Source organism: Onychostoma macrolepis, chromosome 15, assembly GCF_012432095.1.
Source record: "Onychostoma macrolepis isolate SWU-2019 chromosome 15, ASM1243209v1, whole genome shotgun sequence".
Lineage (NCBI taxonomy): Eukaryota > Metazoa > Chordata > Actinopteri > Cypriniformes > Cyprinidae > Onychostoma > Onychostoma macrolepis.
The window spans coordinates 13,755,831-13,807,471 of NC_081169.1; the positions used below are offsets into that span (position 1 = coordinate 13,755,831).

A 51,641-nucleotide genomic window follows, 5' to 3' on the forward strand; every position below is an offset into this window, starting at 1 on the left:
TGTAAGACTTTCTGACAAAGTCCTAAGCATTTAGTTTTCCAAGGTGAATTTCAAAGCCATGTTGTCTTCCAGGACAAACAAATCAAACATTACGAAAACGATACTGTATACAGTAAATTAGAACCGCAGAAGATTACAGATAAGATAAAGGATGTGTTATCAAATGTTTTCTAGTAGGTTAAATTAGTTTAGACTCACAGTGCAGGGGAGGGGCTTGAGGACAGACCTATAACCGCCCTCCAGGGCTTCAACAGATGTAACACGTGGGGAACAACCTCAAAGTTTGAATTTACTGACGCATGCTGCGTGTTGCACTTTCCAGAACATTATCCAGCAAGGACGCGATAACGGAAGGATATTATTTCTCGAGATTGAGAGACCCAGACTGCCGAAAGATGAACCGAATCGCCCTTTTAACGTGTCTGCTCACCGTATCACTGATGAATCAAGGTAACAGAAAATTAATTTTTAGATTTTTAGAACGTTTGTTATTTTAGAATGTCTCTTCTGACATTTACAATGCAATGAAAGAACTGAGCAGTGCTACTTTTAAGATTTGAGAATGTTCAAACATGTTAAGAAATTACATATCAAGTCTTTTAATGAGAAAACGCGCGCGGAATTCTTTTCAAAGCCTTTAATTTGATGCAGTTATGATATGCTATCTTTATCAGAAGCAAAATATCAATTAACGACAGTTTTATCCGTATAAAAGTTAACATTTATTTCCAGAAACGCTCTCTTTGTCCCCGCCCCCTCCTCCTTTTACTACCTTTTACTTGCACCTGTTTCGCTAGTGAAAAAAAAAAAATGATATTATGCTGTACATGTTCAACCTTGATGCTTTGGTTGTTAAAAGTCGTTAATAATCAATTTGAGCCTGTATCTTCGTGCTTCTGGGTCTATATTTTATGTGTGTCTCTGTGAGGTGATTGAAATGGGGCGCTGGTTTTCATAGTGTTTTAAGTGCATCAGTAGCATATTCAGGTAATGAAATAAAGGACACAAAAGCCCGGCTGGTAAACATAGGTTATTGTAAGGCACCAGCCCGTCTGTCAATGCAACTTTAAAGAGACTTATTCACCTTTTGGGCTGGAAGGCCAAAATCATAATGATAGTGTGTGATGTGCTGAAAGATTGTGGTCTTGGAAGTCAAAATTAAACGTGTTGTGATTTGTGACCGTCTTGTTTTGTCCTTAGCTGTGAGAAACAAAGAGTATATTTCTTTAAACCAGTAGTGGACAAGTTTGATTTTACTAAATAAAATTAAAAATTATATATTTGAATATATTTAAACTTTTTATTACTGTTCAATGCAGCTAGTTTACTATGATTCTAATGAGTCAAAATTGACATATGGTTATCCTGTGATATGTAACTTCCTTAGTAGGTCATGTTGTTTCATTTACGCCTGTAAATGTTTGTCTTCTAGATTGGCTTCAGAGCCAAACTGAGTTTACAACTAGTAGTTTAGTGCGGCATCTGTTTTTTGTTCTCTCTCCTCACCCCTCCCCCAAAACACACCATCTGCAATGTCACACCCGTATTACTAGTTTAGCTGGTGGGTTTCTTTCAGTTTGCTGCAAAAAATCACCCCTTTCCCCCTGAGAAGTCTGCATTTCAGTTGATGACCATTGTTTTGATTACAAATTTTGCTGTAAATGCTGGTCTGAGTTTAGATTTATTGAAACCCTCGCCATGCGACCTCACTTTTTTTTTGGCTTTTGTATTGGAGAAGTAATTTGCATATTGTCATCATTGTGAAATGTGCCACTGCTTGTTCCCTCTTTCATAGGAATACGTTTGATGAGACTCAAAGTTTTACTCTAATTCACAAATCTGGCTTGTAATCATGATTGGCTAATGGTGTTGCTCACCGAGTAAATTTTATTCATGTTTTAGATATGAGACAATCTTTTATTCAAAGGGGAGTCATCCACTTAGTTACCTGTCTGCCCTGTTGTACCATCCAAATCCATTTTATAGTCCCATTATAAAAGAAAGTAAATATAGCTCAACAAAAGACTGTTTGCTTAGATTAGAGGAGCCGCTTTCGATTCATATGACTCAGACATTTATTAATGTGCTTCCCTCAGTGAAAGTACTACTGTGGAAATAGAAATGCTATTGTCGTCCTCTAGCTTGTACTCTTCTCTTCTTTACCACAGAAGCACCTCTTTTTTTTCACAGTGGCCTTCATAGGAACCAGTTTATCTGTCATCAGGCAGGACAAGAGAGCAATTGTCTGGTCTAAAGAAGGGAGACACATTGTTTTACAACAGGATAGGCGTGTGTGTGCTTAGCAGTGGCACTCTTGACTTGCAGAAATGCATCCATTGAGATGCATGAAGTCCCCCATGGCTCTCTGTAACCTCCAGTGCACTTGCTTGGATCCACCCTGCGTTTCGGGACAAAAAGTCAGGTTGTTTTGCTCTTGTTATTCGGCTTCTCCAAGACCTCCTCTGGACCCCTGCTGACTATATTGTTCAGCAGGTTTTCTTTAACTAATGCATGTACGATTGCGACATCTCCCACGGACTCTTCTCCATTTGCAATGAAATTCAACTGTATACTCCCCACCGAGAAGCTGTTATCTCGCCCAACTCCTTTACATGCCCTTCAGTTGAAAAAGACTTTGGGTTACCATATGAATTACTGCAGCGCATACTTCAGTTCCCATCATGCATTTCAAAAGCACCACTGAGACTGAAGTTTTCAATTGTATGTATCGCAAGAGATGTGTGTCAACCACGTTGAGGTTGACGACGTGACTGCATTTGATTTGCAAATACTCCTGCCTCTGTCTGCTGTCTTCTTCAACCTGGAAAACTTCTAATATTTTGAATTCGACTAATTTTATTAGAGAACTTTTTGCAGTGCTTTGTTTTTATAGTAGCAGCTGAGAGGAAGCATCTGTACTGTATATGTTCAATTGAAAGCTCTTAATCCTGCACTGTTTGCGCCAGGACTCAGGAAATGAAACCGGCCATTACAATAAAGCCACCGCCGCCGCCGCAGCCTCCCCCCCCCCTTTCTCTTTCTTTATCTCGGGTAAGGTGAGGCCAGAGGCAGAATTCTAAATCATATTTACTCCTCCTGCCCCTTCACTTCTGCTTGTTTCCTCATGTGTCACATTTCTTTCTAAAGAACCCCCTTTAGGCTTAACCTGAAGGATTATTGCAGTTGTATTGAGATGTTGTTTTTATTTTCCATTGCACAATGCAGAAGTGCTCTGATCATCAGTGGTTTTAGCCACATGTTCCACATTGATTTTGGTTGCATTTCTCATCAGTGATGTTTGTGTTAAAAGGAACTGCATCTGTGCTGATTAATCGATCAACCTCTTGTTTGATTCTTTGAAAAAAGTCAGATCAAGTTGTGCTACCGTTGTAAAATTCCAGAAATGTTATGAAGCGCCCAGAGGAGAACAAACACAGGTTTTCAGAGCTGCTTCAAACAAGCAGACGTGGGTGCTATGTTGAGCAGCAGAAGAATGCAGGTCAAAGTACTTTTTATTAAACCATGATATCATATACGTGACCTTGTGGTTCATCACAGTGTGGGTCTCATTTTGTCTCCCTTAGCTGGATACTTTTGAAGGTAGGTCTTCAGCAACAAGAATTACCTCGAAGTTCATACCACACATGCAGACGTCCTGTGCATTGAGTTGTTTATTTTAGTCTATAGCTGTCTCTTTAGATTCTGTCACCAGAATTTGACATCCTTTATTATACAAAGACTTCAAAACAAGTTATGACAGAGGTCTTGTAGAAACACAGTAGGGTATTTCTGTAGCATGTTGGTGCAGCGAAAATAGAGATTGTGTGCATTGAGGTATTCATTTGTTTCTGTTTGCAATGATCGCCTGGCCTTAATTTATGGCCCTTGTGATCTGTGAGATTGCATTTCACTAGATTTGTACCCATTTGTTATTAAGTGGACGTTTTGTCATTTCAGCATTATAAGTCTATTTATCAGATAAAAAAACAGTAAATTGTCACAAGCAGGAGTACGTTTCTACTGCATATCAGCGTGAGCATCAGTTGATGCCAAGAAGCCATTAAGATTTAAAACCATGTTTTAGTTTCCCGCCCAAACCCCTTTAAAGTCAACATATTTACTTTCTTATCTACACATTCCTGGTCTTATTGTGAGTGATTTGGTGCACGTTGTTCCAAAGAAAAAGTCTGTTTGCATTTTATAATCTTGTATAACTAACTTGCTTCACCCTCTGAAATGACTTCATATATCTGGTGAAGTCACAGATGGATGAGCGGCTGAATATATTGATCAGATCATGTGCAGCAGAATCAAATTAATCCTAAATCAGAGCAGAATCTGAAAAATCATGAATCCGACAGAACAGAATCTGATTAATCCTAATCTGAGCAGAATCTGATAAAATCAATCAGATTTCAAAAGTAAACGGGATGCAATTTGCGCTGAATTTAAAAACAAACATCTTCCAGTTCAAAAGTCAGTTGTTTAATGACCCCCACTATAATGTGACATGGGATAACACATGCTGATAGTAAAAAAAAAGGTTGGCGCTTTGATTGTTTCTTTGGAAATGTTTCCTTTTCTCTGCACTTCTGTCTCTTTCCCATAATCCTTTGACATCGTAACTTTGAAGTTGGCTTTAGAAAAGGAGAATAAACTTATCTTTAGTTTTCTTTCTTTTGTGGGAACTTTGATGTTGTCTGCTTTGAGCTGGCAAGCCTGCGCAAGTCATAGCGAACCACAACCGCACCTGTCCCAGATGTCTGTGCTCTCTGTCAACATGAGAGCCATACCTGGTGGCTGTCCAAAATGGCAAAGATCTCCAGTGTTGTTAACATCAGCATGCTTTAACTTTGAGGAGCATCCGAGTTTAATTAGGTTATTGTGGCTTCCACTTCCTGGGTATGCGGGTCAGTTAAAGTTATACGTTTACGATAATGAAGTCTTTTCCTTGCCAGCAGCTAATAGGATCATATCCTCTCTAATATACAAGAGGAAAAAAATCTGCTCTGGAAGTTCATCAACAAATACCTTTCTTCCATTTCAAGTAATGGTTTAAAATGTCACTTTTATGAAGTTTCTTCAAAGTCTGCAGCATATCAATTTAATTTAAGCTCTTTTCTAGGTAGTTTTCTGCAGATGTAGGCCCCTAGGCTGTAGGGATCATGAAGCAGGAGACAGTTAAGGGCCCTCGTGACCTTTTTTACAGACCTGGCCAGTCCCTGAACTACACAGGAATGTGAAACGGATCTGCTCTTTTGTATCGCAGCATCACAGTGGAGAAAAAAAAGAGACAACCGGCTCATTAGTAGTGACAAACTATCATGTCAGAGAGTTTTAAACCAAACATAATTCATGAGAGTTAATCACTCCGATAGAAAAGGCCTTGAGCTCGTACTCCCTAAGTTCCGCTGTCTATTTTTTGTTTCGCTTCCTGCAGAGGGGAGTTAACCACTGCATGGTACACACCCACCAGCCATGCTTTCTGAAATCAATATTTGCTCTGCTTTTGTTTACACAGCCAAAGGTGGTCTGTATACGGGGCTGAATTGTTATGGGCCCTCTAACAACGTGGGAGGCAGCCCTTTCAGAGCCCAGCCCGGAGAAAGAGCTTATTTAACTCCCAATACAAGCTCGCTGACCTCTGTGTTTTGGCACCAAATTTGATTGGTATCTCAGTGGCTGCAAGCAAACACTGATGTTATGAACGCAAGGGGCCCTGCAGGATCCTGTGGAATGCAAATGCCTGGAGCCCCGAGGCATCTGGGAGCAAGGAGACTAGTTTTGGAAGAGATAAAGGCACCGTCTCTGTCTATGCAAAAATATGAGACACCTCGCTGTCTGGTAAAATGCTTTGAGAATATATGTTCAACAGAACTACTTTGATGTTAGGAATGTTGTTAATCAAAGGCCACACGAAGCTTCTGAGTCTAATTGCTTGAACATGAATTGGGAAGATCTAAAGTCAAGACTCTTTGACTGCCACAACATGCTCATTAGTTTTACATTGTAAAGTGTCTGTTAATTTTACACAGTGTATCATGCATATCTAACTACGTTTATGCCTCGGTTAACTGATAACCTGGATGAATTTAACGACTTGCTGCAACAGTTGACCTAAATTTCTTAATTGTTAGCAGGTTGTAACTCATAACATGCGTTATGCAATCAAGTCAATGATGTGACACTTTCTTATTTGTGCCATCTAATAATTTGTTCAAAAACTACATGAATGCAGTTCACATATACATTGACACCTCTTTTATGATGAGCATGTTATAATATCTCAATTTAAAATTCATTTAAACATTTTTGGGGGCATGAAGTTTTAATGCCATAATTTGTAGTAATTAGTAGTAAAATTAAAGCAGTTTAACTGCTTACTGATTATTAATATTTGAAAGAAATATGCAGAAAAAACTAAACATGAATTATCAGATAATTTGACCTTTTTATGAGAAGCCAGTGTTAATTCTGATTGTAAAATGTCATGTGGTGCAACTTAATGATTTTTATGAACTAATAATTTTATATTTTAAATAATGCTTTTACTTTACTTTTACAAATGATTTGATTGTGTCTTTACATGTATTCAAGGTCTAAGGAAAATGTTGGTATTTTTACTTGGTGGTTAAACCACATGACATCTTAGTGGTTACACCACATGAGTTTTTTTTTTTTTTGAGAGCTATTGAAAGATTTTTCCTTTTCTTTATTATTATGGACACTTATAGACTTCTATTCTGCAGCAGCAGCAGAATGAACAGTCTGTCATAACCTTCAGCTAGTAAATTGCTTTTGGGGTTAATGGACCTCCACAGAAGCTGCTTGACTGTATTTTGTTAATAGTTCTCTATTTAGTTTAATAGCTGCTCACGAATAGGGGGCTGTGGGTGAATCCTCTGGGCCAGTATTGAATCTGCTATGATCTGCTGTCACACACAGACATTCTTTAAGGTCCCCGGGGGCCCCTGCAATCAAATACATAATTTAGAACTTAATGGATGTGATTTCTGAGTGCACTTATCACTTATGAGTCCAACCTGCTTGATGAGTTTTGTTTTGAGAGCAATTTCAGGCCCATCGTAGACATAATTTATGGCATTTTCAAGGAAGCCTAATGGCCCTTGCATGTTGGAGTGAGTAAAGGAGGACATTTGGTGTAATAAGGCAGGCTCCAAATCAATTCCTAGGATGTCTCTGTTTCCGGGATATTCACCATGCTGGTGGACTGTCCTTATCGGACAGTCACTTACCTGACTCATGCTCAGGTTAATGGTTTGCGAACATCCTCTCAGTTTGTGAGAGCCATTTTGAACCTATTTACTCCTTTGAGCCTTCTGTGGCATTCAGTTTGTCTGCTAAAAAAAAGTTGTTGAAATTTGAATATTTCTTTATAAATTATAAGGTAAACCATCAGATATAATGTAAGGTTCATAAGTCTGAAGCCACTATTAAATTTGTTGCAATTTAATGATTTTCTTCCTCATATTAAAAATTTTTCACATTTAGCTATAGGCCGATTTTTTTTTTTTTTTTTTTTTTTTAATTATAGATTCTTCCCTAAAAATTATATTTTCAGCAGAACAATCTCAATTTCAGATTTACATTTATTTTTATTTTAACATTATCAAAATCCTAAAACTTTTACAGGTTTAAATTAGATTTTAATTTATCAGTTGTCAATGTGGTGGTCTCAGCCCAACAAAAGACCGTCAGCACCGTTTCACTTGAGAGCATTGCACTCAGAGTGTGAAAACACTTGAAAGCCCTGTAGTCCATATGCTTTTAGCAAATGATCTGGCTGCAGGCTGTAGGACATGATTTTCCATCAAGAGTGTTTAAAGTAGAGAGGTTTAACAACAGGTGCATGAAGAAGCTTCTGCAGCAGCACCTGTTCATGAAACAAAAAGAGTAGAGGCATGAGGGGGTTGGGAGGGCAGTGTCATTTGTTTACTTCACCTGGTGCTGGTTTGGAAGCTCTGAGGGCTCTCTGACACTCGATCCTTTTCTTTTAGTATGTCAGCCGGCGTCCGTTTGCTTCTTTGATACTACTAATGCTCCAGTGTCACCAGCAAGATGTTATAAATCATGTGAAAAACAGGCAGCTGCTAGACAGAAATCATATGGGGTAGCTCATCAGGCTCTAGTTATATTCTGAAGGGGTTTATTTTTTGGTGTTCATGGCAACTTGCGGTACATTTTCACTCAAAAAATGGCTGCTCGCCAAATAAACAAACAAAAAAATGGGTGTTTTGTTTTTGAGTTTAAACTTATGTTGTGGGGGAGTGGTACAAGTGTTACCACATACAGCAGCAAAATTTTAGTGCAAAAATACTTAAATTATACAAAAACTTTTTCAATCAGATCTGTCTTCTAAATGAAGGTTATTAATGTTATTGTGACTGATTCATCCATGTCGTTTGTTTTTTTTAAAAATGGACTAAAAAGTCATTTAGTCCATTTAATCCTAGCCCCTATGTTTCATGTTATGATTCATCATGACCGCAAGCACAGAATGTTTTTTACAAGTTTTCCCAAGAATACTTGTAATAATGATTCGTGTTGTTGGCATGTTAACTTAACTTCCAAAATAACAGTCCAAGTGATCTGAAGAGGATTAGTAGTATATCAGTTATTAGCATTCTTTGCTCTTGTATGTTTTCCTTTTTGTAAACATGGCCAGGAACTGAGTCCAGTTTTATGACTGGTCCGTACAGGTAAAGGGCTATTAGCAGGACCACGCTTCACTGAGCAATGAGACAGAAATGTATCTTAGCACAACAATAAAGCTAATACCTGTGTGGTCACAGGCTGCAGTGAGCTTTGGCTATGAGTACATTCTGTTCTCTCCCAGTGGGCTCATCTGACCCTTAATGAACCGGTACATGGAGAACTGTTTTTTTGTTTGTTTTTTTTTTTTAGCATGCGTTTTGTTTTTCTGGACACGAGATGGAAGATTACCTATGAAGAAACACAAGTTGCTACAGATTAATTTGGGGTTTACGAACAAACTAAAAAAGAGAAATAAAATTTTTGTACTTGTCAGTGATGATTACAAATATTTTTTGTTAATTTGAAATAAAGCTGATGTAAAATCTGATAAGTAGTGAAATCCCTAAACTAAAACTGAAATAAAATGAAAGATAAATAGTAATATTAAAGAATCTAATAAAAATTGACACGCTCGTAAAATTACTAAAACTTAGAAATGAAATCTGAAAATATAACAGCTACTTCAAAATATGATTAAATACTATAATAGTATATTAATACCGTATTGACCCGAATATAAGATGACCCTGATTATAAGACGACCCAACTTTTGTACCTTTTGGAAAAAGGCTTTTTGAAAACCAAGTCCTTTTTTTTTTTTTTTTTTTTTTTTTTGTCTCTCTCTGTATTATATTTTTCCTATTAAATTTATTTTTTTTGAAAGTATGGTAAATACTGGTAAAATGTACCAACAATGACATTGAAAACTTTTTGATACACCATAAAAATAACAGGTAGCCCATCTGAATTATATAACATTTAGGCTATCCATCTCATAGTAGCCTACCAAAAGTTTATTACGGTAGTAAAATTATCACTTTTTGGAGAATTTTCTCATACAGAATGCTAGAATAGCTCTATAATAATCATTGGTAGCAGTGCCAACTAATTCTTTTGCTGCTTATGGTATGTTAATCCCCCATTAAACATGTCACAACCGCCACAGATTTCAGTTTTTTTTTTTTTTTTTTTTTTTTTAAATCCGAAATAAGTTGGTTCAGTCAAGAATTAAATTTAAAAAAAAATAATAATTTTATACTTTTGGGTGGAATTTTGTTGAAAGTGTGGTTTTTGTGTCTCAATCTTATCTTGTACCACTATCAGTTGACAGTTATTCGTCCCAACTGTTGTGACACAACCAGTTTAACTGGCTTTGGTGTTTGTCTAGAAATTGGATTCAGAGCCTTTTTCCAATTTGAATATTTAGTTTCAGGTGAAGGTCATGTCAAATTCATGTGTAATAAAAAACCAATGAATCCTGATTGAAATCATGAAAATCATTTGTCCATCAATTGCGGTTTAATTTCGTAGCTTTGGCATCAAAAATGAGAATGGCACAGAAAACGGTACCTTTTTTTTCTCCCTAAAAGCACCTATTAAAAATTTTAGATTAATAGTGTATGAAAGTGTTCAAGCTTTATTACCTGTCTGTATCATTAAATTGTATCACACATACTACATTTCGTCTACTATTTAGTGACTGTTTGTCAGTGAAGTACAGACCCTTGTCTTTCAACAAACATGAGCGCTTTGGAATTTGAATATCAAATGAGCCTGCAAATCAGCCAGGCAAAATTGATGATTCAAATAATAGTAAAATATTGAGGGCCAGAATAAAAAGCTACTCCAAACACCCTCTTAAGTTTCAATCAAAAAATGCAAAAATCAAACCTATAACAATATGATGAGAATGCGAGTGTACTGATGTTTACTTCAGGCTTTGTCTGCTTACTAGTGTTGTCACGGTACCAATACCAGTGAAAATCCACGGTTTTGCTAATTAAAAAACACACAATTTTTATTTATAAAGTTAAACAAAAATAAACTGTACAAAAATCACAAAAATTAAGTTTAATGCTTATTTAAAATAGTTTCAAGTTTTTCCACAAGTAATAAAAGTATGTAAAAAAAAAAAAAAAAAAGTAAACAAGTTTCACCCAAAGGTTTTTGTCATATTTCTGCTGCCGCTGAAAAACAGCTGTAAACTGTTGTCTTTTTTTATGGTATGCTGGTATGCTTCATGTGCTTCCTCAGCCTGCAGCTGTAAAAGGTAAAATATTATACTTATGTAAAGCAATGGGCTGAGTCTGACCAAATGCAACATTAGATCATTGACTCCAGTTAAAATATAACTTTTCAGTAAATAACAAACCTCAGCTTTTATAATAAATTTAGAAAAGATTACACATTTTAAGACAAGTGTATATCAAATAGATGAAAACTGTAGTATTAAAAACACTTCACAATAAGATTACATTTGTTAGATAACATGACCTATCAATAAACAATAGTTATAGCAATTATTCTTCTTGGGGTTTAATTTCAAAATTTACTAATACATAAAATCAAAAGTTCAATCTGTTAATTATATAATGCACAATGAACAAACGTGACTTTAAGTGTTTGTATTAAATAACATTCACAAACATTAATTAATGTTGTAAAAATATATTCACTCACTGTAAAATGTTAGATAATAATAACATGAAGTCATGTCAATGAATGGTATCTTATTATAAGGTCTATACAGGAGATAAAATTTGACTGTAGTTTCATTTAATCCAAACTATATTTAATTTTAAAACCTGCTAGTTATCCAGCCAAACAACTAACTAGCTAAAAAAAAAAAGCCCAGAACTGCTTTTCTGATGGACTGATATGAGATAAACACTGTTAACCATTTGTACATTCTCTAACACACACATTTTAGATTCACTATTCATTTAAAAGCCTCTGGTGTGTAAAAATAGTAACTACCAACATGTCCTCCTGTTGTTTTTTTTTGTTGTTGTTTTTTTACCCTAATAAAAGTTATAGGAGCATTAAATAGTTAGAGAAACTGCTTTCTAATGCTCATTATATTAGCGTTAGCGTGCTTATGCTAATGATAAACATTGTCGTTATAACAGAGTTAATTTCAATCCGACATTCAAATTAAAATATGGAATAATATTCATAACAGAAGATCTAAATATTACATTTTAAATTGAAACTTGCCTGCTTGAACTCTTTAATTTGATCTGGGTGTCGGTCTTGGTGTAAATTGTTGTTAGTTTGATGCATTTCCTCCTTTTGATGTCGCCGCGTCTCAGTGTTTTTATGAAGAGAGCGCATCTGCCGGGTACTCTGTACCACCGGTACTTAAAAAAAAAACCTGGTAATGTTACCGTGACACTTTCATTTTTTTTTTTTGGTACCGAATTATCGGGTCTTTTGACAACACTACTGCTTACCATGTATCTCGCATTACCTTTACAGGATGTTTTCACAAATGCACTGTATTTACAGTCATGTCTTTTATTGTGCGTTTTAGTGAGTGGTTTGGAAACTGTCACCGGCAAGTATGGAGACACCATTGAAATCCCATGCAACAATGGACGTGTCGGGGAAGCAGAAGTCACATTTGTTAAATGGAAATATGTAAGTTTGAGGTTCACTCATTTTCTGTCATTTCAAAGTTGCGGTGTTATTTTTCCAGATCCTTAAAAAATTGCAACTATTTCCGAACAGGTTTCCTCAATACTACTGCCACTTCACCCACTGCTATTGTTCAGACAAACTGCTCCAATTCTTAGCTAAATTTAAAAGCACTAAAGAGCCACAGTGTTTATGTCAGCATATGAATGGTGTACTTGTACCATTCTCTGTTAAACATTCTTTTTTTGCTCACCAGGACAAAGATGGAAACATACTGGTGAAAAATCGGGATCAGAATGCCACTGTTTCCAACGATGTGAACTACAAGAACAGAGTCAGTATTAAAAAAGATTTCAGCCTCGTCATCACACAAGTGGCCATGGCCGATCAGAGAACCTTCACCTGCATGGTGGTGCAGAAAGAAGACATTCTAGAATATTCTGTTCAACTGGCCATTTACAGTGAGTATCATACACAGTAGCACTGACCAAAAATCTAGAATGTTTTAATATTTATAAAGACAATTCTAATAACTGTACTTAAACTCTTACTTTTTCCTATTTAATACTGTAAAGCTACTTTGACACAATCTGTATTGTTAAAAGCGCTATATAAATAAAGGTGACTTGACAGAATAATTATATTGGATGCATTTATGAACTACTTTGTTCAACAAATTTTCCTCTGTTTTCAGAGGTTCCATCACAACCTCAGATTACAAACCTAACGACTGTGATGGCAATCGGCAAACTAACAACGGTAGGTTGTGTAATTAAGTCCACATATTACAAAACAGTTTATTTATGGTTTATATATCACATACACACAAATAGGAAAACGGTATGAAATATTATTTGTAGTGAATACAGCATTAAAAACTCAATTATAATAAATTAACTTCTTACAGTCTGAACTATATATGATGAAATGCAGTGCTTTGGAATTCCTCTTAATTTTTGCATTAATCATCTATTTTCATAACTATTTATTGTTTTAAATTTTTTTTTTTTTCTCATCAGTTGGCGCAGTGTCATTCTGAAGGTGCCAATCCAGCTGCCAACATCACATGGTTCAAGAATAAAGCTCCTCTTGTGGCTGATGGGACAGGTAGAGTGAAATATGGTGGAAATTAGCTATTCACCCAAATAGATGACTTACTCGCCCTCATTTAATTTCAAACCTGTATGGCACAAAAAAGAGAACATTTGAAGACTGTTTTCAATGTTCTTTTCCATGAAATTACAATAAATGGTAATGAAGCTTTAAAATTTCCAAAAAGATGAAAAGGCTCCTTATTAATATCATAAAAGTGGTTCAGATGTTCTCCATCTGTGTTCCAATGAGGAAAAAAGTCATATTCAAAGAGCTCTTTATTCTTTGGTACTGTATTTTGTAATGGTTTTTCTTTTTTTTTTTTGTTGATCACAGCCATTAAAATCACCACAAATGTGGCTGTTGATAAAGAGACAGGGCTGTCCACGACAACTTCTACTCTGGAGTATACAGCAGTGAAGGGAGACATTGATGCCAAGTTCAGCTGTCAGGTTCAACACATCAAGTCTGCTAACATGGATTCCTCACCTCTTGTCTTCACTGTGAACTGTAAGTGTTTCTTATACTGCCTATACAAAGTCTTTGGATAATATTATTCCTATTTTGTACATTTTAGCAAGTTTTTAATCTTAACGCTTCTACTTCCATCCGTAATTGATTTCCAAACAATGTCATTGAGAGCAAATGCATTCAAAACTGAAGTGGTTAATGGTCTAATGTTGAGCATAATTCACAGGATTATTCAGAATAACTCTCTTTCCATCTGAAGTAGCCATGAGAGAGAGGCCTTATCAGAATCAAATGGCTCGTTGAATTTCGTCCAAATAAGATATGTAATTTGCTCTTGCTGGAGCAGGGCGTTTAGATGTTGAATAGGGTTTTGTCTTGTTGTGTTATAGTGAAGGTACTAGCCCCACTGCTAACTCTCAAAAGCATTTCTCACCACGAGAGCGCACTCAAAGCCTCAACTCTTGAGCTGAAGGGCCTCTTCTGGCTCATAAGGAGCTTTTCTGAAGTGCCCTTATCTGCATAGGCTCTGGCAGGGCTTCTCTGTGCTGCCCTCCTTGTTTTACACTCACCCTCTCTCCACAGACCCTACCGAGAAGGTTAGTCTCCAAGTGGTGTCCCAGGGTCCTTTTAAGGAAGGAGACAATGTGACCCTCAAATGCACAGCAGATGGAAACCCTCCACCCTCTAGCTACAACTTCTACATCAACGTAAGTCTGCTGTGCAACTCACTTTGCTCTCCGTTCCTTTAGCATAAGTCAGAAAATTGAAGGCTGCTTTTCTACTTAAACCACCTATTTTTTTTTTTATCTGTAGGGAGAGAAAAAGACTGTGGACTCCAGCACATACACCTTGACCAGCGTCACCCGGGAGAACACTGCAGAATACAAATGCTCACTAGTGGACAATGAGGATATCGCGGCTTCTGTACCCATCACAGTTGAATGTAAGGAAATACTTCAGATGCAGTCTGATGTCTGACCTCTTCTGGATTGACTAACATCTCTTTTTCTTTCCTCAAAGATCTTGATGTGGTTCTTAGCAGCACTGGTAAAATTGTTAAGAAACTTGGTGAGAGCCTTGAGATGACTGTAGATGTTAAAGCTTCAGGAGCAACACAAACTTCTTGGAAGAAGGTAGAAAATGAATGCTTCATCCCATTCAAGTAAATTTCTAGTTATTAAAATGCTGAAACTCTCTTTTAGGGCAATGCCAAGCTGAATAGCCTGCCCAAGTTTGACAAGTTGACGTACTCGGACTCTGGCGTCTATGAGTGTGTTGTTTCCATGGCTAGCCTCAAAAAAACACAAACATTTGAATTAGTAGTTGAAGGTGAGTTTGCAGTGTTCTTCGTATGTGATTTATTGAAGTTGAACTGTTTTTACGGTTGAGCACAAGTCCAAAGGACCAGACCATTGTAAATTAGAGAAATGCTTTAGGAAAAGGTTTTGTTTTTGATAGCTAATTGCATAAGTGTTTTTGCAGATTCTCCAATCATTAAGAACCTGATCAAGGAGCGTGGTGAGGGCATGACCAAGGTCCTGAAATGTGCGGCTGAAGGCTTTCCAAAACCCACAGTACAGTGGAATGTCAATGGCTCAAATGTAAGTCTGAACGATCTCGCACCTGTCATTCCTATGAAGATTTTCCAGTGCCTTTTTTTAATGTTTTATATGCTCAAGGCTGCATTTATTTGATTTAAAAATACAGTGAAAACAGTAATATTGTGAAATACATTTTTACAATTTAAAATTACATTTTTAAAAATTCCAAAACAGAAAACAGTTATTTATTCCTGGGATGCAAAGCTGAATTTTAAGCAGTCATTACACCAGTGTCATCTATCAGAAATCACTTTAGTATGGTGATTTAGTGCTCAAGAAACTTTTCTTATCATCAGTGTTGAAAACAGTTGTGCTGCTTCATATTTTTGTAGAAACTGATACATTTTTGTCATTGCCACATTTGATCAAAGCAATGCATCCTTGCTGAATTTTTCCCCAAAAAAAAGTACTGACCACACACTTTTGAGTACTAGTGTTTATTTTGGTTGGTTTTCAAATGATTATTTTTTTTACCATGTTTTAGAATGAGACGGATCACCTAATACACCACAAAATACACATTACAGAATTAATCAAATCCATGCCAATGCTGCTAATACCTAATGACTTTCTGAAGGAGGACGAGGATGATGATGATATCACTAGGGAGCTGGCTTGTGTTCGTTAAAGGGACTTTAAGACTAAATGGATATAAAGTGAAAGTTCTTACCAATGAAAATGATATTCCCAAGAAAGTGTTTTGTTTGGAAAAAAATACAGAAACACCTGGAATATTTCTTAATAAACTGCCTGTTTTCATGTTTCATGTTTGCCAGGTGTTCGTGTTTTTCAGTGAATATCACCAGGGGACAAGGCAAAATGGCTTTTTTTTTCTTTTTTCTTTTTTTTTTAAATGGAGTGGAATTATTTATGTTCTCTTGTGAATTGTAATGCTGGGACAAAAGAGAACTAACATGATTTACTTCTTAAAATTAAGTATTTTTATATATTAACCAAATGTATTACCAAAGGACTTTCTTTGGATTTCTAAGTTTTTATTTTTATTTAACTAAAACCTGAAACTGAGCCTTCCATTAAGCTTTTCTGAGCATCGGGGCTCTTTTTCAATTCACTTTCCAGGGTTTATTGCCAGTTTCAATAGTAAAACAACCTGAAAGGGTAAAACTCTTCATGTCGAACAAGCCAGCAGCACATTTGAGCTGATAAAAGATGTTCTCACAGTGACAACATGCATGTAGGTTGTTAAACAAAGCAGTTATAGTACCCATATCATTAAGCACTAGGATGAGGTCACTATTCAAACACATAAGATGACTGGTGTTCCTGAGTGGGTGTGTACAGAGGAAGCCATTTAATAATGATGAGGCTTTTTACTTGCATCCTGTATCATGTGGTTTTGTATTGGTACAAATTGAGCTGTCAGAAGTGCATTACCTCATTGCCTGTGTCTCTTTGTCTAAGCACTTGCCTCTGTAAAAGAGAATCTATTTGTGCACAGAGCAATAGCGCTCTCTAGTGGTGCTCATGATCCTTTACAAAAAAAAGCTTGTACTCAGTATATGGTTGTTTTGCTACATTATAATAGCCATGAATACAGTGGTAATGTTCAAGTCTGATGTCATTTAATGGATGTTACATGCTGTAATTGCAGGTTGAGAGTGCTTATGAGCATGGCAAAGTCACATACAGCCTCACTATCGTTCCAAAGGGCAATCTCACGGTGTCCTGCACGGTCTCTAATGTCTTGGGCTCTGACATTAAGAGCATTAATGTGTCCACACGTAAGTGTAACTTTTTTTTTTTTTTTCCTCTCTCTTATCTGACTTTGGAACCCTCATGCATCACAAGATTTTTTTGTTTTTGTTTAGAAGTTAAAATCATTCAGACAAAACTGTTAAGGAACAAAATATTTGTAATTGCAAATGTGCTTGGCATCTGAAAAGACTAAATCTGTTGTTTATCAAATTCAAGTCTATCCCTCAAAAATCATGTTTATTTGTTTTAAACTTTTGCTTTGCATCAAAAATAAAAATGGTAACACTTTACAATAAGGTCCTGTTAGTTAATGCATTAACTAAAATAAACCAAGGACTCATTTATTTGTAACAGTATTTACTGGTCTTTATGATTATGTAATGTTAGCTCAGATTCATTAAATAATGTAAAATAATAATAAAAACAGATACTTTTTAATTTTAGAAATGTTAAAGTTAAGATTAATAAGTGCTTTATTGTTCATTGTTAGTTCATGTAAACTGTTAAATGAAATCTAAATTGTTAGTATAATAACTATAATACAGTAGCTTTTATGTGTTGGCCTTAAAATGTAAAATGTAACTTTTTTTAAGTAGGTAATAAGTATAGGTTTTGTCTAAGTGATTTGGTTGACATTAACTTCTAAGCGTGGATAATATAACATCACCACATAAAAACACTTGTATCTTTATTTGAGCTCACCTTTCCTTCTCTTCTTCTGTTCTGTTTGTCGGGATGCTGGTCTGTTCTCTGACTAACACATGCTTTCACTTTACATGAAATCTTTTGGCTAACCCGGAACAAATGTGTTTAATTATAAAACCAACCACAACTGTAAGCCTTTGGATTCCTGTATTTATATGCATTGCTGTTTCATATTAGGTTATTTGAGAAAAAGAAAGAATTAACATGCAAATGTTTATGAATCAGTTTTATTAGAATATATGTACACATTTTTATATATACATCCATATATATGATTCCTCCATTTCTGTATGCAATGGGCTTTTCATTCCATGAGAATTCAAAGCAAATGGAACTTAATATGATTTTATATCTGATTACAGTTGTTGAGGACGTGACAATGGACAAACAAGGTAAGACTCTGAGTTATCTACAATCAGGTCTGGTCTTTACGCAGCTTTGCATTACACAGGAAGAGAGCATATGCCAAAACTCAGTGCCTTAAGTCAGAAATTTAATGAATGCTTTCTGTGTGTACACTAGAAAACACTAAAACAAAGGTGCTGAGATGCCCAGCATCCTGACAAATATTGTAATAGGCCTTCAGGGTCTTGTTTGCTTTTGTTTAGTTATTGAATGGTTTAAGTTCTCATCCATTTGTCCATCTTCCCCTTGTCACCAGTTGTCTATGTCCTATTCTGAACATTTTCTCTCTGTGTTTCTTACGCAGATCAGAAAGATGAGTACAGTGACCAGATGAAACTGGCTGTTGGCATAGTTGTTGGTCTGATGCTGGCGGTTCTCGTGATAGGACTGGCCTTCTGGCTGTATATGAAGAAATTCAGGTACTGACATATCCAGTGAAGACATTACCATTCGTCACATTTGCACTATGCTTATATAATTCAGATTTGTTCAAAGTGGAATATTATGTAACACTTAATCTGGATGTAGGCAAGGATCCTGGAAAACTGGAGAAAAGGAAGATGGATCTGCAGAAGAGAGTAAGAAGCTGGAGGAGAATCAAAGCCAAAAAGCTGATGTGTAATGTCAAAGGAGCCATTCAGGGTGAGTCAAGATTTCTGAAACTAGCTTTATTAATGTGAATATTACTATTTTTCTTGGTGGTAGTAGTAGTAATATATATGTGTCTGTACATTTTTATAGACATTCAGGTGATTGATTGAATTATTTTTGCATTTATGTATGTTGTCTCTCCTTAGGATTAATTTGAATGCAATCCCTTTTTCCACAAGAGGAGTGAAACATTGGTGAAATCTGTGAAAAAATGATCAGAAGCTGTAATGGAGGACCCGAGTAGCTGTGTCAGTTACATCTCCACCATCGTCTGTAATGTGTCTGTGCCTCCCCTATGCTGGGGATTTAATTATGTATGTTGTAAAGTATGTGAATCTTTTGCATTTGAATATCAAGCCTGTTCAGAAACCTTTGTCTGTAAAGTGTTCATTCATAATGTTGGATTTCATGTTTGAAGCTCTACTGTGTTTGGTTTTATTTTTATGTCCCAGCTGTTTAGTTGATGCAAATTTGTGTTTGCAGTTTCACATTAGAAACACTGAGGCCTTTAGTATCTGTATGAGACCTTTCCTTTAGATTAACATGTAGTACCTAATCTGTGGCATGATATGAAGCATGATATTCACGCTTATACTGAGCACTTGGCTAGTTTTCAGGTCTTAACAAGTCAGTAAGCAAAATTACATCCCAATATTATACGTGTTGGGATTTAGAAGACCAATATTTAGACCTTATATGCATTTTAATAAAAACTAAGACCTGCAATTTGAAGTTAAAATGTCTAAACAGGACAACTGACATGATTTGTAATTTCTGAAAGTAAGATAATGAGGGGACCGATGCTTGTTTAATGAAAACCATGCCCTTTGCTTGGATTGTTTACCATTTAAAATCAGCTCTCAATGTATACTGACACTATTTTCTCAGATTATCGCCCGTTTCTGTGTGTTCTTTGATGTTTCATTGTTTTGTCGCAAAATTGTATGTGATCTGGTTTAAGCATTACATGTAAATATGGTACACTTTTTATTGTTTTTATGTTCTATTTATATTGTTGAGGTTTAGCTAAATGCCAGTGTTTTGACATTACGTGAGCTAGTTTTAGTAAGTTTTCCTGAAAATATACCTCTGTCGCTGTTGAATGGTACAGTACAATTGATGGTATTTACTTGCAGATTTTAAATTCAAGCTTTCAGTTTAATGCATAGTGGTTGCTGCGTTTCCACAATTCAGTGCATATTACCTGCATTTAATCCACTGTCAAGACCAAAGAGGTTGAATGTGGCCATGCAAGTATTGTACATACATTGTTTTGTACTCTTAGTTCAAATAAAGTGTACTTTTTTTTTTTTGGAAAGAATTATTTTATTTTTTTGTATGCTCAGTTATTGCTGTGATTTTACACTGCATGTTTTTGAAAAGTTGCTTATGCTCACCAAAGCTGCATTTATTTAATCAAAAATGCTGTACAAATAAGAATATTGTGAAATATTGTTTCAGTTTAAAATAACTGTTTTCTATTTTAAAATGTTATTTATTCCTGCGACGCAAAGCTGAATTTAACAGCCATTATACGTGTCTTAAGTGACACATGATCCTTCAAAATGAATTCTAATCTGATTTGGTTCTTAAATTTATTATCCATTTTGAACACTGTTTTTGCGGTTTCATATTTTGATAAAAAAAATTTTCAGGATTTTAAGATAAATAGAAAGTTAAAAAGTACAGCATTTATTTTAAAGAAAAAATGTTTTGTAACATTGTCTTTATTGTAACTTTTGATTCAATGTTTGTCCAGTAATTTCACCACAAGTACAAATTTTACAGCATTATGACTGCTCACATTACATCAACATTTCCCAAAGCAAGTAACTTTAAAAAGGAACCGTTTCATTTATTTTAAAAGTAAAATGACAAAATTATCATTGATGATGTATTTAAATAATGTAAAAATTGGCCAATAGAAAATATTCCTTAAATTCTGTAAAGGTTTTTAATGTCAAACCATTCATGATTGTGTTCATCCACAAATGTAGATGTCTTTGGAAATATTAGAAGTAGTGTAAATATTAATTATTTTGATAATACTTTATTTATAATAAAATATTAAATTCCCTGCAAATATTTATTGTACAGTGTTACAAAATTCATAATTTCTCTTTAAAAATAAAAGGCAAAAATGGAAAGAGCTACTTGGTTGAACAAGTATTAGAATTTTTAGGGGAACCTTAAAAGAACTGTTCCATGCCCTCAGGAACAGACAAATCCCATAATAACGACCCCAAAAGCATTGGAGATAATCCAAATCCAAACTCATCTGAAAAGTTAAGGCACTTTGACATTGTCATAAACATGATTTGACGGCTCACAGTAAACAAGCTGGCAAAGGACAAGAAATTTAGTTCACTGTAAACTATACTGTTACTTTACCACATAAATTCAAGAATGGTAGGAATGTATTCAAATTGTTACCTCCTCCAGCTCTTTTTATTCCTCAGTGCAGCTGTTGCTGTCCATGGTGCTGCAATGGCCAACTACAGATTCACATACTGCAACTGTTATGCAGGTTTAATAAAAACAAAATCAACACAAATATTACATTAATATCACAATCCAGCACTTTTTTTCAGACAATCAAATGGCTGTAAAAATAAGCCTGGCAAAAGGTACATAAGCACACAAGAAATCACATTAACCTGAGAAAGTTAGATTGTAATCCTACATAACGTTTTAATGAACTTTTAATATCATAAAGCCAGATAAAACTGACAAACGCAACACAATCACGATAAGCTTGCAGTGTCCTCTGGTGTTTTAAAACATGACTTATCCTAAACCTTATATCATTTGTTATACATTTTTACTTAGCACATGCAACATGTTTTACCTAAAACAAACGTGTTTATACATTATTATCGAGTAAGCATAGCATTTTGCATAATATAGTTAATTGTCCACAAACTACGCGTAAGCTGTCAATAATTAGCAAAAAACAGCCCAGTGTTGTTTAAAATAGTTCAGCGTTTTGCAAAATGCTTAAATGATTGTTTGTTTAAAGTTTCTTTGACAGTTTTACTTGATTGACACGGCGTGCAGCAACCTTTACTGTTCCCCCCTTCGAATCGTCATTTGAACATCCGGGTACTCGTCTTCTTGATTGACAGTTGCCATAGCAACAGCCCAGGCTGTCGCCATTTTGTCAGTTGCTTTATTAATCTTTCAAATGTTTTCGCTTCCCGCCGGAATAATGCAGTCACGCGCTCGTAACAGTGACAGTTTTAGAAAGGCTTCGCCAACCGCTTCGGACTGAAAACGACACCGGGACAAAGAATCGGAATGTCAGGAATATATTTGTTGGGCTAGTAGTCCGTGTCTCGGGTCCTCCGGGCCGGTCCGCTGCGCAGGTTTGGAACGCGCGCCATTTTGTGAAAACTGACAGAAAAAGCTTAACGGTTTTTGTTCACCTTTTCACGTAGCGCTTTCTAGAATATCTGCATGTCGTTGGTTTTTTGTGACTAATTTTGCTTTTGAAAACAATTCATTTGCGTCTCCGCCTCTACAGAAGCGAATAATCTCGGATGTGCGTTTCTGAGCGCTAGCTGGTTAGCCGCGTTCGTTAAAGTCACTGAGAAAGAGCGCTAACTAGCCGCTAGCCATCACTTCACCACTTACAAACCATGATTAATACACAAATGAGATCTGACATGGGCAAAAACGCATTGGAAAGACGCCGTTTTACCTGTCAATCGAAATAGGAAGGCATTTAGCCCCGTCTGGCTCAATACATTAGGGGTGTCTCATCGGAAGCAGCGTAGAGAAACTGGATCAGTCGCCTCACTTTACTGGATCTGGGACTTTAAATGAAGATCACACCATCAAAGGTGAGTATTTGAGATTTGTAGAGGTCTAAGTGAATCTTGTGGCCTTTGTAGGTTTGTTTACAAACCGCTTGTTTGGTTGCAGCTACAGGCTAGGTTGATTTGGCCTAGATGGCTAGCCGATTAATAACTTTCCTCGCGTTAGTTAGCGATCTTTGTTCATGCACCAGATAGCTCATCCGATCATCAGCGTCTGCTTTTACACTCCCCAAGCCCCAGCAGCGAGCATTTGTGCAGGTTTTAGGACAGTCTGTTAGTCGTTTATCAGGTAACCCCGTGTAGCTTCGCTAGGTCAGACTGCCGGAGCAAATGTGTGTGAATGTGGGGTTTGCTCAGCCTACGATTTTATATATACCCTCAGAAAGTCTGCCAGCTGGTGATTACAGAAGTGTATCATCACATCACTCCGATGGGAGTGTTTGGCTGGTAACGCTGGTGGTGGAGGTGATGATGATGATGATGAAGCCCCATGACTAGCGTGTTGTCAGTTAGCCATCAGGCTGGTTTCCTGTCGGGGGAGGGGGGCTGACATTAGCCAGCGATGTGATGCCTAACCATAGTTATCCAGCAAACATTGCTCAGTCATGTAGTACGGGTTTAGACTTTAGCGTGACGATGGAGACGTTAAACGAGTCCGATCGAGCCCGATGAATGGCTAAGCCAGCTAGAGAGGTAAGGTCCGCTTTGCCTGTGACTATCACTCAGTTTAACTCTGGTTAGTTTGCTCAGTGTTAAAGGGTTTTTATCAAGTTATTTATAGTGAACGTGAAGGAATGGATGGTACGCTGCTCAGATTTGTATTTGGTAGTCTGTGAAGAAATGCTTTCGTCTTATTCAGTTGAATAATGGTCTCTGACCAGGTAAATACAGGACAGGTTGTAAGATTCCCCCTCAGTGTCACCTGAAGGTTCAGCTTTGGTGATGTTATATACATAATAAAAGTACAGCTCATACAGATGCATTGTGCATAGAGAAATGTCTCTTAAATAGGGTCATGGTTTGTTGCTTCTGTTTCTCTGAGGTAAACTTTATTCTGAAAGTTCATAGGTAGATCTATATCAGATGCCATCTTTTTTGTCTATCACTTCCTCCCACAGCAGTCTAGAAGTGTGATTGACAGTGGTCCTAGTTTAACAGGGGGTTTTTGTTTTTCTTTCCTGTGATGAAGTTTATTCGTTGTTTTGCACAAACCTTATTTCAGTCACACTAGAAGAATAAGTCGCATGCGTTTAGCTGGATATGCAGGAATGGGCCTACATGCACAAAAGGACCAGGATCTGTACTGTCGCGTACACTTTTCTCTTTACACTCCATGCGCAGTCCAGTATCCCTTTTCTTTCTATCTTATTGACATTGTTTTGGAGTTTCAGTGGTGCTGAAATCCAGCTGATCTGCTGTAGTGTTATTCCTGGGCTTGTTTTTTTAATTAGCTGTTTAGAAATTAGTCATAACATTTAGATTAATTATAACTTATGTAACTTATGGAAATTTTAATGGGGGGAAATGCTATTTTTGTCAACACTTGAGTATGTTTGGTTAAATTAGACAAAGTTCTGTAGTAATTGTGAACTTAGGCTTACTTGTAGAAATAGGAATTCAGTGTTACCCAAGTAAATACAAATGCACGCTTTACATGCTCAGTTTTGAGACGAGTTGTAATTTCTGTAAATTGTTCCTCTTTCATTGTGATGTTTGTTCATCAAAGTTTATTTGCAGCCCTTCTATTCATGTAGGACTCTTAAGGAAAGTTAGAAATGTGGGAGGATAAGTTAGTTAACACTTATTGTAAGTGAATCAAACATTTTACAGCTAATTAAGATGAAATTAAATTATATTGGAAATCATACATCCAGGTTAGCTGTTTGCATCTCTTGTTTTGAAGCAGAAACTGTTGTGCAGTTATGCACGTCTTACTATGTTGATTCCTGTGGTGGTACTTGTCAAATTCAGTACTTGTCACTGTGTAAAATGATGGTTAAAGTTGAACATTGCTGCATTTAGTCACTTTGACATTGGTTTGAAGTGGGATATCTAGTGGGTAGCAAAAAACCATCAAGCTGTTTTCTTTTTTGTGGCTTAGTCATAACTTGGGTGAAGTTTGTCTCTGTTTGTTCTATCTACTTTTTTGTTCTTGTGCTCCACACCAAATAAGTGGAATAATTTCTGGGACATGTAACACATTTTAGCTTTGTATTTTGAGAAGGTGTCACTGGCCATCTTAAAAGTCATAAATTACAGGGAGCTGACCCACTATTACACTATAAGTAAGGACCAGTTGTGTTACAGAGCTTTATTATAAATTGGAAAATGTTTGATGGAAAGCCGTAATTGTTCTTGTTTCATGTGCATTCAACATGTTTGGCATTGTTGTGAGAAGGTCATTTAATGATCACAGTCCCTGACTGTACAGTAGTCAAGGGAATTTATTGTATGTTTGATGTTTACCTGGCCTGCCAATAGCCAGACATGCCATGGAATAGAATTAATTGAAAAGGATCAATTAAATGTCAAAAGCTCCTGAGGGTAATTTATTATTATTTGGTTATTACAAAACATATATCACTAGTTTTTGCTAGTGTTGTTAAAAACAAGTCTTATAATTAATTTATTCATATTATTTTTACTTGATTTCATCCCTTGAAACAGATCAGTAAACAGAAAAAAACAAATATATCGTATTTCTTGTTGTTTTTTGTAGTTTAGTCAGATTCAGAAATAAAATGTCAATCTGAGAAGGACTCGTGTAAAATCTGAGTGACACTGAATGGTGAAATGCGCCTCAGAGGGTTATATTTAATGTTTATATTTGCAAAGCCTTGTTGACATATTTTATATGTTACCAACTTTATCATTTTTAATACAGGTCTATAAATTCGTATTTCTGCTTTAAGTTATAAAGGCTGCTTATAAATCACAAAAAAACAGAACTAGATATGCAGTAAGAGCATCTTCTGTGGTGCAGAATGTAATGTTTCTGTTTGTACTGTGACATACATCAGTTTCTCTCTTGGTGAACTGCATGCAGTCCTTGACAACATGAATCATCAAGCCCATGTTGAGAAATATGCCTTAGCAGAACAGTTAAAAAATACAAGCAACTCTGATATTTTACTGTACCTTTTTAAAAAATATAGAATCAATTTAAAATGTTTATGTTGGTAAATTAGTGTAAAAATGCTATTATTTCATAGGCTTTTGTCCTGAAAATCATTTTAAATGGTTGTGTTTGAGGCTGTAGAAGTGTTTCCATCCTCTGATATTTTGTGGATCACATGAATTCTTTGCCCTGCCTTAGTTAGGTCAGCTGAATCATTCTCTGCTCCTACACCACGAGTGGGGTCTGAGCTGCTATTTTGCTGTCAGGCTCCAATGTGGTGGATGCTTCATCTAAGTGTGCCAAAGTTCAATTTTATTTCTTGTTTATTTCTTGTTTTCTTATTGGAAAATGGGAGCAGCTCTGCCCTGGCAACAAAAGTAGGCTATTTGCATACTCTTCTGTGATTGGCTTGAACATTGATGGGCTTGCCAAATCACACTGTATCTTCTTGGTGATAGGCTATGCTAATTAGGTGCTGTTGCTGGGATTCTGAATAGTGGTGGGATTCTGTGTGGCTGTGGTGCATTGTGTTGCCTGGCAAGAGATGCTGATATATGAGCAAGCTTCTTATAATTATCACAATTTACAGCTTAAAAAAGGACAGATTTCTGACCGAAGATTTTTGTACTTGACATGAAATTTGCACTGTAGTCTTTTCTCTTTTTATTTAGAAATTGAGAAGAGATCTTTTTTTTTTTTTTTTTTTTTTTCATTTCTGTAGTTATGTTAAATGATATTGTCTTTTTTTAATTACTATGCTTTAATTGTTAGTGCCTTTATTTTTTTTCTGCCATTCCTCTTCCTCTTACAGGGATGTGTTTTGCTATATTCCGATAAACAAGATTAATAAATTCATTGATTTATTTATTTTTTTTGTACATATGTATATATTCTCTTTCTATCCTATTGTGTTTTAGTTCTAGTGCTACAAGCCTATGCTTCATTTTTGTTACATAAAAATCTCAGAGATGGCTTTGCTCTCCTAAACCAGAGAAAAAAGGATAGTCTTAATAACCTGAAAGAGGTTTGCGGTTCAAAGGATCACAGGGAGAGAGGAGAATTTTGTTCTAACACACACTAATTTAGCTTAAATTTCCTCTAGGGGGAGAGACCTCAGCATGCAAACCCTCGTCTGTCCGGCTTGCACCCTCTCTTTCTTTCCATGCTGCTGGTCTTCAGATGGCTGCTCCCATGCCTCATTCGCACCAGCAGTACAGTGACTGTCACCAGCAGAGTACAGATCAGTCTGTCACTGTACTGCCATACAGTGATCAGACACAAGCACTCACTGCCAGCCAGGTACTGGATGCTCCGCTCCTGTTTATGCACTTAGTGTTTTTGCATTGTGAATAAACATGGATGAGTTATTGCACTTTGTGAAATGAATACTTCCTGTTACTTTTCGCTTATCCTTTGGATTATTTTACCTCTTAGTCAAAAAGTATGTGAATTTGTTAAATTAAAAATGTGTCACCTAGTAAATACACGTGTTTCCCCTTCTTTTATTGCAGAGGCACATGCCCCAGTGCTTTCGTGACCCCACTTTAGCTCCTTTAAGGAAGCTCTCCATAGACCTGATCAAAACCTACAAACACATCAATGAGGTAAAAATGTCTTCATTTTATTGCTATTTTCATATCTATATTACTTTCCTTGCCATAGTACAGCATAAAATAAAGCTAAAGAATAGTTAAGAACAAAATTATGATACTAGATCATAAGTAGTCGTACCTCTGAAAAGTCTTTTAGGAAGTTTTCACACTAAGTTAAGAGTGCAACAATGCTCAAGGATTTTTGAATTGAGACTAATGCGGTGAAGCTTACTTGCTCTCCTTTGTATAGGTGTATTATGCAAAAAAGAAACGACGGCATCAACAGGGTCAAGGTGAGGACTCCAGCCACAAGAAAGAAAGGAAAGTCTTCAATGATGGCTACGATGATGAGAACTATGACTACATTGTCAAGAATGGGGAAAAATGGATGGACCGCTATGAAATTGACTCTTTAATTGGAAAAGGGTCATTTGGCCAGGTATAATGTCTTGAGTTTTCTTCAGTTGTTTAAGATTTATTTTTGAAAGGGGAAAAAATAAAATGATAAATGTTAGAAAATTGGGATATTATCAGCATTTTACCTGATAAAATAGAGGCTAAATTATTGTTTTGAACTTTGAAAGCAAGATCCATGGCTGGCAAAATGATGCATGGTGTAATTGCCATTTCAAAGTAGTTTCAAGATCTTATAAGCAAACAAAAGTATTGTCTTATATGAATGTAATTGGCACTTTTTTAGGTTGTAAAAGCTTACGATCGAGCTGAGCAAGAGTGGGTAGCAATTAAGATTATCAAGAACAAGAAAGCCTTTCTGAATCAAGCTCAAATTGAAGTACGGCTTCTCGAGCTCATGAACAAACATGACACAGAGATGAAATACTATATAGGTAAGCAGCCTGTTCAATTCTGTGATATCATTTCAAAATCTTTGCATACAGTGCATTCCTTCAATTTTAAATATAAAAATCGAAATGCATTTCTTTTCTCAGTACACTTGAAACGGCACTTCATGTTCCGGAATCATCTTTGCTTAGTATTTGAAATGTTGTCATACAACCTGTATGACTTGTTACGGAATACGAACTTCAGAGGTGTCTCTTTGAATCTGACACGGAAGTTTGCCCAGCAGTTGTGTACAGCACTACTGTTTCTCGCTACACCTGAGCTCAGCATCATCCACTGTGACCTAAAGCCAGAGAACATCCTGCTATGTAACCCCAAGAGAAGTGCCATCAAAATAGTGGACTTTGGGAGCTCCTGCCAACTGGGACAAAGGGTATTATGAACTGACTTATTTACTGAACATGAGGAAAGTGTGGAGATTTGTTACAGAATGCTTCAAGTAATTGATTGTGTATTCGTCCTCCTCCCATCAGATATATCAGTACATCCAGAGTCGATTCTACCGCTCCCCTGAAGTGTTATTGGGAATGCCGTATGACTTGGCCATAGACATGTGGTCTCTGGGATGTATTCTGGTGGAAATGCATACAGGAGAGCCTCTATTTAGTGGAGCCAATGAGGTAATGAGCTGTATGAGTTGGTATTAATATTATTAATGATGATGATTGTTATTATAACTAATGTTTCCCGTGTCCTTAAACACCATGAATACAAGTTTTATGAGTAACTACTACATTGATATGTGGGAATGAATCCCCTAAATTATTGTTTAATTTGTACAGAATACAGGAGTTAGATTCTACATAACTAAAACTGAATGTTATAGTAAAAAAACATAGATAAAACAAATGGTCACACTTTATTTAAGGTCCAATTCTCGCCAGTTCTTTCTGCTTATTTATAGTTAGTAAGATAGTTGTTAAGTTTAGGTGTTGGGTAGGATTAGGGATGTAGATGGTCATGTAGAATATGTGCTTTATAAGTACTAATAAACAGCTAATATATTATTAATAAGCATGCCAATAAGCAACTAGGTAATAGTGAGAATTGGTCCCTATACTAAATGTGTTGCTTAACAAACTTATTCTTCAATCGAAACCCTATCAGGTGGACCAAATGAACAAAATTGTTGAAGTACTTGGGATCCCACCCAATCACATTATGGACCTAGCACCAAAAGCCAGGAAGTTCTTTGAGAAGTTGTCAGATGGGACATGGAGTATTAAGAAGACCAAAGATGGAAAAAGGGTACGTGTTACTGATATTTTACTATCGTGGGATTTTTGTTTTTATGCAGCTTTTGTGGGAATGCTTGTTATTGTTGCTAGAACGTCTTTCTACTTTTCTGTGAGCAGTACAAACCTCCGGCATCTCGAAAGCTCCATGCTATCTTGGGAGTGGAATGTGGTGGACCAGGCGGTCGTCGGGCAGGAGAATCTGGCCACGCAGTAGCTGACTACTTGAAGTTCAAGGACCTCATTCTCAGAATGCTGGACTATGACCCCAAGACGCGAATTCAGCCCTACTATGCTCTCCAGCACAGTTTCTTCAAGAAGACGACGGATGAAGGAACCAATACAAGCAGTAGTGTGTCAACAAGTCCTGCACTTGAGCAGTCGCAGTCATCAGGGACCACTTCTAGTACATCCTCAAGCTCAGGTTCTACTACGATTTCATCTGTTCTGGTCTCTAAGCTCTTGGTTGAAACTGACTTGATAGTAATGTGTTTAAAAAAGCTTAAACGCTTAAAGCTTAACGTAGTTCATTTCCTCTGCTTCAGGAGGATCGTCTGGAACAAGCACCAGTGGCAGAGCAAGATCCGATCCAACTCATCACCATCGGCACAGCAGCGGGCATTTCGGCACAGCCATGCCAGCCATAGACTGTGACAACCTTTGCCCTCAGGTGAGCCCGCCTGGTTGATCTTGTCAAGTAGTTAAAGCAAAGTCCCTTTCAAGGAAAGTCTGTTCACTCGGCCGCCATATTTGCAACGCCTCCGGGCAGCTCAAACAAAACCAAGTCATCTACATGACTGGGGGAATCCTGAAATCTCAAAAATGGCTCGCTGAACTAGCGATTAAATTACATATTACAAATCAGCAACAAAATCAGACACAAACTGCCCCATGAATGTTGTTTCTTATGCTCAAATAGCATTTAAAAACCCTTTTTTTTTCAGGCTAGACCAGCCAATGCGCATGTGTAGCTCCAACGCGCTTATGACTGTGCATGCGCATCGACTGGTCCAGCCTCAGGTTTCTATGGGAACCGAACCGCAATGACTATACCAATCAACGATTGGCTCTTTCATTTAGAAGGTGGTACTATCCCGCCATATTGCGCGTTGCACTTTCTCCCATTCATAAGTATAGGAGTGAACCGTCTTTGTATTTCTATAGTCTTTGGTTAAAGCAATTCAAAGTTAGGCCTTTATGGCTGAACAATGTTTTTCCTTATTTGTGCAGGCGAGACAGCCTTATCATCCACCAGTAGTATGGCCTGGAATCGTAGGACCAGAACCTGTCACTGTAGAGACTCATCCAGTCCAGGAAACCACTTTTCATGTGCCTCCCCAGCATCCCAAGGCATTGCACCCCCATCACCACCATCATCACCATGGACAGGTCATAGCAACGCGACCACGGCCGCGACTCTACAACTCGCCCACCAACAGCGCCTCCACCCAGGATTCCATGGAGGTGGTGCATGGTCATCTGTCCATGACATCCCTGTCTTCCTCGGCATCCTCTTCCTCCACATCTTCCTCTTCCACAGGAAACCAAGGCAACCAGGCTTACCAGCTCCGCCAGCTTCCTGCCAACACCCTGGACTTTAGCCAAAACGGAAGTATAAGTATGAGTATGGGTTTGGGTGCCTTCTCAAATCCTCGCCAAGAGACTGGTATGGCTGGACATCCCACGTACCCTGTTGCCACAAACACAGGAACTGGTCACTTTATAGCAGAGGGACACCTGGGCATGAGACAAGGCATTGATAGGGAAGATTCTCCGATGACTGGAGTCTGTGTTCAGCAGAGCTCGATGGCCAGCTCGTGACTTTAGCTGAAATGGGTTTGTTTTTCTGTGTGAATTTTATTTTTGTTTTTTGTTTTGTTCCGTTTTTTTTTTTTTTTTTTATGGTGGTGTTTTCATTTCATTTTCTCCTGTTTTTTCAAAAGGTGCATAGAGAATAAAAGCTGCTCACTTCTGAGGGGAGATATCACTGAACCGCTACAAATTGAAGAGTATTTAAAAAGTATATATGTATTTCCATCATTTTTACGTTGTCGATTTCTAGATAAGTTAATAATACTGCAAATAACCATAGTGAAACTGAGACACCCATCTGCCAATTCACTCACCTGCATACAGTACTTATTTACCATCTGTTACACCGGAAACTAGGAGATTTGTTTTTATTTGTCCCTTTTTTTGTTCAATACAGTGAGCATTTCAGAGCTGTGAGCTGTCGTACAGCTTTTTATATGTAAAGCAATGCAAAACATTTGTTTAGTTCAAACAAGTGAAACATTGGACATTATAATTTGGCTGGTCGTTCTTTTATTTACCCTTTAAGTGAAACTTCTCTAAAGAGCTGTGTGTTTAAACCTGTAGCGTGTCAAGGAAGCAGTACTTGCAGTGATATTTCGTGTTGTCGGTATCGTGTAACTCTTCGAGAGGGGGCACATAGCTGCGGAGCTCCGGTGGCGAGCGCTGGCCTAGCGGCGAGGAGGAGCTGGTGTTAGACAGACAGGTGCAGTACTCTTCAGGCCTGGAGTCCTCCAGACCGGACGGCTTCGACTACGTACAGCAGCTGAGGAGCGACGAGGGGGGACAGATCCCGATCCAGGTGGATCTGGGGCTGTTGTCGAGAACCCTTTGGCCTTATGACTTTTGGACCTTGACTGAAAAGGAGCTGGACTTTATCATTAAATAGAGATGATGGCTATCCTCTATTTTTAACATTTAAAGAGTCCTTAATTGGTTAGGGAAGGTGAATGAGAGTGGTTATTCAGAGGCCTTTATTTAGCAAAGATTTCTCATTTAAGGGACTCCAAATTGCAGGGTCTTGCTCAAACGTCCCTAACATGACTTCCTAAAATTGCCGAAGTGGGATTTCACATAGAAGGTATTCATTCCCATTAATTGGCTTTTTTTCCTTTTTTTTCCCCCCTCTTTATTTCCCGTCAAGCATGTGGTTCCCATTGAAAAACATCTGCATAAATTTGCCTCTTTGTGTTGAACACAGAAGATATGTAATGAGATTTATGTGACTGCCTTTTTTCTCCTCTTGAATTATGCTGTGAATTTTACACATTACTTTTTCTTCTTTATTACCATCTTTCTTTCTTTCTTTCTTTCTTTTGATATACCAAAGCAGTTGTTTTTTATAGCACTAGGTGTCTGTAAGAAATAATGTAGCAGTTCACCACTTCAGCCCAAGGTTCATCAAAGTCCATTTTAGTCTGTATACTCTCTCAAACTGGAACTTTTGCTGAACTTCATGTTTTAATGGTAACAAAAACTGAAATTGGTTTAATATATGGATAAACCTCCCCGATTTGTTACCTTTTTCATTTGTTTTTCCTGTCAAAGGGAGGGAAGGGACACTGACGGTTACTCTGCAGGCTACAGAGTAGCTGAGAGATCACAAATTATTCTGAGGAGAGAAAAGTGTTTTGTTTTGTATTTACCTGGTCTATCAGTCAGTGATGCTGCCTTTTATACCTAATTTGATGAACATGCTAATTTCTACCTTTTTAAATCTAAGTGGCTACTTAAATTTATTTATTCAGGCAGTCTACTGTAGCTACTGTGACCTCTGAGTCTGAGTTGAATTTGTTATCAAGTGATGGTTGGATGTTTGCCTCAGATGTGCTTATTCAAAGGGAAACTAGAGGAGACGCGCTGCCACACAGACACTGGGCACATGCATGTTGGTCTGAAGAGGATAAGTGTTTATAATCACTATTCAGTCACGTTAAGGATAGCTGTGCTCACTCGAGGTTGTGAGCCCCCACCTCCCCACCTAGCTTCTCACTTTAGGTCTCGATTCTTCAAAGGAACCCTGTTTGCTGCTGCTCTCGATCTAGCAGTTCTTCACAGACAGTGGGACACTATCCTGCCAGAAAGTGCGTGGTGTTCACATTTGCAGATTTTCCTTTCGCAAAGACATCACTTTCAGCCAGAATCATGTTTGGTATAACTACAAATCTCACAACGGCTAGTGGTAATCGGAAAAACAAAGGTTTACCTGAATGTTAGCTTGATTTCAAAATGTTGTTTATATATATCTATATCTCTATATATAACAGCATTCGAGTGCAGTTTGCTGACGTTGACACAAACATTCCAAAAATTCAAAATCTAAAAATTACAGAAACTTTTAAAGAGTGCACCTGTTTCAGCTGTCACTAAATGAGACCTGATTTAGTGCAGTTTTCATGAAATGCAGCCCCTTTTTAATAGTTGAAATAGAATTTATGTATATATTTATATTTTTTTAAATAAAGGAAGTATAGAACTCACTACATTGCTCCTGCTGGTATGTCAATTAAATTGCCATGTGTTTGCTTACCTGTTTATTTTATTTTATTTTTAACCCTTTTTGTCTTTCTTGGTCATTGGGCCAAAATTGCTTTTAGTCAGAGGCATTTGCCATCTCCAGGACAACATTAAAGGTAGGGCTTATAACTTGTACTGAAAGAATCTTTTCACAGGGTATGACGCATGTATGTCCACACTTTTTCTAATGCTCATGGTTTGCTAGGTCTGTTTCTCCCCCTTTCTCTTAAATGCATTATAGGTAAATGTCACTGATACACAAGATCATGGATTTTAATTCAACATTCTTCTGCCTTTTGGATTGATTTTATTCTTTCTTTTCAGATTTTCTTGACCCTTTTCATGCAACATGCACTATATAATTGAACAGCATGGGGAAAGGATAAGTGTCCACAGATTGTAAGATCTAGTCAAGACTTTGCTGTGTATATGAAAATGCCCTTTGTATTATATTCAAACAGTCTTATGTATGATATATAAAAAATAACTTAATTGACGCGTTCTTGGCTTTTTTCTTCTTTTATTCCCTGGTTTGTTGCTTCAAACACTACATCGGTCTGATTTAGAGGACTGTCTTAACCAGTAAGGTTAGTTCTTACAAGAATTTGTTAAATTAGTTTTTTTTGTAGATTATCGAATAATACATATAAATGAATAAAAGGTTCCCTTAAGTAAATCTACGAAAACTTCGTATTGATTAAAGGATCAGCATTAAACCGTGGTAATACACATGATAATAGTTTATGAGGCGGTATTTTCGCTATACAGTGCGCGGCTCGTTGGTCTAGGGGTATGATTCTCGCTTCGGGTGCGAGAGGTCCCGGGTTCAAATCCCGGACGAGCCCAAACTTTTCTTTATAGAATATCTACAGAATTTCTACACTTACAACTCGCATCGTTCCATGTAAATCTTCCGTGCTGAATTCTGGATACAATATATACAAATACACACTGATTACTTGGTATACGAAAAATGTATTTAATACGCAAGCAACGAGCACTGCTCATTTTCTATAGTTCTAAGGTAAAACTCAGTAATCTGTGATTTTAACGTTTAATATGATCATATGCTTTAACGACTCTACGCGTGTTATATAGCTGTTTGACTAGTTTTTATTAATTGGAATCTGGAATCGGTTCTTTCGAACAGTTCGTTTCAAAGAATCGGTTCAGATGCAGTGATTCTTTACGTCATGACGTAGTAATGAAATAGCGCGGTCCTGACACCCGGCATATTTAAAGAGCCTTTTTGACAGCTCATTTTTTAAAATAAAACTGGAGTATTTAAATTCTAACAACATATGCTACATTGCTGTTTTGAAGACCATGATTAGCGTCGTAGGCGTCTCTAAATACAATCTTGCATAATACCAGTGTATACTGTTCTCGTCGAACACACATTGCCATACCCGGTAACATTATGTTTTGTCAAATGTAGATAAAATGTGGGATAATTTATGGAGAAAATAAATTTACCCGGAGACAAAAGCATCACAAATGGTCTGAAACCTGCGCAGAGACACCCATGTTGCTACTGCCAACATGTCTGATGCCACAAAAATATTAAAACTAATTTGTGCAGATTGCAGAACGCTGAACGTTGGGATCTGAGAGGAGTTTTTTTTAGGAGCTGAAAATTGTCCGGTCTCTGCTGCCATCTACAGGATTCACGACTTAAATGTGTGCAAAGAGAGAGGAACTAGACAGGTGTCAGTGTTCAGTGCTAATGTGCTAACTTCAGATACAGTTTACTGATTCCTTTGTGCATTTACATTAAAGGAAGCAATGGATTTTGTTTTGTTTTCTTAAATATTGAAAATGGCTTATTGACTTAACATGATAACATGGAAATACAAACTACGCCACTCAAATGACTATTTCATGTCCATATATTTATTCATTTGGTATGAGGCTGTGTAAATCTGCATTATGTAGACTTCAACTGTGCTATCGAATGAGCTCACTAAATAATTATAATCAAAAATTTGACCTAAAACTAACTGAAATGATTACTTTGTGACTGTATGTTTCTGTTTACTACAGTAAAGCTGCATTAAAACAATCTATTATTATTTTTATTCCTATGATATTGCTATAAAGCAATATAAACAATGTGTAGTCATTATTTTTGTGAAAAACATTCACATCTGATTAAAAGAGTTTTAAACGGACTATTTAACACATTGTAACATAAACTGTTAAAAAAGACAATAAATAAGTAAATAAATAAATAAAAATCCCTGAAAATTCTTTATCTACAAAAGGGTCATTATGTGTTTCAAACAAAAGACAGAACTAGATACAAGAAACATTTAAAATGAATAGTTAATACTTTATAATACATATTTCAACTCAAAGTAAATGCAGATCCTCCAAATATTAGCGCACATATATATTTAATCCACAACTTTATAGTATATTGATATGCCGCATGCAAACAATAAGTACAAGCTGTTCACTCGAGAACCGTTTGGAATGAATCAGTTTTTGTGAACCGGTTCGACCGAATCATTGAAAAGATCCGACTCAAAGGAACGAGTCGTTAATCGCAACTGCTTTCAGTATGGCTGATGCATTGTGGGATTGAAACGAATTGCATTGTGGGTTGGCACGCCATCAATACTACTGTTTCATACTTGCGCGCCTTGTTCATTTTTGCAGTGTTGCAATGATTGTATTAGTGACACCCTAACTAATAAGAGTGTCTAGAGAGCTTTTGAACATTAAATGCACAATGCCAAATTTTTGTGCCGCTCCGAACTGTACCAGGAAAAGCACCCAGTCCGATTTAGCTTTCTTTAGGTTTCCAAGGGATCCAGAGAGGTATGACTTTTTTTTACAGCTTCAAAACATTATCACTGTCGTTTTGTGTTAATTAAACATGAAGACTGATATGAAAGTAATGCTTCCTGAGGAAGGTAAACCAAATTTGCACCTGCAAATCAGTGATGCTTTCTCAGACAGCTGAAGTGTAGTTAGTTAGTGCATGTTGACATAATATAACAAGGCTTCTCATATTTATACGTTTGAATTTCTGTGAAAAAAATTGTTAACATTAGTTTAGTGCTTGTAACAGTGAAGATAGTGTGGAGTAAACAGTTCATGTGCCTCTGCTCTTTAGCTGAACCTTTTTGTATTAGTATAGATTAAGATATCCTTGTTGATATTTGTTGTAAGTGTACTCGAGAATAATTTAATATGCTTGTATTTTATATTAGTCATTATACTTTAGTGCTTTGTTGCAGGTGTTGAATAATTCTAGACACTTCTAACCTGTTAGAATTTCATTATACAAAAATATCTCGTTAATCAAACTCTAGTGTTTAAATTGAAAAGAAAAATACCATAATATAGCTTCTACAGTAGTTTTCATCAACAAAACATTTGTGTATGAGTGTCAAACTCAGCAGTGTTCAATGTTTTTTTTTTTCGTTTGTTGCTCAGTTTTCTTGCCTGAACCAGTGAAAAAGTGTTTTCTACAAAAAATGTTATGCAAGAAATGAGTCATTGTGTATTTCTTATAACTTTATTTGTACAGATGTAGGTTGTGGGTGGAGAACTGTCGCCGGGCAGATCTGGAAGAGAAAACTCCCGATCAGCTGAACAAGCACTACCGACTGTGTGCGAAGCACTTTGAACCAGCCATGATATGCAAAACTGTAATGTTTTAAGAATTACAAGCATTTAACATTACTCGTAGTACAGGAACCTTTATGTTTTATCATATTATCTAAATAGTTAAAGTTGAATGGGTTTTTTTGTTACTGTGTTTTTCAGAGCCCTTACAGGACAGTATTGAGGGACACTGCTATCCCCACGATTTTTGATTTAACCAGCCACCTCGGCAATCCTCACAGCAGACATCGCAAACGCATCAAAGTTCTGGTAGAATACTTGTTTTCCCCATTCTCATTGAATTTCCTGCATTTGTTTTGAAACTGCATAATAACTTTTTTTTTTTTTGTCTGCAAAGTATCATATTACATATCGTTAGTGATAAGTTAAAACATTTAAAGGGATGGTTCACTCAAAAATTTTAATTCTGTCATTAATTACTCCCCCTCACCTTCGTTCATCTTCGGGACACAAATTAACATATTTATGATGAAATCCGAGAGCTTTCTGACCCTGCATAGACAACAACGCAACTGACACGTTCAAGGCCCAGAAACGTAGTAAGGACATTATTAAAATAGTCCATGTGATATCAGAGGTTCCTCATTAATTTTATGAAGCTACGAGAATACTTTTTGTGCACAAAAATAACATCTTCATTCAACAAAGCATTTCATCAAAAATATCTTGATTTGTGTTCTGAAGATAAACAAAGGTCTTATGGGTTTAGGACAACATGATGAGGGTGAGTAAAGGCCCGTTCACACCAAGCACGATAAAGATATAGTTCTAAAAATAGTTCTCAATATTAAAGACACAGAGAAACAATATCGTTGGAATCACTTTCAGAACTCTCTTTTTCCAGCTGATGAACGATACAAACATTGACAGCCAATCAGAATCGATCCTGCTATAACAAGCTCGAGAATTTAAAGCGACAGACACGCGTGCGCTTAGAATAAACAGATGATATCGTTTGCTGGTGTGGACGCTAATATCGTTATCTTTGTAGTTATCATTCTTGGTGTGAATGGGGCTTAATTAATGACTAAATTTTCATTTTTGGGTGAACTATCCTTTTAACACTATAAATCAGGACATAATTTAAATAGTGACACTTTACATTCCTGTTTTCCTCAGACAGATGAAGAGGTTCAGAAAATCAAAGAAAGACGATGTAAGTAAGATATAGTTGATTATTACACATCCTCCGTAGAATATTTGATTCTGATTGGTCAGCTGCAACATTTAGCAGTCAGTTCTTTTTTAATATTTGCTGTTGCCTATGGCGGCGCTGTATGTCACTCTGCTCATCTGGGTAATTGAAATTGATTAAACTGATATCTTAACCGATTCAAATTTGAATGTTTGTCTCTGTTTCTTTAGTGGAGTCTTCAATTGAACAACTACTCTCGAAAAAAGACTGCGACGCTCAGGATGACAGCGAGAACACTGACGACGTCCCTCAGCTGACGCCCGAGCAAAAAGACCTGAGAGAGTTCCTACGGTCTTCCTTTGAAGTCATGGTTTTGATAGGAAGGCAAAACTTTCCTTTCAGTTGCAACGCAAGAGAAGATGAGATGCGCTCTGAGGAGGAAAGGTTCTTAACTACAGGTAACTTTCAAGCACTAATTGAGAACCGTATCAACGCGGGTGATGAATTTCTTCGGAGGAGATTCGAGACGGCGGCTGTTAATGAAGAATATTGTTCGGCCATCCAGCAGAGGCAGCTTCTGGAGGTCTGCGAGAGATGCGTGCGTGAGGAGATCCTTCAGCAAGTCCGAGAATGTCGCTTCTTTTCCATCGTCACTGGGGAGTTAGTGGAGTTCCCAGAAGGAGAGCACCTGCCTGTATTCCTGCGCTTTGTTGACCAAGCCAACACTCTTAGAGAAGAGTTCATAGAGTTCCTCTCGTTTGAAGGAGAGGAGGTCGCTGTCGCTGAGAGGTTGGAGTCTCAGTTGACAAAAGGATGGGGCTTGAGTATGGAGCACTGCAGAGGACAAGCGCATGCGGGATCTGGGATACTTGGCACCAAGATGAAAGTCATTGCTGCCCAGCTCAAGGAGAAATATCCCATGGCGGTGATCACACCAACTTCCACCTGTGCACTTAATGTTCATCTTGCTAATGGCATGCCATTGACTGGAGTGCAAGATGTGATGTCCATTCTGAAGAAGACGAATGCGTTTTTTAAAGCATCTCCGTTGCTGCAGAGCGAACTTGATAATGCTATCTCCATCCTGTGTCAGGGAAACATAGAAAAAGAGAGCATTCTCAAAGAGGGCTCTCGATCAACCTGGACAGATCTTCATAATGTGTTCGAGATGGCCGTCGATTTGATGGAGCCGCTTCTGCTGTGTATGGACAGCATACACGACAATGAGGATCTGAAGTGGAACGACCAAATCACCAGTGATGCTTACGCCATTTCTGAGGCCTTGGCGGACTTTGAGTTCATCGTGACCCTGGTTATTTTAAAGAACGCATTGTCTTTTACGAGAGCTTTTGGTAAGAACCTACAAGGAGAAACCATTGATGTGTTTTTCGCTGCCAACAGCCTGACAGCAGTACTGCATTCCTTGCACGAGGTTTTGGACAATTTGGAAGTATACCATGAATTCTGGTTTGAAGAGGCTGTCAGTTTGGCGACTGCAATGGAGATCCCGGTGAGAGTCCCGAGGTTGTTTCTTCGGAAGCAACAGGCGGTGGAGACCATGGAAATACAGGCGGAGTCGTTCTTTAAGGAGTATCTTACACTGCCGGTTATGGAGTACATCACGCAGGAGGTCAAGGAGATCTTCTCTGAGAATCATCTCAAGGCGCTCAAGTGCTTGTCTCTCGTCCCCGCGGTCATGGGACAAATGAGGTTCAATACCTCTGAGGAGACCCATGCGGACATTTACAGGAGCGATCTGCCCCATCCGGACACACTGCCTGCTGAACTGCATTGTTGGAGGATAAAATGGAAACACAGAGGAAAGGAAGTAAGCTTGCCGTGCACCATTCACGAAACCCTTCAGCACTCCGATGTGAAGTTCTTCCCTAATGTTAATGCGTTTTTGAAAATATTAGCCACGTTGCCGGTGCTGAAGCTTGATGGGAGTCATGGTGAAACCGCACAAAGACGTTTACAAGCTTACCTCATGGACACTGCGGTAAACCAAAGATGTAAGAATCTGGCTGTGCTGAACATCAATTATCATATAAAGACGGACCTGGAAGAAATGGTTCAGTGTTATTTAAAAACCTACCCAGAAGAATGTGAGAGTGATTAACAGGTAAAGCATAGACTCTCCAAGTTTCGACTGCAAAAATCTTTGAGCTGTAAGTTGTGTAATTGTTTTGCATAATACAGTGCCAAATGTTTATTTTCATGTGTCTTTTGCCCCTGAAGAAATATAGTACTATTTTTACATTTGTGAGGACCGTCAAAAAAATTCACCATGTTAGTATCTGCAATTTGCTGAGTGGTCTTGCATTTTGTATGCTTGACTTTTTTGACTTGACAAAAATGACTTTGAAAATCAGCCATTAAAGACACCTTTGCATTTGTATAAACTGATCCGAAGTGTAAATAAAATGAAAGTACTTTTGATGCCGTCTTTTATAATGGTGTAATTTTTTTCTAATGTCACAGGTATACACTACTGCAGCTATTTAGTGCTGTAAATTAATCGCATCCAAAATAAAAGTTTTTTTTTTTTACATAATATATGTATGTGTACTGTGTATATGTGTATATATAAATACACACACATACAGTATATATTTTGAAAATATTTACATGTATATACATTTATATATTTATATTCTTATATTTTATATTATATATAAATATATTTAATATATACATAACATTTTTCTTTAATATATACATGTATGTGTTTGTATTTATATATGCATAATAAATATACACAGCATACACCTATATTATGTAAACAAAATATTTGACAGCACTACTATGTATTTACTTGGTAGCTATAAAAAGATCCCGTTAGTTAACTTTAGATTATAATGCATTAAATAATAAGAAAAACAGTTGCTACAGTATTAATCTTTGTTAGCGTTATTTAATAAAAATACAACTCTTCATTATTAGTTATTGTTAGTTTAGGTCCATTCAATATAAATAGGTCCATAACATATTAACAGATGCATGTTTTAATTTTAATAATGCTTTAAACATTGAAATAAGCATAAATTAAGATTATTAAATATTTTTATGGTTAGTTCATGTAAACTAATGTATTTATCCAGTGTCAACAAATGAAACCTTAAGTGTTGCTATTTACTCCCTGGTAATGCATTTATTGCTATGAAAATGAAGAACTGAAACAGATTGGAACTTCATGCATCAATATTGGTGGTAATAATAGCAACAACCTGTTTAACCAGATTTGTTTTAGTCTTGCTCCAGTATATCCAACTTAACACCTTTTTGCATGAAAATACAAAACATGCACAGCCTCATGCAGACACATTCTGCCTTCTATTGTATTTTATTATATTTTTACGCAATGCAGTAACAAATGCAACCAAAATAGTTATATTGTGTGAGCACCATGGCTTTAGCAAGATCACTGTGCCAGTTTATTTCATGCATTGTCTTTAATTATGTTTAGTAAGTATTTGGTAAATGCAATAAACCCTTTAACAATGCAAATGCCAAATGTTTAATGTTTAAAATAAATTGAAAAGTGACTTTAAACATTATAGTGCATAAATAACATCTGTTGCTCTTTGTATTTTGAGTCAATTCCTCTTCAGTCCTCAAGAAGCAGCATTTGCATGTATTTTACTATAAAATCATGTCATTTTAAACTACTTTGGTGTCTGCAGATGGGTGGGTTTAATTATAATAAAAAGATTTATTAAAGAGGGCATACAAAACATTAAATCACCATCAGATATCTCGTATAGATTCAAGAAGGTTTGTATCCACGTATATGTGAATTTAAAGCACAAAAAAACTGGAAAATGTACACTGTTGCCATACTTTTCATCCAACTACTGATTAGAGGGACGAGTGGAAATTTGAGTACAACAGCAGGCCAAACAGACTGTGCCTGATATATTCTCTCATCCAAAAACTCCATTAGAAAGGCTTACATTAAGGATTCTGATAATCAGGGTTTTTTTTTTTCTTCTCACTTTTGGAATTTCGGATATGATATTTTAATTGGGGTAAGGCATTACTTTCCAGTTTGGCCATGCAATGTGGATGCAATGTCAGTTAGATGCAGAGCACTGGCAGCATCACCAGATACTGTATCTGCACTGAGCTAACTGTGCCCCACCCCATGGTATGGGTTACACACATGCAACACATGCTGCCATCACTGCAGGCACCACTAGATGGTATGTTGTACACATGTAAGAATGAAAAGAACAAAAGAAAAGTGGGTGTGGGTGTGTCCGATATTCACCCCAAATTTCAAAACCATTCACAGACGTGGAAGTGCAGTGAAACAAACTAGAGCATATATATTTATATATATATGTGTGTGTGTGTGTGTGTGTATGTATATATATATATATATATATATATATATATATATATTACATTGAGTATATATATTCATGGCCATAATTGTAACTTAAGAATCTACATCCAAAATTTGTTTAATTGTCCAATAACACCTAATAAAAAAGTTGCAAACAATACAATATCATAATTTTATAGTATGTAGGACATATTTTGTATATGCATTTGTATAAGGGTTTTTTCATCTTTTTTTTATATTTTTTACTTTGTGTCATTTAATAACTATTAATAAGAAGAATTTGTAATAATAATTGATTCCATATTTTGTAATAATCATTCAGTAGACCTAATTGTAGAGCACAGACTGTTGTCCCATTGGCATGTATGTGCTCATAATTTTATAAGAGAGTACATCTCAATAATACATCAATAATCAACGTTATATGGCAGTTGTATCTGTATTATGACATGTTTTGTAGGCCTAGTTGACAAATCTTTTTAGACCCTTAAATGTCATAAATGTTGGCTATGTAATTAGCCGGTTTTCAGATCAACAAGTCCCAGAATCATGTAGCCTAGCGTTTGCAGGCAGAAACAGTGAAGCAGTGGGTGGATGTGGATGTGTGTCAGTCTTGAAATGGTTAAACGAGCGGCGTCTCCACCCGATGCTGGCCAGACGCTGACGGCTGCAGGTGATAGTTCATCCGCAGACCACGAGCGTTTTCCGAGGAAACACAGGAACCGGCGCGGTGTCTAGTCATACAGCTGTCAATGAAGGTGTCTTTTCTATAAAGAAATCTTTCATTTACATTTGTAGCATTAGAGAAAACAAGCACATCGAAATTACTCTGCTGAGGGAAGTGCGCAAGCGCGTACGCTAAGATACAGGCAATTTCAACACTCTGGAAGGATTTCTCTCATCAGAAGGGACATTTAAAGGAAAGAGCATCGCTGTTCTGATTAAAAAACTAGATTTTATGCGTTGTGGTCCTCATTTCTGAATCGTTTCTCTTAAGATTCAAGCCTTCGCCTCGTCGTTATCGATCATGGCATGGCCCTGTATCACCAGGGCTTGCTGCATCAACCGCTTCTGGAGTGAGTTGGACAAAGGTGACATTGCAGTGCCTTTGGTTTTCACGAAGTACTCAGATGTGGCCGAGGTGCAACATCTGCACCCTCAGCCCAAGCCATTATTATCACAGAAGCCGGTCATTACAGAATCCCAGCCTGCCCATGGCGCTCACCAGGAGGCGTCGACCAGAGCGACTCACGCCGCCGCTGATGCCGCAGCATCTTCATCTCAAGACGGGTCGGGCGCTTCTGTGATGCGCGAGGATTTCAAAGCCTGGAGCGTGCGTCCGGAGCGAAGCTGCAAACCCAGAAACGAGTATCAACCATCAAAGACCCCTTTCAACAACGTGACTCAGTACCAGAAAGATTACAAACCGTGGCCCATTCCGAAAAAGGGAGATCATCCGTGGATTCCCAAAGCCACTCCTGCTGCACCCTGCAAGGCTGAGAGCAAGTTCTCCAAACAGGAGCAGGCCGCTGCTGAGGTTGAAACCGGTGTGGAAAAATGTGAGATTGAAGAAAAACAGCACGAAAAAGAGAGTAAAGAAAGGAGAAAGAAGGTAGACAAAAAAGAGCATGTGTCAGAGGGGATCAAAATGGAGCAAGATGTTCCAGTGGAGGGAAAGAGGAGGTCGGCTGCAGATGCTGTCAACAGGCAGATTAAGGAGGAAGTCACATCTGGAAGTTCATATAGGTAAATATATTACAAACCTGCTTCATTTTAATGCAGTTAATAACTTTGTCATTGTCAAGAAGTAGTCCTGCTCTAATTGCTTGTTAGTGACATAACATTTTTGCCATTTTAGAGATATTTATATTCTATAGGCTATATAAATCTATACAATGAAACCAGAACATCCTGGTAAACTTAGTTTATGTATATAAATAAAATAAAATACTGTATGTATATGTTTTCTTTAGTTTGTCGCAAAAACTCCCTGCAACATTCTGGGAAGTGTTATTTATTTATTTATGTATGTTGCAAAAAAGAACATAACATGTACATTCATCAGTTAGCAGCAATGTGTAATTTTTGTCTTTTCATTTCGGGAATTTTGTGTGCATCATTCTTTTGCGTTCATTTAATTGCATTACGTATCTGCATTATTTTATCAGCAACTTTATTTGTAATCCTGTTTTCTACATCGCCATTTAAAAAGTCAGTATATGCCCATTTCAGCTGTGTCATCGGTTCTTAAAACTCATAAAACCCATACATATTAGCAGACAAATATTTACCATGAAATTAAAAAATTGATAATGCACCCAAAACCTTGTTGGGGGCTTTAATTCTGTATAGTCTAGATTTGGGGGAAGCAAACTTAGAACCGGTCATAGAAAACCCTCATTGATTATCCACCAATCTGATTATTGGGTACTTTTATATTTTGAAATCAAGCTAAGATTCAGTATATCAGATCTCTGCAGCTAATGTATATCCTCTGAAACAAAAGATCGATGAACCTTATCTAAGCACAAGATAGAGGGAAAGATTTAGATCCAGTCTTTGAAAAATATCAAGTCACCATGCAGTGTAATTTCCTCTCTGTGGGTGTCTGCCCCAAAATATGTTGAGTCATTCTTGAGCTTTCAGATCATTTTGTGCGCACTCACTCTGCATAAAGCTGTAATACAACAGATGCACCTCAATGTCCCAATTAGTTTGCCCTGATTTCTTTACAAGGCGTCTGTTTTGGTTGAGTAATGTGCTGAATATTGACTTTATTCTCTTTAAATAGGTCAGAGCCTCAACATTAGATGCCATCTAAATAAAGCATATATTCCCACATGGTTGCTGATCTGTTTGTCAGGTTATTGGTTTTGGTCTTCAATGAACCACAAACCATTTTTGATTATATGTTTAATTATTTAAGCCTAAGATTAATTTACAAAATCTCTTTGTTTCTCTAGGACGGAGTTTAAGGCTTACAGAGATGTCAAACCAGTGAAACTCATCAAAGCAAAATCTCAGTACAAACTCCTAGTGGAGGAGAAGACCAGCCTGGAGACCAGTTACAGTGCCACCTTTAAAGGAGAGCAGGTCAAACCTCAGGCCACAGATAACAAGCTGTTGGATCGCCGTCGGATACGAAGCCTGTACAATGAACCAAGCAAAGAGTCCAGCAAGGTAGGATGCTTCCTCAGGTCACCGTTTTATGACCGATCACACCGTTCGCTGAGCTATATTGCCCTGTTTTATTAGCATGATGAAGAAATGAATCATTTCAGATATGAGGGTAATCATTAGAAACTTAATTAAACTGTAAGTAATGAAATTGTAATGCAAGAGTATGAATTGAAAAGAGTTTTGAAGTTAGAAAAAGTCTTAAAAGGACAGTTCATTCCATGCAGTGTTATTTTTATTTGTAAACGATTATAGTTATTTTCATGTTTTCAGATTTTAGTCTTAAGTAATTTTATGTGCTTGTCATTTTTATTAGTTTTTGTAAATATATATATATAAACTATATAGGAAAAATCAAATAAAACTATATAAAAGACTATAAAATAAAACTATATAAAACTACATTCCATGCAGTGTTATTTTAGTATTATTTGTAATCGATTATTGTTAGTTTTCATGTTTTCAGATTTTTTCAGAAGTTATTTTATGTGCTTGTCATTTTTATTCGTTTTTGTTAATATTTCTATTTCTGTTTTATTTTCATTTTGTTTCTGTTTTAGTTTTAGTAATTTTAGTACTTCAATCTAAACTTATTTTATTTCAGTTAGTTCCGACGCAGAATTTCATCTAATATTTTTCTTTTATTTCGTTTCAGCTTTATTTTAATTCATGAAAAAATTTTTAATAGTTTTACATAAACAATAACAACACTGACTGCATGACTTATTTTCTTAGAAGACGTTTTGAAGAATTGTTTTGGTTGCTATTTGCCATGCAGTTAAAAAATGTAATACAAATTTGCTAAAAATGTACTCATCCTCAGGCCATCCAAGACATTTGTTTCTTCATGAGAACAGACTAAATTTAGCACGGCATCACTTCCTCAGCAATGGATCCTCTGCAGTGAATGGGTGCCGTCAGTTCATCAATTAATATCTGGTGAAGTGAAAAACTGTGCATTTGTTAGAAACATTTCTCAAATCTGTTCCAATTTAAAAAAAAAAAAAGGTTTAAATCATGGATGGCCTACGAGTGAGTAAATTTTCAATTTCTGATGAAGTATTTCTTTAAAAGAACGATTTGTTCATGGTTCGGACATCAGAGTAACATTTTTTACAGTAACATTCTTACTCAAAATCCTATCTCTTTAATTAGAACATTTCAAAAATGAAGTAAAGAATTAAGATTTCTAGATTAAGGTTTCTGTCCCGATTAGCACATTCATCAAGATTTCTTTATTTTTCTTCCACAGAAGAAAGCAATACGTGTTTGGAACGACTTGAGGATGAATAAATAATAGAATTAAAATTTTTGGTCAAATCATTCGTTTTAGTGTAAAAACAAATATGTTGAAACAAGGACAGTTTTCTAGTGTTGATGTGCATGTAATGTGTTGATGTAGCCCCTCCCTCTCTCACTCTCATAGGACTGTTCTGACAGTGACAGCAGCTCTGTTCTGTAGTCAGGTGTGTTCAGTGATTCTTTTGGACAGCATGGATCTAGAGTATTTCACCATACAGCTGCACCATCACGGAGATCCTCAGTGGGACCGATTCTGATTAAATCCTCTTCACAATGAGGATTTGCTGAACACTATGCTATTTTTTTTTTGCATGAAACAATAGTATCTTCACTATCAAGAGGGGCTCTATTTGGCTTCCACTGTAACAGAATACAAATGATTTCCGCAAGGTTACTGGCTTCAGAAACATGGAGCAGAAGTGGTTGAGTGCCAAAAGATACTAATAGGGCTGCACTCCATTAGTATCAAAACTAAGCTCACATTGATCACTGCGATCATGCTATTGTGCTGAAGCATTGCTAGAATATGGAAACCTTGCAAAATAGCTGAAATCTTCCATAATTAGAAAGTAAAGGTAAAAGAGTCACATATTATATATGTTATATATAAATCTTTGTGACACATTTTGATAGCTTGCTTTAAAGGACTTGGCTTAGATACAAGCTGTCATCGAAAACTAACTGCATCTCTTTTTTTGAGTATGCAGAACAAATCACCTTTTGTTTTAAACACACCATCTGCATTTAGCACATTGAATAAGGCCTGAAAATCACATCCTAACACGTATTTCTGTCATGAGATACTAACTTGGATGCCACAATACTAATTGAAACATGATTCACATTTTCAGAATTGTTTTATTGACATCATTTTTAAATATACAGTTTGCACTGAAGGGCCAGTGATTGGGTTTCTACCGTAAATTATACACTTTTTCTGTTTATTTATATGTTTTCTAACTGTATGGCGCTCAGAAGGTCTGAGTGCTTACCATAAAGGTTTGTGGGTAAAAATGACAAACTACGCTACACTGCTGTTCAAAAACTTGGAGTCTGTAATATTTTTTTATGTTTTTGAAATATGTCTCTTATGCCCGCTAAGGTTGCATTTATTTGATCAAAAAGTAATATTGTGAAATATTTTATTATTCAAAGTAATTGTTTTCTATTTAAAATGCAATTTATTCCTGTGATGGCAAAGCTGAATTTCCAGCAGCCATCGAATACTCCGATCCTTCAGAAATCATTCTAATGGTATATTTTTTCAGGATTATTTGATGAATATAAAGTTCAAAAGAGCAGCATTTATTCGAAACAGAATTTATTTGTAAAATTATGAAAATGTTTTTAAAGTCACTTTTGATCAATTTAATGTGTCCATGCAGAATAAAAAGACTTTCAATAAATAAATAAATATTACTGACCCCAAATCTTAGAATTGTAGTGTATATGATAAATGTAATAAAGCATTTTTATTTTTATGTTTATTTTTAAAAACAAACAGGAACAGTTAAATATATAATAGACATTTATTCATGTGGGTTTTGCAGTTTGGAATAATGCACCAAATGTCCCAATTTTTGTTCCTGTAGGTGGAGAGGCATAATATATCACTTTCCAAGCCAAAAAAGACAACAAGCCATAGCAAAACAGTGAAAAAAGCAAAGGAGAAGCCAATCGCTGGGAGTCAACCTGCCAAGAAGAAAACCTCAGCAAGCAACCAGGAGCCAAAGCCAGAGGGAGGGGTCACCAAGAAAAGCAAAGAAATGATCAACAGACTAGCGGAGGCAAAAGATTAAGTGCACTTTTGTGTTTGGGGGGGTTGAGGAGGCTATAATACAGAATAGAGGACTCTCATCCCCTTGTTCATGACCTTACTCTAACAGCCTGACTCTGATGGTGTCTACGTATTGTAGTGGATCAAGGCTTGTCTGCTTGATTTGTCTTGACTGTGTGGCCACTGTCCAGTCTATAATGAATCTATCTTTGCTTTTGCCCCGCGTCCGCTCCCTTTCCATATACATCAATAGCTTTCTCTGTGGCAAAGATGATTCACGAATCCTTGTTGCATGCTGCCTCTGAGCAAATGGCCATATGCCTTATTATATAAGATAAGGTTTTTGCTTTATCTTGCATTGAAAGATATTTACTGCAAACAATAATGGTCTTTTCTTTCAAGCAATCTAATGTGATATGGACTTCATTTAAAGTAGATTGACCACTCTAATTAGATGCACCAATAGCATTGCTCAAACACTAAGATGTAATATTTGTCACCACACAGTTGGATTCTAACAATATTGTATTCCTCACAAACAATCAACAACGAACACAAGAATGTCTTAACATCTCAAACTGCATGTTTAAAGATTGTGTGACACCAGAAATTAGCAGTTAGGAGCCTTACAAGTGCACAAGAGCACCATGTTTAACAAATGAACACGATCCAGTTTTACTTTTGGAGTATTTCAGTTCTTTCGACACCAGTGCCAGTCATTTTTAAACAAATTGAGGCATGGTCTCTCTTAAAGTGTTATTGTTACCTTGTAGTGTAGAGCATTATGCTATGGAGACCTATTTACGCTTAGCTTGCTCTGCTCTCAATAAAGCAACGTTCAGATGTGCTCTCATATGCATCATGCTATGTAATAAGAGAATTTGCTGATGTAAAACTAAAACTGCCTGCATTTCTTGCATATGCTGTAAAATGGATGATTGATTTGGGAAGAATGCTGCTAAGCATACAGCTGAGGTCCATGTGATTGACAGACAGAAGCATGCCCTTCATAGTCATCTGTATGTTAATCATCATTCTGACCCGATCTGGTCTGGAGGGGTGAGAGCCCTCTCAGTGTAAATCTACAGCCTCTTGGTCCCGAGCTCCTCCTGGGTTGTCCTACACGTGCTGTGCACACCATTCTAGGTGCTATCCTCAAGCTATGCTTTCCATAACAGTAGTGCCTGTATATTGAGCAACATAGGGCCATCAGATGTCCCAGTGGTAATTCTAAGTGTGATGTGCTTGTGTTGTGAGCTTGCATTGAATGAAATTGATTAAAATCATTAAAGCAATACATTGGTGATGTGGTTTGTTACTTTGAACCTTTGAGGTTGATCATTCTCAAGACATTTAATAGAAAATGGCCTCGTGCAACACATCTTTTGATAGAACAGGAAAATTAAAACATCTATCTATCTATCTATCCATCCATCCATGGTGTGTGGTATGTTGTGGGAACAAAATGTCCCCACAAGGATAGCAAAGCCTGATATTTTTGTAAAAATGCATCAGGTTTTCAGTGAGGTTTGTGTTGGTTAGGAATAAAATATACTAGAATATACAGTTTGTACAGTATAAAAATCATTACGTCTATGGAAAGTTCCCATTAAACATGGAAAACCAGTGAACATTGAATATGGCATCAAGGTTGATCAAGTTCTATTCATCAAGTTCTGAATAGAAAATTAATATAAGAGAAAATATATATTCGATTTTTTTTTCTTTTTTCATTTTTGTATTGTTTAAGTTCTGACAATGTGTTATTTGACTTGAGAGCCTTTTTTAGATAAGAAGCATATTAGAGAAAAACTTATCCACAAGATTTTTTAAAGAGACAAAATAAACTCATTTATATAATGCTATTAATAAAACTAGAAGCATCTTACACTTTAAACACACAATTCAGGAGGTTGGTGCTGCTGGCCTTCAATGTCAGAGAAAGAAAGAAGAAAAAAAAACCTTGCAGATGCAGTGGACTCCCAGCAGCGACTCAGTCGTCCTCACAAAATTCAATAAATAATTCAAGTCTCAGGCTCTGCATAGTGCTGGCTAATTCAAGTAACTGCACGAATACTGTTTGGGTGTGGTATAGTGAAAATGAACAATATGGGACAATGTAGCTTTCTAGTAAAAATGTGAAAAGCATAAATTAAACTGTTCATGTATAGTTAACTCATTTAAATGTACAACATCCCAGCTCTAAAATAAGAGAACAAAGTAAGAATTTCACATTCTTAAATCCAGCTACTTCTGCTCATATTTGAATGAAGATTAAAATGAATAGCCTACCCTTATCATCCATTTTTTTTTTTTTTTTTTTTTTTTTATATTTGAAAACATGTCCTCACGTGCCCTCCAGTGGTTATCGCGCGTGCTGCTATTTTGAGTGCGTTTCCCTCACATGTTTTTCTATTTTGAAATAAAATAAATAAAAATTTACAACTATTGATTATATTAATGTTAAAATAATACCA

The 51,641-nt window shown here is 36.7% G+C and overlaps 4 protein-coding genes and 1 non-coding gene across 7 annotated transcripts; all 5 read left to right on the forward strand.

Moving 5' to 3' along the window:
* Positions 1 to 223: 223 nt before the first annotated feature.
* alcamb (activated leukocyte cell adhesion molecule b) lies at positions 224 to 20,146 on the forward strand. The gene is made up of 16 exons (XM_058799656.1): positions 224 to 450; positions 12,089 to 12,195; positions 12,449 to 12,653; positions 12,887 to 12,951; positions 13,212 to 13,299; positions 13,621 to 13,794; positions 14,338 to 14,462; positions 14,569 to 14,698; positions 14,776 to 14,888; positions 14,958 to 15,084; positions 15,238 to 15,356; positions 16,969 to 17,098; positions 18,140 to 18,169; positions 18,487 to 18,601; positions 18,711 to 18,824; positions 18,980 to 20,146. Exons 1-15 carry the CDS (start codon positions 300 to 302, stop codon positions 18,802 to 18,804), a joined length of 1,773 nt encoding a protein of 590 aa, XP_058655639.1. The 5' UTR covers positions 224 to 299; the 3' UTR covers positions 18,805 to 18,824; positions 18,980 to 20,146.
* A 1,852-nt stretch (positions 20,147 to 21,998) lies between these two features.
* On the forward strand, positions 21,999 to 34,285 carry dyrk1ab (dual-specificity tyrosine-(Y)-phosphorylation regulated kinase 1A, b). 2 transcript variants are annotated; one of them, XM_058799653.1, is made up of 11 exons: positions 21,999 to 22,675; positions 26,872 to 27,068; positions 27,281 to 27,373; positions 27,612 to 27,800; positions 28,062 to 28,209; positions 28,312 to 28,598; positions 28,699 to 28,845; positions 29,333 to 29,473; positions 29,581 to 29,884; positions 30,006 to 30,130; positions 30,691 to 34,285. In XM_058799653.1, the coding sequence occupies exons 2-11, from the start codon at positions 26,949 to 26,951 to the stop codon at positions 31,279 to 31,281; spliced, it is 2,145 nt and encodes a 714-aa protein (XP_058655636.1). In that variant the 5' UTR covers positions 21,999 to 22,675; positions 26,872 to 26,948; the 3' UTR covers positions 31,282 to 34,285. The 2 variants fall into 2 exon arrangements, with proteins under 2 accessions (XP_058655636.1, XP_058655637.1); XM_058799654.1 differs by lacking the exon at positions 21,999 to 22,675 and adding an exon at positions 22,703 to 23,344.
* Positions 34,286 to 34,562: 277 nt separating this feature from the next.
* trnap-cgg (transfer RNA proline (anticodon CGG)) lies at positions 34,563 to 34,634 on the forward strand. The gene has a single exon. It is a non-coding gene; the product is annotated as a tRNA-Pro (tRNA).
* Positions 34,635 to 36,356: 1,722 nt separating this feature from the next.
* On the forward strand, positions 36,357 to 40,999 carry thap12b (THAP domain containing 12b). The gene is made up of 5 exons (XM_058799644.1): positions 36,357 to 36,612; positions 37,328 to 37,448; positions 37,567 to 37,674; positions 38,545 to 38,581; positions 38,791 to 40,999. Exons 1-5 carry the CDS (start codon positions 36,524 to 36,526, stop codon positions 40,677 to 40,679), a joined length of 2,244 nt encoding a protein of 747 aa, XP_058655627.1. The 5' UTR covers positions 36,357 to 36,523; the 3' UTR covers positions 40,680 to 40,999.
* Positions 41,000 to 43,251: 2,252 nt separating this feature from the next.
* On the forward strand, positions 43,252 to 50,482 carry map6b (microtubule-associated protein 6b). Of its 2 annotated transcripts, XM_058799659.1 has the most exons (4): positions 43,252 to 44,654; positions 45,872 to 46,088; positions 47,512 to 47,551; positions 48,980 to 49,118. In XM_058799659.1, exons 1-3 carry the CDS (start codon positions 43,936 to 43,938, stop codon positions 47,545 to 47,547), a joined length of 972 nt encoding a protein of 323 aa, XP_058655642.1. In that variant the 5' UTR covers positions 43,252 to 43,935; the 3' UTR covers positions 47,548 to 47,551; positions 48,980 to 49,118. The 2 variants fall into 2 exon arrangements, with proteins under 2 accessions (XP_058655642.1, XP_058655641.1); XM_058799658.1 differs by lacking the exon at positions 47,512 to 47,551 and having other exon boundaries at positions 43,254 to 44,654; positions 48,980 to 50,482.
* Positions 50,483 to 51,641: the final 1,159 nt, after the last annotated feature.

Coding starts and splice junctions, on each gene's coding strand:
- alcamb (XM_058799656.1), top strand. CDS start 300: ATGCTGCGTGTTGCACTTTCCAGAACATTATCCAGCAAGGACGCGATA. Junction 12,952..13,211: donor CAATCGGCAAACTAACAACG/GTAGGTTGTGTA, acceptor TTTTCTCATCAG/TTGGCGCAGTGTCATTCTGA. Junction 14,463..14,568: donor GCTACAACTTCTACATCAAC/GTAAGTCTGCTG, acceptor TTTTATCTGTAG/GGAGAGAAAAAGACTGTGGA.
- dyrk1ab (XM_058799653.1), top strand. CDS start 26,949: ATGGCTGCTCCCATGCCTCATTCGCACCAGCAGTACAGTGACTGTCAC. Junction 27,069..27,280: donor AAGCACTCACTGCCAGCCAG/GTACTGGATGCT, acceptor CTTTTATTGCAG/AGGCACATGCCCCAGTGCTT. Junction 30,131..30,690: donor GTGACAACCTTTGCCCTCAG/GTGAGCCCGCCT, acceptor TTATTTGTGCAG/GCGAGACAGCCTTATCATCC.
- thap12b (XM_058799644.1), top strand. CDS start 36,524: ATGCCAAATTTTTGTGCCGCTCCGAACTGTACCAGGAAAAGCACCCAG. Junction 37,449..37,566: donor CAGCCATGATATGCAAAACT/GTAATGTTTTAA, acceptor TGTGTTTTTCAG/AGCCCTTACAGGACAGTATT. Junction 38,582..38,790: donor GAAAATCAAAGAAAGACGAT/GTAAGTAAGATA, acceptor CTGTTTCTTTAG/TGGAGTCTTCAATTGAACAA.
- map6b (XM_058799658.1), top strand. CDS start 43,936: ATGGCATGGCCCTGTATCACCAGGGCTTGCTGCATCAACCGCTTCTGG. Junction 44,655..45,871: donor ACATCTGGAAGTTCATATAG/GTAAATATATTA, acceptor TTGTTTCTCTAG/GACGGAGTTTAAGGCTTACA. Junction 46,089..48,979: donor CAAGCAAAGAGTCCAGCAAG/GTAGGATGCTTC, acceptor TTGTTCCTGTAG/GTGGAGAGGCATAATATATC.